The sequence below is a fragment of the Hibiscus syriacus genome, unplaced genomic scaffold (assembly GCF_006381635.1).
Source record: "Hibiscus syriacus cultivar Baekdansim isolate YM2019G1 unplaced genomic scaffold, ASM638163v2 tig00110911_pilon, whole genome shotgun sequence".
NCBI classification, from domain to species: Eukaryota; Viridiplantae; Streptophyta; class Magnoliopsida; order Malvales; family Malvaceae; genus Hibiscus; species Hibiscus syriacus.
Genome location: NW_024062910.1, coordinates 115,006 through 187,094, shown reverse-complemented (window position 1 = coordinate 187,094; position 72,089 = coordinate 115,006). Strand labels below are relative to the sequence as shown.

At 33.8% G+C, this 72,089-nt stretch overlaps 1 protein-coding gene and 1 pseudogene across 1 annotated transcript; one reads left to right on the top strand and one right to left on the bottom strand.

Annotated features, from left to right (window-relative positions):
• The first annotated feature begins 13,230 nt into the window (after nt 1-13,230).
• Nucleotides 13,231-14,040, top strand: LOC120146301 (ethylene-responsive transcription factor ERF025-like). The gene has a single exon (XM_039159902.1). The coding sequence runs from the start codon at nt 13,284-13,286 to the stop codon at nt 13,809-13,811; it is 528 nt and encodes a 175-aa protein (XP_039015833.1). The 5' UTR covers nt 13,231-13,283; the 3' UTR covers nt 13,812-14,040.
• A 36,034-nt stretch (nt 14,041-50,074) lies between these two features.
• LOC120146328 lies at nt 50,075-52,322 on the bottom strand (annotated as a pseudogene).
• Between the last annotated feature and the right edge of the window lie 19,767 nt (nt 52,323-72,089).

Here is a 72,089-nt window from a genome sequence, read left to right as displayed (position 1 = left end):
AGGCCTCTTCCTTTTGTACTTGGTCTTGGACTAAGCAAACAAATCAAGCAGCTCATCATTTTCAACCCTAGAGACATTAGATTGAGAAGCAACACTTGGTTCCTCCTGGGATTTACCACTTAACAAACTATAATGATCAAACAACTCACTTAAAGTTTGTTTTACAATTTCACTCAACTGCTAAGCTTTCTCAACATCGTAAACTTCATCAATCACAAAGTTTACATAATACATCTTATGTCTAGGATCTAAAATCATAGAAATGAATAAGAGTGGATTAAGGTTTTTCATATTCCCCCAATACTTGTGATATTTTCCCTCATATTGAAGCCATATGTTTTATGCTCGAGTTTGGATCATTTAGCTTATCATTAATTATCATTCCAATGCCAAACACAACATGAAAATAATAATTGCTAGTAACATATGAAGAACCGGACAACTTCAATGTAGCATCATAAAAGGCTCTTCAAAATGGCAATAAAGCACGAGCATGCTCCCAATCTAAGTCAGTATGTAGACCCTTCATTTTTGAACTTGAAAGCTCATCTATACTTAAAATCCTTCTCTCCCAACCAGTCAAAAGCTGTTTCGAATTTCACAGCAACATGTAGCATTAAAAATGTTAAATTCCATCTAGTTTCAACATCCAAGCAAACTAAACCCTTTCTCTCATTTTTTTCTGCTCAACACACAACTTAAACCTTTGCATCCTAGCTGGTGATGACCTAACATATCTAAAGCCAAACGAATTCTAAAAATAGAGTCATCCAAATCTTTCAAACCTTCTCTGACAATTAGATTTAAATATGTGCACAACACCTCATGTGAAGGTAATCACTCCCTAAAATGATACGTTTCCAATTTTTAGCCTTTTTATTATATACTTGATCGCAACATCATTAGAGCTAGCATTATCTACTATGATTGTGAGCACCTTATTTATTCCCCACTCAAGCAAGTGTTATTCAATGCATTTCCCTATCACATCACCGAATGACTTGGAATGGGTGTAAAATTTATATTCGTTCATGTAATTTCCATTAATCATTAACAAAATAAATAGTGAGACATAAGTAACATAGGTTTTGCCTAGAAGTCCATATGTCAATAGTGAGAGAAACCCTTTGATTGAAACTCTTAAAATACTTAAAAAGTTTATTTTTTTTCTTCCAAGTAAATTTCCATGCAATCCTTTGTTATAGTGAACCTAGAGGGAACTTGGAATCTAGGCTGCATCATATTGCAAAAATCTCGAAATCCCTCATACTCAACAACTTTAAAAGGTAATTTATCCATGATAATCATCATAGACAATATTTTCTTTATTGTGTTTGGTCAAATTTCAAATAACTGAACCTGAACTTTGATGCCCATCCTCCTCTGATTTAAAACAAAATTTATGTTGTTTTTCATCTACCTTGTTAAATGGGTACTTAGGAAAACGTTTCATATGATTATGCATGACACTAGTTCCACTTTTAGTTGGACATTTAAGGGTTTTTCTACAATAATTACAGCTATATTGTGGAATATCTCTAACTGCAGAAGGTAATTTTGTAAAATGTTCCCAAACTATAGAACTTGTGGTACTTAACATGCCTCCTATTTCTTTAAAGGCTGCTGAAGATTCGATGGGATGCTTGAAGAAGCTGCAGCTGATTGATCGATTTTGACAGCATCATTTGAATTATTTGGAGTATCACAAGGAGTTTCAACATATCGCGAAACATTGGAGTAGCACTAGATGATGAAGATTTCATTTTCTGAAGGAAAAAACATTTTACAATGACAAAAAATATTGAAGAAAGTGAAAGTTGAAGCAAATAGAGGAAGTTGAATCAAAACATGAATTATGTTCATCGCACATAAATCATCATCATGCTAAACTCAATCAAAGCAACACAAATCATTAACCTCACTACATATTAAGCATGAAGAAGCATAACTCGAATAACTTAAAATACACAACAATGCTCGAATTAACAAGATAGACAAAAGAGTATTACGAAAATGATTCTATGGTTATATGTTATGATGGCAGGGAAATTAGGGATTGATTGTGGTGATTTGGGGGAGATTTTGAAGAGAAGATTGGGAGGCAACAGCATAAATAAGGGGAGAACCGAATGAAATTAGGGATTGAGAAAGAGGGCTAGGGATTTACATTCTATCTGAAGAATTAGGAATTGAAGTGAAGAGTATGGGATACGACTGAGGGTATATGTGAGGGATGTTAAATTATATTATTGGTGGTCTCGCTTGTTGGGCTGGAGTCTGTTAGAACAGTATTAGGAGAGAAGTTTGGGGTGAGTCAGCATTAAGCAGTTATTTTTTTAGATATGTTGTTTTGACAGTTGGTATTGTATATATATAATTTGTACCAATCCTTTAAGGATTATCTTATGAATGAAAGCACATTTTTTGTATCTAAGTCTCTCTATTTCTGAAATCCCTAAATTTCTTCTATAGTTCTAGCCTAAATCATAACAAATTGGTAATCAGAGCTGATTTTTAGTGATCCAAAATCATTTTTCAAGCTGCGAAAGACAAGAAAAATGAAAAAAAATTGGAAAAACAGAGGCACCAGAACAATCAGTAGTGGAGATTAAGGATGAGACTTTACCTTCTTGGTGGGCTGGGCAGAAAGCAAAACTGGAAGGGAGGATACAAACCTTAGAAGAATGAATGACTGAAAATAGAGGGTATTTGCAGAGAATCTTACAACTGGTCAATCAGGCATCTGAGGAAAAAGATTCACCTCAGTCAGTGAAGAACCAACCACCACCAGCTGAAAAACAGAACAAAAGTGAAGGTAAAGCACCATGCTTAGTTACAGTTCTTAGTGAGAATGAGAAGTATACTTTTCAACCTAATGAACCAGGATATTAGCTTCTAAACCTGAGGGGTTTATTGGTCCTCAACTTTTTAATCAGAAATTGTAAGAAGAAAAGACTAGGGGTAGTTCTAGTGAGAGTAAGGGGGAGGAGATGAACATGTTGACACTAGAAGCTACTGTAAAAATCCTTTTGGGAATATTAGTTCTGTGTTACCTAGACCAAAAGTGGAGTTACCATTGTTTGAGGGTAATAACCCGAGGGGTTGGATTAGGAAATGTCAGAAGTTTTTTAATTTGTTTGGAATACATGAGCAGAAACTGAAAATAGCTGCTATGTATTTAGTTGGGAAGGCTGAAACTTGGTTTGATGGTTACATTATGTAGAAGTATAGAGTGGCATGGCATGAATTTGAGGTTGATTTGTGTCACATATTTGGTGATAGCAATTATTCTGATATTATTGAAGAATTCAATAAGTTGATGTAGAAGGGGGTGTGGAGGAATATTAAGAAAAGTTTGAGGAATTAAGGCCTTATTTGTTGCAACAGAATATGTATTTGGGGGAGAATTATTTTGTTTCTAGCTTTATTAGTGGCCTCAAGAAGGAATTAAAACATAAAGTGAAAGTGTTGGAGCCTAAGAATTTATTTGAAGCTTACAGGCAATCTAAATTATATGAGTTGGCTAATGAGATTGAAGGGAAGAAGTACAAATCTCCTAGTAAATTTTTTTCTTACACTCCTGCAAATAGTCAACAGAACATTGGCAATAAGAATTTCTTGCCTAAGTCATCTCCTCCTAATACTAATACAAAACAAAGTCTGCTGGAATTTAGAAGAGCCAAAAATTTGTGTTTTAAATGTGGGGACAAATTTACTCTTGGGCATCAGTACAAAGTCAGGCAATTAAATTGTATGGAGGAAGAAGAGGAATCTGCTGAAAAAGAGGTAACAAAAGAGGAATCTGGTGAACTGGAAGAAGCATAAAAGGAAGCTTTGGAGATTTTAATTAATGCTATCACTGGTATTGTGGGGCATACAACTTTGAGAATACAGTGTGACGTCAGAGGAAAACCCATTAATGTATTGATTGACAGTGGCAGCACTCATAGTTTTGTGACTCCTAGGTGGGCTAATGAAGGAGTGAAATTGATACACACTCAACCATTAGTCATCACAGTAGCTAATGGTGAGAAACTGTTCAGTACTGCTAGGAGTAATAAGGTGAGTTGGAAGATGCAAGGCTATGATTTTCTGCATGACTTTAGAGTCTTAGCTTTGGAAGGTAGTGATATGGTTTTGGGGATGGATTGGATGGAAGAATCTAGCCCTATAATGATGGACTTTAAAATTAAAACTATCAGCTTTGAAAAGGATGGGGAAATTGTGGTTATTAAGGGATCTCAAAAGTTACCATTAATAAAAACATCACAGGTGAGAAATTTCAAAACTAGCTGAAAAAGACACTGAATTGAGTGGGGAGATTTATTTGCTGAGTGCTGAAGTTGAAGAAAGTGTAACTCCTCCACAACTACATGACTTATTGGAAGAGTTTAAAGAAGTGTTTGAAGACCCAAAAGGAATGCCTCCTAGAAGGAGACATGATCATGCAATTGTCCTCAAACAAGGAACACAACCAGTAAATCTTAGACCTTATAGATTTTCTCATCATCATAAAGCTGAAGTTGAGAAGCAGATTGCTGAAATGTTGTCCTCTTCTATTATTCAAGTGAGTAAAAGTCATTTTGATTCTCCATGTTTACTTATTAAAAAGAAAGATGGAAGTTGGAGATTTTGTGTGGATTATAGGAAACTTAATTCTGCTTAGGAAACTTAATTATGCTACAGTTAAAAATAAGTTTCCTATTCCTATAGTGGAGTATTTGTTAGATGAATTGAATGGGGTTGCTTTCTTTTCAAAAATTGACTTGAGGTCTAGATATTGGCAAATTAGAATTAAAGATGAAGATATTCCTAAAACTACCTTTAGGACTCACCAGGTCATTATGAGTTTAAAGTTATGCTTTTGGTCTTACTAATGCTCCAACTACTTTTTAAGCTTTGATGAATGATTTGTTTGGGGCTTATCTAAGGAAGTTTGTTCTTGTATTTTTTGATGATATCTTGGTTTACAGTCCTAGTTTGACAGAGCATAAACAACACCTAAGAACTGTGTTAGAGATTTTGTGGAAAACAGATTATATGCCAAAAGAAGTAAGTGTTTCTTTGGACAGCAGCAAGTGGAATATTTATGGCACTTAATTTCAGCCTATGGTGTGCCAACTGATCCTGCTAAGGTTCAAGCCATGCAACAGCGGCCTTTACCTAAAAATCTGAAAGCTTTGAGAGGATTTTTAGGTTTAACAGTGTAGTACAGAAATTCATAAGAGGATATGGGGAGTTGAGTAAGCCCTTGACAAATATGATGAAAAAGGATGGGTTTTATTGGTCTCAAGAAGCTATCATCTTTTGGAAAGTTAAAGGAAGTTATGTGTCATGCTCCAGTTTTGGCTTTGCCTAATTTTGAGCAGAATTTTTTTTAGAAATTTTTAGAAATTTCTCAAGCTGGGAGACCAATAGCTTATTTGAGTAAAGCTTTGGGTCCTAAACATGCAGATCTTTCTATTTATGAGAAGGAATATTTGGCTATATTGATGGCATTTTCTCATTGGAGGCATTATTTGGAGAGTGGTTCTTTTGTTATTAAAACAGATCATGAGCCCTTAAAACATTTACTTGAACAGAAGTTAACTACAACTATACATAAGAAAGGACTTACAAAGTTATTAAGGCTGGATTATATTATTCAGTACAGGAAGGGTAAGTCTAACAAAGCTGCAGATGTACTCTCTAGACAACAAATAGATTCTGGTGAATTTGATCAAATGGGAGTTACTTTTATAACACCTACTTGGGTACAGGATATTGAAAAGAGTTATGAAGAAGATGCTATAGCCCATGAAAAAAATCCTTATTCTAGTTATTAAGCCAGATCAACTACAGGACTGGAGATTATTGAAAGGAGTTTTGTATTTCAAAAATAGGATTTATGTGGGCAGTAAAGGGGACCTTAGACAGAATATAATTGTGGCTTTGCATGATTCACCACAAGGAGGTCACTCAGGTATTCAAGCTACTTATCAGAAAATTAAGTGTTATTTTTTTTGGCTAAGAATGAAAGTTTTAGTTCAGGAGCATATACAACAGTGTGATGTGTCTTAGAGGACTAAAACAGAACATATTTCTAAGCCAGGCTTGTTACAGCCTATTCCAGTCCCAAACAATGCTTGGAAAGTGATTACAATGGACTTCATTGAAGGTTTGCCATCTTCAACAAAGTATAATTGCATTTTGGTGGTCATTGATAAATTCACTAAGTATGCTCATTTTATGCCATTATCTCATCCCTATACAGTAGTGGAAGTTGCTAGAGTTTATCTTGATCAGGTTTATAAGTTACATGGTCCTCTTAAAGTGGCTATTTCTGATAGGGACAAGTCATTCACTAGTCTGTTTTAGCAAGAATTAATGAAGCAATTGGGATCAAATACATTATTTAGTACTACTTATCATCTTGAGACAAATGGTCAGATAGAAAGATTGAATCAATGTTTAGAACAGTATTTGAGGTGTATGTGTTTCTTGAAACCTAAGACTTGGTCTAAATGGTTAGCTCAGGCTGAATGGTGGTACAATACTAACTACCACTCTACTATACAGATGACACCATTTGAATCTTTATATGGGTATAAAGCTCCTAATGTGACATGGACAACAGATTCTATAGTGGAGGCAGTGCAGGATGTCATACAACACAGGGAACAATTAAATTCATTATTTAGAGAACAACTACTGAAGGCTACCAATAGAATGAAGCAAATGAGTGACAAACATAGAACAAACAGAAAATTTCAAATCGGCGATGAAGTTTACCTGAAGCTCCAGCCATACAGACAAACATCGCTGGCTCTGCGAAGAAATTTGAAGCTTATTGCCCGCTATTTTGGACCCTACAAAATTAAAAATAGAATTGGCCAGGTTGCTTACAAATTAGATTTTCCTGCAAATTCGAAAATACATCCAGTCTTTCACGTGAGTTTACTTAAAAAGAAAGTAGGGGAAAAAGGACTTATCTCGATCGATCCTCCACATGTAGCATCGGATGAACAATTGAAGATTTACCCAACCCTTGTTTTGGATCAACGAGTGATTACGAGAAAGAATCGAGCAGTCATTCAATTGCTCATTCAGTGGACGAATATGGGACCAACAGAAGCAACTTGGGAGGATTATACAGTATTGAGACAACAGTTTCCTCAGTTTGATCCTTGGGGAAAAGAATCTTCTGGAGGAGGGGTATTGTTATGATGGCAAGGAAATTAGGGATTGATCGTGGTGATTTGGGAGATTTCGAAGAGAAGATTGGGTGGCAATAGTAGAAATGGGGGGAGAATCGAATGAAATTAGGGATTGAGAAAGGGGGCTAGGGATTTACATTCTATCTGAAGAATTAAGAATTGAAATGAAGAGTATGGGATACGGCTTAGGGTATATGTGAGGGATGTTAGTGGGTTTATTATGATAACCCAAATTATATTACTGGTGGGCTCGTTTGTTGGGTTGGAGTCTGTTAGAACAGTATTAGGAGAGAAGTTTGGGTGGTGAGTTAGCATTAGGCAGTTATTTTGTTAGATATGCTATTTTGACAGCTGGTACTGTATATATATAATTTGTACCAATCCTTTAAGGATTATCTTATGAATGAAAGCACATTTTTTGTATCTAAGTCTCTCTATTTCTAAAATCCCTAAATTTCTTCTATAGTTCTAGCCTAAATCATAACAAATAATCTAGAAGTTGTAAAAACGAATATTTACATATACAAATGGTTGACCTATGACTTTGAGGTGATATTGTCATAAATCAATTCGAACTTTACCTATAAGTCTTGTAATGACATTGAAAACAACTTAACGAGCTTAAAGTTTATTGAGATAATCAGCAAAAACAATTTAAAGTTTTAAACACATGTCAAATAAGGTAGAATGTAAAAACACATATTTATCACATAATTTAATCAAATCTCGAATCATTATCAAAGTATTTACCTTTTTATTTCCTATTATCTAGACAGATACACGAATACACAATGTTTGAAGACAATACCGAAAAATTTAAAGTACACACAACACTCGAAGGAAACACCAAATGTACATCTTCACAACCACCATATAAACACAATGTTTGAAAATAACCCTAAAAACACAATAGCTCTAGGTCTACTCCAAAATAACTCGTACCTAGTCCTAGTCCTAATACATGTGCCAGTAAGGCATAATACCCCTAATGAACTATCAACTAGACAATATCTCCCCCTATCTTTGGCCCTTATTACTAGGGGGTTAATTTACGAAAGCAACCACTCTGTAAAGCGTCCAATCTAAAACCCATTTTAGGATTCAATTGATGTGGGATAATACCACTTTAACAAACTCAATCTACCAAGCTCCATGAGCCAGCGAATTGTCTCTTGTCATATCTAAATATTTACAAAACGATGATAGTTTTAGTGATCTAGATCCAGATGGCAGGCTTTGAATAATCCAAGCATCGTGTAAGCACCCTAGAGCACTGTTCTGATTTGCAAGCTTTCATTATTTGGCCATAATTATATTAACCCAATCTTGGAAAGAAATTTAAGCAAGTGGATTCTATCTCCAAATGAAAATTTTACTGTTAATTAACAAAATCTGTAAGATTTTTCTCATGAACACGCACATACAAAGACAAGGGCATGTTATTTAATTTAAGTTACTTAAGCTTAGGAAGTCTAAAGTACCCATTAAATAATTTAAATCTTAAGCAACTGAAAACATGGGGAAGAAAAGTTTAGCTGGAATTCCGTATATTGAAATCTAAAACCAGCAGTCCTGATGGATCAAACAAATTCAAAATTACTGCAAAGCAACCATCAGAGCTGAAGAAACTCGAATCATAAAATTGACTCAAACACAATAGCTCTAGGTCCACACCACGAATCAAGTTTTTTCGACAATAATTGACCTGTGACTCAACCTAGTCCTAGTCCTATCTATAAATCACCCGAGAACAGCCCACAATACCATCCACCATCAAAACAGGATCAACAGAACACAGACCCACATGCAAATAATATATTTCATGAAACAAAATAGCAATCATCAATGAAACATTGAAACCCACCAAAAACTCTAAATTCACACCCCAAAATTAACATACCAAAATATTTATAATATTATTTACCTTATGAAATCACGTTCAAGATGCTAAGATAAGGGAAAGAGATGAAGCTCTGTCAAATCGTTGCAGTTGAAGACTTGAAGCTATGTAGAATCGTTGCAAAAATAAAGGTGGAGACTGGAGAGTGGAGACTCTAGAACGGCTGAGTAACGGACTGGAGAGTGGAGAAAAAGAAAATATTGTTATTTAGATTTAGGGTTTTATTTTATTTTCTTTAATTGGGCTTACTGCTTATGGGTAAGGATAACTGGGTAAGTGGGTAACCGGACCAATTCATTTATTCGGTTTAATATGGAACAAATGGGTTCCATATGGAAAACTCGAACCGAACCGAATTAAATAATTTTGATATTTAAACCAAGCCAAAAATCGAACCGTATAAGGTTAATCTGAATCGAACCGAACTGTTTTACTCAGTTCGTGTCGATTTTTCGATTTTCTCAGTTTCGTTGCTCAGCCCTAAAAATTACATTTGTTAAATGTTATACAAATAAATACATGATATGCGAAATGTATAAATTCAAAAGGGACTAAAACAAAACAATAAAAATTTGCACATTAAAATGTAAATAGCCAAATAAACATATTCAAAAATTTAAAGGACCAAAATAAAATAACAGAAACTTAAAGGACTAAATTGAAAAAATAAAAAGTTAAAAGACCAAAATAACAAAAATAGAAAGTTAAAGGACTTAAATAGTAAAAATAGAAATTTGAAGGGCTAAATAGTAATTACAAATAAACTAGAGCCAAAATCATAAATATTAAGCTGTACATGTACTAAAAATGAAAATAACTCATAAATAATATTAAAGACTAAAAAGAAATAAACAGAAACATAAAGGTTCGAACTATAATTAAACCAAATGCTAACCGTGACTAAAATAAAATATTTACAAATGTGGTGGCCAAATTTGAATAACAACAAAGATTATACAATACATGGAATCAGTGGCTAAAACATAAATATTGTAAATACCATAGCCAAAGTCAAGCATTAATAAAAGTGCAATAGTCAACCAAATAAGGACTAAAACGATCTAACATGAAAACATACAGCTTAATTATAAATAAAATAAGGAACGATGGCTCATGCTTAAATAAAACCATAAAACATTTAAATGTAAATAGGGACGAAGATACAACATAAACATTATAGGAGACCAAAACAGAAAATATTAAAAATTTCATTGATGATAAGAATAAGAAGGTTACAAACCGTGGAGGACCTATATTGCAAATAACCCATGTGCTAAATTGCTTTCTGAGTCCTCCATGAAACGGCGTCGTTCCGAGCTTTATATATAAGCTAAAAAATGGGTCCAAACCGACCCACCTTTCTCATTTCTTTCATTCTTCATTTTTTTGAAAGAGAGAGAAAAGAGAGAAAGCTCTCTAGAGCTTTTATCGGTGGCGAGTCATCACCTTGTCGCCGCCACTGATCGGTGTCGGCCGTCGTTCGCCAACGAAGGAGAAGATCAACAAAGGCACTATTCGAAGCGTTTCTTCCCTCTCAACAAGGATCCGGGGTCGGATTTTCGAGATGGAGGTTAGATCGGAGCAGATCTAGAGAAGAAAAGGTAAACTTTTTCCCTCTCTTTTCATTTCTTTTTCCTTTTGATGTTTTTTTCTTTTAATATGGTTACCCCAAATCCCCTTTGTATTTTCTCTCTTTTTCCTATCAAAACCCCAAATCTTTCCCTTCCCTTTTCTCTTTATCTGGATTTTCTTTCTTGCTCTCGGGTTTTCCCTCTTTTTTGTTTCTCTTTTTTCTCTTATTTGTGTTGTTTTTTTCCCTCATTTTCTCTATATCTTTTTTTCCTCCCCCTTTAGTTCCCGAATGGTTCCCCCTTTTATTTGCCTTGTTTATGTATGTTGTGACTGATGGTAGTAGTCTTGGATTTGCTGAGATTTGTTCTTTATTTTAATGTGGATGGTCTTGTTGATTGATTGAGTCACTATTGGTGCAGGTGGGAGCAGTCTGTTGAACAATCGGTGATGACAATATCAGAGACTGGCGCGGCGGCAGCATCATACCCTAGGGTTAGGTTTCAGAAACCCTAGGGGACCGGGTCGAATCCTGGATCGGGTCGGTGGCTGAGTGGCTTTGATTAAGGTCCCAGTTTCACATTGGGCTTCAGTTGGGTTGGGGTTGAATCCTCTGTTGGGCTTCGGGTGATGGGTTGTGGCCTGTTGATTAGGCCTTTAATTTATGCGTGCAAAAAATAAGTACATTTGTATTAAAATAATAATAATAATAATAATATTTTTGTTAACCCGGACAAAAACGGGTGTCTATAGTCATACTCAATCCTTATCATCCGGATGAGAAGAAGATCGTAGTAGGGGATAAGGATCCAAAAAATGAGCCTTCAAATCACTAAGAAGAGCATTCATGGCATCAAAATGGTGTCGAATCTACCGACTAGCATTCATGGCATCAAAATGGTGTCGAATCTACCGGTCGTGTAGTCGTACAGATAAATGTTGTGATTCTTAAAGTTGATTCTTTCAAGGATGTAGACACTTGAAAAAGAAGGATAAATGTGATTTTCAAGGGAAAACAAAAGAATGTGAGAAAGATAGCAAAGAAGAAGATGAAAAAATAAAGATAATGATATAATTTCTTGATTCAAGAAGAAAACAAGGTGGCATTGGTGTCTTTGGAACCCTTTGAATAGCAATAGATTCAACAAACTCGGTCAAAAGCTCTAATCAACCCTCCAAGAATGAGATTTCTAGCAATCCGAAGTGTGAAAATGGTTTTCAACTTGATACTAATCACAAGAAAGTGTTGAAAGAACTTCGATGGTACAAGTGAAAATAATTGTAAAAATATACTTAAAATCATATATGAAAGAAAAGTATTATTCAAGAGATGAAAAACAAGCGAGGAGGCTGCATTCTTTTAGAGGATAATGAGGCACATAACTCCAGGAACATAATAACAAATCTGAAAACTTAAAACCTAATAGAGATGGGCGGTTGCAATCTTGGCCCTTGATCTATTCTAGATTCAATGGATGAAATTACAAACTAGATTGAATACAAAACTTGGGCAGCTTCAATCTTAACCCTAGATCTATCCTAGATCCAATGAATGGAATTACAATCACAAGAGTTGATATATGTGCTATAATAAAATAAATCCTAAAACATAAAATAAAATAAAAACTCCTATTGTGCTAAAGACTCAATTCGACCAAAGTTTTATAATTTAGCTTTGGGTCGAATTGTTACATTATTGACCCAATTAATGAAATTTAAAATTATTTAAGGGCTTTTCTTCAAGGCTTGGATGTGGGAATAACTTGGAGTAACTGATTGTGAACTTGTGATCCTGATGTTCTTGGACGGATGTGAATATGAGTCGAGTTCAAGTCTTGCTAAGCTTCTTTCGTGAAATACATGGGAAGATTGCTCGAATTATTGATTCTTCAAGAATGCTTGAAGACTTGTTTATGAAATCTTGCATGATTGCATGTAGTTAATTTTGAGTTGTCTTGACTTTGATCTCGTGATTGGACCAAGTGGGAAAGTCGCTATCACGGTAATGAGGCTTGGTGCACGTATAAGGCCTAATGTGACTCAACTCTTCTTCTCAACCTCTTATATGGAAAACTCATTCACTTATGCAAACAAAACTAAAAGTGTAGCAAGGCCTTTATGCTCGTGTGGTGTACGTGTGCTAATGCAAATATGTCCAAACTGCATTATAGAAAACAGCTAAGTATAGTCCTAAGAGTGAGACTAGCCAATAAAACGCGTCCAGCTTATATCAATAAACAGCATCGACGTCCACTCTCAGACATCATTTTCTACTTCAGACTCCTCCAATATAACTAAAAACCCTAAAAATTTTGCCCATAGAAACACAACTGGCCTTGGGGTATCACGATTTGCCCCGCGAAATCCCCACGCTTTCACTTTTCTCTTTAGTGTAACTCAGCTTTTTTATGGAATGCCATGCTAATACTACAAACCCTTTAATATATATATATATATATATGTATGGCTGACCCTAATAATCCCCACCAACGTGCCTCAATTAGACCACCCCATACATCCCAGTCCCACATTGATCCCTTCACAGCAAGTATTACTACATGTGAGTACTTACTACTGCTAAACCATAACCATCTTCTACATCTCCCAAAACCACTACTATGGAATCTAGCTCCTCCGGGAAACACCCAATGTATCGTGGAATCCGGTGCCGGAATGGAAAATGGGTGTCTGAAATCCGTGAACCACGCAAAACTACGCGTATATGGCTCGGTACGTACCCCACGCCAGAAATGGCTGCTGCTGCCTATGATGTGGCTGTCCTAGCACTAAAAGGTAGTGAGGCTGTTGTTAACTTCCCTGCCGCCGTTGCTTCATATCCGACTCCTGCTTCGACATCATCGGCCGATATACGAAAAGCAGCAGCCGCAGCTGCGTCACTGCAAAAGCCTGAAAATAAAACTAGTGAGAGAGAGATTAATCTAGTAGGGACAGTTCAACATCATGAGGCCAAAGATGTAGAAATTACGGCCGAAGGATATGTGGACGAGGATGTCCTTTTGAATCTGCCTAATTTTCTTGTGGACATGGCTGAGGGACTGCTAGTGTCGCCGCCAAGAATCAGTTTAGCTCCTTCCGATGATGACTCGCCCAAGAATTCTCATGGGGAATGCTTGTGGAGCTATTAATTGCATCCATTTTTCCAATAATTTGCTAGATATCATATTTTGATCTTTTGATTTTCACAAAATGTGGATTGGAAAAAGGACCTGTGAGTTTGAGAAAATGGCGAAAGATAGGAAAAATTGAGGTCATTGGTGGCATTAATTGCAGCTTTGAGCATAAAGTTGTCTGCCTTTGAAAATAAAAATATAGTAGATAATATAAAATAAAGACAAATCTGGTAAACAAAAAACAGAAAAGGATTTATATGCATATGATACAGTGTTTTGCAGCACCTAAATATTGGATTTAAGCATTTGATTAGGGTTTCAGTACTACTTTGCGTTAGAGTGCTGTTTTATGTATGTGTATACACGTATATAATCATTCAGTCTTCGTCGTCTATCTTTCACATATATGACTGTTTCGAGTTCTTGATTTCTTTTCTTCTTCTTCTTCTTCTGCATTTTTTGAATGATTTGTAATACGAATTCGAAGTCTCTTTTTTAACCAAATGGATTATTATTATATGGTTTAAGAGTTTTTTAATGTCTAATTATCAATTTCAACCATGTTACTTTATGAAATGTGAGAAATTAGTCTCTAATTTATCCAAATTTAGTTATCGAATTTCATGATAACTGAAAAGTTGGTATAATTAGCTAGATAACACTTTTAAAACATTAATGTTTAATCACCCATCTTAAATACTCGCTAAATTAACAACAACAAAAAAACAATTTAACAACTTATAGGCAACAAATTAGTAAAAATTAGCATCCCTAATTCCATGTGTTTACCAACAATTAGACTAAATTTTTCAGGCTTTTATAAATATGAGGACTAAATTTTAAAAAATTAAAAGGACTTACTTCTCACTTTTAGTAAAGTAGAGGGATTAGATTGCAACTTGCAACTTTTTTCTATGGTCTTAATTGATTCTTATTTTATAACGTATATTTTGTTTTTAAAAATAGCCGAGTTTATAAAATTTGAGTCAAGTTGTTCGAGTTTATAAAACTATATATTAATTGATTTCAATTTAAATGGTTTTCTATAACCATATATGATATATATATATGTTTTTTCATATGTGATATATATATATCATGCAGAGTTAAAGACTCGACTCAAATTTGAAATTCAATCTACTAATTATTAAAAGTTTTAACTTATTTGAACTTTATTTTATAACTTAAATTTGAATTTTTTTCAAAACAAATCGAATTTATGAAATTACATGACAAATCAAGTCAAGTCAAAATTTTTACATTAAATAAAAAATCCAATTTGTTTCAAGTTAAATAGAGTTTTACTTGACTGTAAAATATAGCCAATAAATACTCGATTATACGCATGCTATACATCTTGAAAACCTAAACTTCGTTGCCAAAGCCATCCACTTCCCTCTCATTTGAAGCAAAGTTAACAAAAATCATGTTTGTCACCTGGTAATGATGCATAAATTTTGCAATTTTTTTGGACTTCGAGAAAAACTAATGAGTCAAAACGTGAAGAGATAGAGTGAGGTGAGGGGGGGGCTAATTGCACAGCCATCGGATGAAAGATTGAAAGTGTAGAATTGGATTTGAGTTAATAAAATATAGAGTAAAGTGTTATTCCATTCTAGGGTATTATTTTGTTTAGTGCTCACTTATTAAAAGTTACAAAATAATTCTCTAATTATAAGACTTTGTTTTGTCGAGTTATTAACTATTCAAATGTTCCAAACTTCTCATTTTTTATTGAAAAATTGATTATCGTCTAAGCTGGATGTTAACCTATTGTCTAGAGTATGATATAATCTGATCCTAGAACCGCTTGAGCTATATTTTGTAGATTGACTCTCTGTTTACATTATATTGTCGAGCCAGTGTTTGAAATATTAAGTCGTCGAGTCAATGCTTGAAAACGATGATAGTGTTAATAGACATCATTAAAATATGATGTTATCATATATCAATCAATAGGTTAACGTTTAGTTCAGACGACAGTTAATTTTTTTACGAAAAATAAAAAGTTTGAAACATATGAATAGTCAAGTGATCATTTTGTAACTTTTAATAACTAAAAATTTAACAAAACAATATGGTATAATTAAGAGATTTTTAATTTTTAATAATTAAAAAGGACCATCGGTACACTTTACTTTAAAATGTATATGGAACTTAAGATCGATGTCTATTTGATTAAACAGTTGCACTGTTTAATTGTCGGAGGGCCTTTATTATCACCTATGAACACGTGTCTTAACTATATTTGTTGTATTTCATTTCCATGTTATTGATCATGATAACCATATATACAACAAATTATTATGATCGAACATAGCAATGGATTATGTCCGCCGAGTTGTTTGACTCTTATTTCAACCATGTTAATGGGTTTCATGAGATGAATTTTCAAATTTTGAGAGATTATAAATTTATATAATTTAAAAAAATTTATTAATAGAAAATATATAAAAAAGTTATTTAAAATATATAATAATTTAAAGATTTTAAGAGTAATTGTCTAAACCACCCTCCTCTCCATCCATCCAAGATTTTCATAGACCAATCGTAATTTTAAATATATTTTCACTGTATCGAAGTGAAATTCTTTCAATTTGGAGATAGTTATGTATGAGATTCGATTTAATTTAAAAAAAATATTTTCAGTTTTGAGTTATCCAAATTAGTTTGAATTAATAGTTCAAATTTTAAGTTTGAGTAAATTTTAAAGGTTTGAATAATTAAATATTAAAATTACTATGTTTTTGGTATTTAGCTTTAATAAACTAAATTGATTGTTTTATGATTTGATTATTGAAATTATTTTCGATTCCTTCATAGTTTTAAGTTCATTTTACAAACTTGAATCGATTGCTCCTCAATTATTATTCAATACATGAGTAATGTCAATCAGTTTTTTTGAAAATAATTTTCTTTTTTCAATTTAATTTTTTAACTTTATATTTTATTTAATTTAATCATTTGACTGTAACTCTTCACAAATTCTTTTGTACCTATCCGATATAAATGCAAAATTCAACCTCTTTCAAAAAAACAAAAGATAATATTTTCGATTCATTTTACCGATTCATAATACACTTAAATTTTTAACCCGACTATAGGGAACTGTTTTATGGAGTTCCTCGACTATTAAAAGTTATAAAATGCTCATCTAACTATAGAACATTACTTTGACCAACTATTAAAAGTTATAAAATGGTCACCTGAGTATTCATATGTTCCAAAATCGTCATTTTTTGTTAAAAAATTACGATAATTTGAGTTGGATGTTAACATGCCGTTGAGATATGATAATTGTTTGAGATTATATGATCAAATTTTATTATTTCCTAGTCAGCAGGGTAACGCTCAGGTTAGAGTGTCATTAATATTTTCAAGGAAAATGATAAGTTTGGAACAAATAATAGTTGAGTGACATTTTATAACTTTCAATAGTCGGGGACTCAACAAAATAATGTATTATACTCGGGATTCAACAAAGCAATATCTTAACAAACAATGTTCTATAGTCGGGGACTACTTTATAAGTTTTAATAATAAAAGGATTATATAGTTGATAGATCATTTGTGTACTTTACTCTCATTTAAATAATTAATATTTCATCCCGTTGATTTCCAAACTAACGCGTAGAATTACTTTCTTTTAAACTATTATAAATCTTTTTCTAACTAAACTTCTAACTACATATAAGCATCTACATGACTTTTTCTCCTCTTTAAGGAGACAAACATCTCAGGAAATATCTAGTGGGTCCTTAATGGTAAGTTGAGGCACTCAAAGCATCGTCTAAATTGCAATTTCATATTGGGTTTTTGTAGTGCTAACCAGTTATCACATCCGATTCGAGGATTATCCCGAATAGGGATGTGCATAAAATTTTATATTAAAAATTAAATTTATATAATTTTAAAAAATTAACTTTTAAATTTTAAAAGGTAAAAATAAATTATTCATAAAAGAATTTTTTTATAGAAAAGTCTAAAAAAATTAATAAAAAAATAGAGAATAGTATCACACCCACCTCGATTCATTCATCCTTGATTTTAACTCCAGAGAGAATAAAATATGATTTCTTATTTGGTCCTCAGTACGGAATGATTTAGAAAGGAGAAATGTCCAAAACGTGGTAAATTTGAAGTCGGCCAAGAAAGTCCATACCCTTTATAGAGCTGCCTTTGAATTTGGAATGGAATAATATCAAAATTAGTCACCAATTTTATTGAAATAGTCATTTTGGTCTATTCTTTTTCTAAACATTTTAGTCCTCAATGTTTCATTTTATAGCAAAAAGACCCCTAATATTTGACATAATAGTCACTTTGGACCTTATTCTTTTTTCTGGAGCATTTTTGGCTCTCAACGTTTCAATTAAGGGTAAAAAATTACTATTTTGAGGTGTTAATCGTGTGTTAACTAACGATTTCCATCTATAAAAGGATTTTTTTGTCCGAAAATGAAATGTTGGAGGGCCAAAATGCCCCAAAAAAGAATATGGATCAAAATGACTATTTTAATAAATAGTAGGATTAATTTTTGGGTAAATTACAAATTTTATCACTGAACTTTGCCTTTCTCCTATTTTCTTACTGAACTTTAAAATTTTTCAATTTTCTCACTGAAGTTAGTAGATTGAGTATTTTATCACTTTCGTTAAATAGTTAACGACGTTAAAATGTTGTCATTTAAACAAAATAAAATTTTCAATGAAACAACGTTTTTTTTTGCATCTATATAACATGTCATTTATAACGTTATTAGTGATAAAATGATTGAGTGACCAAAAAACCTAATATATTAAGTTTGATGAGAAAATTAAAAAGATTTAAAGTACACTGAGTGAAATAGGTGAGAAAGTAAAATTTAATTACCAAATTTATAAGTTATCCTTAATTTTACATTATGTATTTCTTAATCTAATCAAAACAATATATATGGATATGACGTATTTAGGATTGTGGGGGTGTTCTCTACGGAGCCGAATTTTTTATTTTATTTTTGTATTTATTGATTGAACTGAAAAGGATATTTTGACTACAGATGGCCGACATACCCATCCTTTCTTGCATTTCTTCACCCTTCACTCTCACTTTCTCCCCTGGTTGCTAATCTTTCTCTATCTCTCTTAAGCAATATTTAGTTTGCATATATTTTTATTTATTAGAATAAAACTAAACCCTAAATTTCAAAACATAAATCAATTTACCTCAGCGATTAAATAAATCATTATTATTTTTATATGTCGCGAATTCAAACACCATGACTGTAAAAATAATTGAATATTTATTATCAAATTATTAAAAGTACTTAGAACAAATAATATTTTATAATCAACTTCAACTTAATAATAATAATAATAATAAATCGCCAACTGAAACTGACGTATGAAATGTAAACGCAAAAGCCTAACAAAAACAAAAATATATATTTGATGTCTTTTAATTAATGAGCATTGCATGAATGCAATTACAACATGCGGACCTCTATAGATATGCGTATAGTAGATTTCCTTCTGATTCAATAATTAAAGGGTAAAGTATACAAATGGTCCTTGACTATAAGATATTATTTGTTAAGTTTCATGATTATTGAAAGTTACAAAATGATCCTCTGACTATAGAGTGTTGCTTTGTTGAGTTCATCGACTATTAAAGTTACAAAATTGTCATCTGACTATTTATATGTTTCAAACTTATCATTTTTCGTTAAAAAATTGACGACAAACTGAGCTAAACATTAACCTATTGACTGGATGTGATAAAATCTAATCCTAAAATCTCAAACAACCATATAGTTGAAACAGTTTTGGGATAAGATTTTATCATATCCCAGTCATCAGGTTAATGTCTAGATCAACGACAACCAATTTTTAACAGTAAAAGACGAGTTTGAACATATGAATAGTCGAGTGATCATTTTATAATTTTTAATAGTCGAGGGACTCAACAAAGCAACTCCCTATAGTTGAAAGACCATTTTGTAACTTTTAATAGTCAAGGGACTTAATAAAACAATTTCTATAATTGGGGAACCCTTTTTGTACTTTACGGAGTTAAACTAGGCACTAATAGATCTACTTTTGTAAGTATTCATTTTAAAAATTAATTTTTACTCATCTTAAGATTTTGCTTATGTCCACTCATATTTAAAAATTTTGTATTGTTCATATACGTTGTAATCACCATTTTTCAACATCCATATTATTAACATTATAATATTAATAATATTATTATTATTACATATATTATTATTACAACCCAAAATGCAAATAAAACACTGCCCAACAACTACCCACACAAACCCTAAACTCAAACCAAACCATACCCAATTCGTCTGACCCGGTTACAAGGCCAGACCCGTATCTAACTTGAGGCCCAGTTGACCTGACCAATTTCTACCTAGGTTTCATCATAACCCTAGGTAACTTGTTGCCTCTTCAGTTGCCTGCCGCTGCCACTAGAACTAGTTCATGTGTTATGCCACTGCCACAACAGGATAAGTTTCATGTCAGGAAATCATCAAGCATCGCAACCTAGCAAATAGATTAGGTTTTTAGTTATTATTTTAAGATAAATCTATGTAAAGAAAGGACTATAAAACTCGAATGAATGTAAGAGAACGAGATCTTTTTTTCCTCTCGATTTTTCCAAAAAAAATACAAGCAATATCAAAGGTATAATTTTGTGTTATTTTTTTGTGTTCGAAATACAAACAAGCAAGTTTTTTTTATCGAAATACCACAAGCATAATAAATATAAATAACTGGTTTTACGAGAAGTAAAAAAGAAAAAAAGAGAAAAGAGTGAGCGATTTTTACATGAGAGGGTGTCGGTTCATCTCACGGTGGCCGGAGTGAGGGAAGGTCGAACGTCTAGTGTATTGTTTGGGGGATTTATGGTGTTTTTAGGCGTTTTTTTCCGAAAGTTCTAGCCCTAAGAAACGTCTAGCAGATCTAAACACGGGGAACATTTTGGGCCATTTTAGAATTTTCAACCACCGAGTGAGGCGGTCGGAGGCAAATTGGTGGCCGGCAGTGGGCCAGTTAGAAACCAGGCAAGGGAGAGTTGAGAAAACTCTCCCAAATTTTTTTGGGTTTTGGTTAATAAATGAAAATAAAAAGAAAGATTCAAATATATAGGAGAAGTAAAAGGGTTAATTGCATTTGTAGTGCATGCTTTAATTATTTGGTAAATTTATTATTTTAGTCCCCCAAACTTTGTAGTGTTTTTACATTTTGGTCACTAAACCTTTCGTTTTTAATTTATTGCGATTTTATTACTATGTTTTGTTTTATTTTAATTTAGTCAATGTTAGATTTTGATTTAGCTACTGTTATTTTAATTTTTGCATTTTGGTCACTGTTTATTTCTGATTTAGTTACTAATTTTTATTTTCTTACATTTTAGTCATTTTATTTTATTATATTTCGATTTAGCTCTTACATTTTGGTTTATTTTAATTTAACCCCATGTGCATATTCAATTTATTCTTTTTAGCTTGGTAATTTTATGTTGTTTTTATTTTACTATTTTTTATTTTTATTATTTGATATTTTTATTTTAATTGTTTAAATAGTTCATTGTTTCATAGTTTAATTTATTAGATTTAATATTAAATTAGATTAATATTTGAATCGATCTTAGAATTTAGGATGACATTTTAGTTTAATTAGGGAGCAATTTTAGTCGAGTTTTCGCAAAAGATGCTCGAATACTCGAATCGATTGTTCGACTTTTAAAATCTATTAATAACTAATATTTTCTAAAAAAACTTTAAGTGTAATAATTTAGATAATAATTAGGTTTTAATTACCCTCTAACTTTAGAATTTGTCAATTTAGGTCCTTAGACTTTTAAATATTTTAGAACTCGATACATTAGATTTTGACCTTTTAGACCCCAAATTTCAATTAGATCCTTAATTTTGACATAATCAAATAGAATTAATATTAGAGCCTACGTTATTAGATTTGAGCCCCTAGGTTCCTTAATTTTCATAATTTGACACCGTAGGTTAGAAAAAGCCTTAATTTACTTTAGCTTCATTAGGATTGAATAAAATTTTGTTTGATTGCATTTTATTTTTAACTTTAAGGAACTGTTCACTTATTAAGGAATTAATAGTATATCTCCCGCAATCATGCTCAGGGAGAGACTACTGGTGATTCCCTAAATAGGTCGAATCCTTTTCAAAAACTGAATCATGTTTTCTAAAAACGAGGCAATATTCGGTTATTAGACACAATAGTTGATCTCCCGCATTTACGCTCGGGAGTGAATGCTATCGGTCCCGATAAACGAATACCCTTTTCAACTTTGCATCCCTAATGATTTTGAAATTAAATAAAGATTGAACTCAAAATTTCAATTTTAAATATAGAGTAATCAACTAGGTACCAATTTTTGGGCGTTCGTGGGGGTGCTAATCCTTCCCCACGTGTAACTGACTATCAAACATTTTTGGATTTTTCCAGACCTAAAACTCAATATTTTAATAAAATAAAATGTTTTATTAAAATCACGTTTTTATGGTGTTCCAATCACACTTTAAATGATTGATGGCGACTCATCACATTTCGAAACAATTTTCAAAGAGAAAACCCCCGAGTCGATATCGGTCTTTCCCGCCAGGCAAAAATAGTGTCGAGCCACGAGTTGGTTACCCTATATTTATTATTTTGGAAATTACGAGTTCAATATTATTTTAATTTACGGTTCATTATGTTATTTTAAAAGAAAAAATATATTCTCTTTGGTTAATGCTTACATTTTGTGAATATTTAGGATTGTTGCATATCATAGCTCTAAACCCGAGCTCAAACCCAATTTACCAAAGTAGAGAGAAACTTCACACCTCACGCGGAGCATTGGGCTTCCTTGTGTGGGTCTGATAAAGTATCTCTGGAAAACATCCTAAGTTGCCTATTCGGATATCAGTTCCGAGATACGCTTTTAGCGGTGTGATCCCTTGAGTTGAACTCAATTCGTAAGTCTGTAATGTGCTAGAATCGGGGTTAACCTTAGCAGGTTGTAAAATTGCTCGGGAACCTTTGCTAAAACCCCTACACATATAAAGAATTTAGTAATCCTACCCCGCTAGAGCCATGTGGATAGCCTATGAGAACTAGAAAATATGTGGTTAGGATTATTAATTTTCTTTGTATGCTTTATTTTTCAATCTCAACTTTGAGTCGTATTTGATTATTTTTGCTATTATTACATTTTTTGACTAATCATTTCAACTAACTTGATTCTTTTTATCTTGTTTCTACTAACATTGGTTTCCTTTTGTATGCTCTTATTGTATTTTTTACATGAACATGACATGTCATTCAAAGGTATTGAACCATAAATAACTTATCATTTAGAAGGTTCTTGAAACAAATTGCCACAACAATGCCTTTTGCTAGGATCGGTAGGATTTCGATGATGCTCCATGTAGATCGAGTAGCATTAAGAGAGAGTCTTCCTACCAAGGAGACGAGCCAGACATTTAACTAATGAGGTAACAAGTTGAACTCGAGATGATTCGATGCCGAAGCCAACATTTGAAGATCACGAGCCAGCTTGAAAGATTTTGGAAGTAAGAGACGAAGTAGAAGCTTTGAAGAGGATGCAATACCCAGATGCTCGCAGGAGCTAGGCAACTTACAGATGGACCATATTTTCACTTCCCAATGTACCGAGATATTATCAGTTTTTCGAGAATATTCAGGGAACAATTATTTTAAGATCAGTCCCTCCATTGCATTTGCATATGCATTTGCAGTTTTTGCCTTTGCATCTGCATTTGCAGTTTTTGCCTTTATTTACCATTATACTTACTTGTTTTTATATGTCCTAACTTGTTTTCTTTTTGCCTTTCTCTTTCTTACATCACATGGTCATGACATACACAAAAGGGTTTAATTCTGAGTAGTCACCAATTAAAAGGTTTTACCATGGACAAGGGGTTTCATAATTAGGTAAATCGTGATACAGCTAACAAATGAAATTCGAAAGAAGTTCCAAGAAGAGCAGGGAGTTGTACGTCTGAAGATCACATGTCTGATGAAGAATAAAGAGAACTACATCAAATAAAGGAACAAATGTCCAAGATGATGGATAGAATAATGTGCTGGCCAAAGGAAGAGAGGTTTCTACTAAAAAAGAGAAAGAACTCAACAAAAATAAAGTTGTAACACAAGAGGCTACTTGTGAACAAGGTAACCCAAGCAAACTTAAGAAACCTTGTGCAATCATTACCCACCTCAGCAAGTTGTTAGGAGGTACAAAAGAAATAGTGACAACTGTAAAAGTTTAAGGAAATAGAGAGGAAGAGGAGACACATAATCACTTCAAACGAGAGACATGTCTCATAAATGACCAGGATTTAGGAGGGAGTGAACCTGACTTTGATATTGTTCATATCGTATATGGAGATTTTTACAGTAAGTTGTTAGAAGCACAAGAAGTGACTCTGCAGTATGTGAAGCCTCTACAACCTCCATATCCGAAATGGTACAATGTCAGCGCCAATTGTGAATATCATGCAGGAGCTCAAGTACATTATATCGATACATGTATGGCCTTCAAACGTCGAGTTTATTGCTGATAGAGTATGGAATACTGGAATTCGAGAATGAGGGTCAGCCTGATTCAGTAACCGAACATCTGGTTAAAGTGAAGCCAAGTGAGTTCAAGGAAAAAAACATCAGTGATAATATCCAAAACAAAGAGCATTTGTTGAAATACGAAGCTTAGGTATGTCAGTTGCAGAGCGAAAAAGGACATTTTGAATAAAGAATTGGAAGTAATGAAAGATGGTTTTCAAGAATCAGTCAAGCCTTCCAAAGTATAGGTTTAGTAATACCCGGAAGAGTAGGCAAATAAAGCCTCTAAATTGAGGAGTGATGTTGAACAATGGAAAAAGAATTGCAAAATACACAAGAACGGGCTAAGAAGTGTTTTTGAGATCTACAGATTGTAGAAGGCGAACGTAGAGCAGCCTTACAAGATTTGAGGCTTTGGCAAAAGAAGAATGAATTTTGGATAAAAAATTTCATCGACTAAGAAACCAAGATAGAAGCTAGTAAAGCTGAAAATAAAACATTGGCAGAGCTGAAAGTTGACTGTAAGAACTTTGCACGAGAACTTTATGACCGTGCTGAGTCTTTTGAGAAAGAAAATTGTCAATATCACTACAGTTTCAAGAGTTGAAATATAAACTGGGGAAAAAAGACGACGTGATGAATGAGGCGATTACTCATGCAAGCAACGTGGCTCACAAGTTGGTCGACTTAGTTGCCTTTGCAAGGGATTTGAAGCAGATTGATGGCTCAACACTGAACCATGCCTGGAAGATAACCTGGCTCCTGAATGAGATAGAAAAATTAGGAGCTAAAGCTATTCATTATCTGTAGCTTAGCTATTCGATGTATTGAAACCTTTGTGATCAATGAAAATCATTTAATATGGTTACTCTGGATTGACACCTCTTTTTGCATGCATTGCATTTATTTTAATTTAATTCTTATACATTTCTAATATAAAACATCATCAGATTAATTTTTGAAAGGTACCTAACAATAATACCAAGATCATCCATATACATTTCTCCTCCAATCTCGATAGATAAGAGGTTAGAAGCAATAGAGAAGTACCAAGGAGAGTTACGGGATCAAATGCGAGATTAGATGACCATGCTGCAACAGAGGATGAGAAGTCAAGCCTTAGTCTCGTAAGAATAAGTATTGGGTCACATGACTGGGATTTTGGCTACAATAGTCGTCAAACGAGAGAAGGCATCTACTGAAAGACATCAACAAATTGGCACATCAAGGTCGGTTAACTACCCTGGGGCATCCTATTTGGATAAGGGGAAATATGCGTGGTCACCAAGCATTTCAAAGGAAAAATTAAGCAGTTAGAATGGTCGATTGAGGCAATAAAAGCTGGTGAGGTGTCCCGTGAAAACTTAGATGCTAGAGAGCTAAGCTTAGTCCCCACCTTGGTCATTCCTTACGAGTTTAGGGTACTGAGTTTGAAAAGTATAATGGTACCAATTGCCCTTTAATCCATTTAAAGATATTCTACAGAAAGATGGAGGGGTACTTGAAGAACGATGATTTACATTGCTTCCACGAAAGTCTTACTGGACCGACTATGGTGTGATATAACCACTTGAACAGAGAGCAAACTAAGTCTGGATTGATTTGGCCAATGCCTTCCTAGAGCGATACAAATATGTCAAAGACTTGATTCCAAATCGTCAAGATCTCCAAAAATTGAAGATGAAAGCTCCTGAATGCTTTCGATAATACACTTTGAGATGGAGAAGCATGTTAGGTCAAGTTTAGCCTCTAATGCTAAAAAAGAAATGTCACATATGTTTCATAGCACCCTTAAGTACCCTTTCTTCGAATTATTGCTTGCAGATTCAACAAGTGATTTTGAAAATCTTGTGTCAAGTGGAGAGCAAGTAGAATATGAAATCACCAAGGTGAATTTAAAGGCTACCTCGAAAGATTAGTCATTAAAAAACCAAAAGATAGTGAGGTAAATGAATGTCAAGTTCAAAGCCCCCACAACCGCAATAGAGGGAGGACAACTAGTCGCTTGGATCGACCAAAGAAGATTCCTCGAGTTAGAAAATCTTTTGAGGTGTTCCAAACACCCATATCAGAATTATTCCTGTATCTTGTTAAAGGTCAACATATTACTCCGAGACCGATGAAAGTAATGCCGAACACTTCTGGGCATAGTTATGACGAAGATAATGTCTGTGATTTCCACATGGGGGCACCTGGGCATTCTACAGGAGTTGTTGTCCATTGATGAAAGAAATAGAGATGTTTATTAGTAATGGAACGTTAACTCAAGAGTTGGTTGAAAATGGATGACAAACTCAAATGGGGCATCAAAGCGCAATATGTAATATCTGATCGAATCAAATGGCACTACATCAGATGAGTAACAGGGCATCCTAATTATGAAAAATCATTTCATCCATCATGAAACAATATCATTTGTAGCATCTTGTTTGAACTTATTTTTGTCCTTATTCTCAACATTTTATTAAGGTTTTTAAGGAACTTATGTCGTTTTCCAAGGTCATGGACAAATAATCAAGTTTTAATCTTGTAATTCTTTGAATATCAAATGAATTAAAGGTTTTTACTACTTCATTAATAATGGATCTTTAACAAGTGGCAAGTTTAGACCTTCTATACTCCATCCAAAGCCGAAAGAACCATTGCCCGTTTCCTTACCTAAAATAACATATGCTTACTACCAAAGGACTAACCTTTACATCACTTCCCCAAAACCATAAAGTCATGACTCTACCCTCCCCGAGGCACCGAAACTGTACTTTACCTTCCCAAACAGAAATAACCTTTCCATAACATTACTTTTTCAGAATTATGACTTCCAAGTCACACATTTCCCTTCATAGACAAACCAACGTTCATTTCCCAACCTCAATAAATCCGGGGGTGCATAACGAGGACTTTTTCTGTAAGAAACACAGAATGAAGTGTTATGGATCAAGTTTTTGCAAGATAATTTGAATAATTGGGGAATACTAAGAGCAAATGGAAGAATAAAAATAAAGGGAATCGTTGAAATAATTCTATCATGCATTGATTACATTGTTTTCATGTAAATAAGGTTAATCCCGAATACTTGTTCCCCTGGGGATACCTCTTTTACAAAGATTTCTATGTATGAGATGATGAACGGTTTTATTTCATTTATCCTTTTATATATATATATATATACATTGTTGTCCCCTTTTGAGCCTATAGTATTGTTCCTTCTGATTCTACCTTAACCAAGGATCACCCTCCATACTGGGGCAAAGGTGAAAGACATCTGCTCGCATAAGTGAATATCATAAATCCATATTTAGCTACATAGGCAAGTCATAGTAAGAAATAACAAGATATCACAAGGTAGACCAAATACGAAGTGCTCGAAGATCAAATCGTTTTGACGAAACATAGAGAAAGAAGAAAATATATAGAAAAAAGGACATAAAAAAGAGAAAAAAAGAAAGAAAAAGAAAAGAGAAAAAGAAAAGAAAAAAACCGATCAAACACTTCAAGACAAGCGGTTCAAAGATATCAAATCTATTCACCCGAATATTATGAAACACCAAAGGAAAATAAAAAGAGAATGAAAGACATACGAGCATATTCAAGTCAAGCCAGACAAGATTGAAGACAACATGACAAATTGAACCTTGTTTTGTTAACCCTTAAACATTTGTTCCTATTTATCCCTTTCTTTCATAACCATGAACCACAACCTACATTACGTGCCTAAAGGTCCTTTCTAATCATACATGGATTTCTAAGTAGAGAGACTATCTTCAGATTGTATTTCACCCCTCAGGGTTCATTTTTATTTGTAAAAAAAATAGTTTTCTAAAATCTTTAATGCATGACAGGGAAAAATAATAAAATGAGGGATCAAGACGTAACATTTTAGATGACTCTTGAAGCAAAGGAGATTTCGATTGAAAACCTAAAAAGGTGACTCGAATATGAAGATTGTCAACCACTGCACAAAGGACGATATTATACATCTCTTGATAAAGCACTGCACAATCAAAGGCGCTCAAGAGGGCTGAGAACCAGTGAACATTTCCAAAGAGAAGCATGATGGTTGCTTCATCATCAATGAGTACCAAAGTTAAAAATGCAACAAGCGTACCTGAAATACATTACCACCCCAAATTAACCTAAAACACATTACTTTCCCAAGACAACCTAAGATTTTTATCAACATTAATCTTTACACTTGTCAAATGTATATAATTTTTTAAGGATTAAAAGAGTATTTGATTTGTTTGATATTCAATAAACTCTTGTGTTAGAATTTGTTTTAATTGTGAGTCTGAAAAAATGACAACATTTTTTAAATGTATTCAACATTTTTTTCACATTTCTAAAATAAAAAAAGAAGAGAAACATTTTCAAACAGGACAATCTCAAGTGAAAAGGTCTTTGAAGCTGGTGAGGCTCATTCTACCTCTATCGAAGAAAAAGAAAAAATGATGCAAGAATAATGAAGCATTTCTTAAAAGTAAATAATCCGAGAGATCAAAGGAATGGAAGACAGAACGTATAACATTTCATTGAGACGTTGTCAAAAGCAGATGATAGCCTTAGTAGCTCATAGTAAAGAAGAAAGACAATCAAGTTAGAGGAACTGATCACTTCTTAAGTATCCACCTGGTTGTGGCATCATGAAGAGAAGCCTTCAATCTATTTGTTAACATTACTGATTAGTGACACAAGAGTGAGGCCATTCGAGATTAAGATTTTGGCACAAAGAGAGCCATGAGAACCCACATTGGGGCATTACCAAATCCTGATGTCGTTAAGATAACCAGATTCGAACCGAACAAATATGATAAATGACCTTGTCACTTAGAGTACTAGGATCGAAAGATGAACACAAAAAAGCTTACCTTGAGTTGAACCATTCACGGTGCAGTTATCCAAGGACTCTTGAGAAACAATTTTAATTGAAAAATCGAGTTAAAGATGTGTGAGGTGCCCAGTTGTCTACCTGATTACAACAAGAATTCAAGAGATGTAACAGTTCTTCCAGAATTATGTTGAAGAAGCAAGAAAAAGATAGAAGATAGGAGAGACATGATCATTCCAGATGATTAGTTTGACCATATTGATGTTGGGGACAGACTCTATAAAGAATGATCAAGTGAAGGAAGATCGAGATCTTATTTTGAATCAAAAGAGGATTACTGATAAATATTTATGCACATAAGAAAGTCATGCATTACATTTAGAACATGTCCATTGCATTCACATGTATCAAAGCATATCTTTACAGATTTTTCAAGAAAAGAGGAGAAGAAAAAGACATAACTCAAGCCTTGAATGAAGAGAGTTATATTTCGAGTAGCTAAGCCTCAAGGATTGAGGAGCCTAATCGAGAAGAATCATTACGTTGATGTGGGGCACGTTACCCAAACAACATGATATTTAAAAAAAAGATTTTAAAGAAACTAAGCATGATTTTCAGGGGTTTCTTGATGAAGATTTTCAATGAATTTTTTAAAGGAAACTAAGTCTAATTTTTAGGGGTTCTTTGTCAACTTAAAATAAGCCTGATTTCCAGGGTTTTTGATAATTTTCAATGAGTTTTTAAAAGGAAGCTAAGCCTAATTTTAGGGTTTATTGACAACATAGAAACTAAGTCTGATTTTTAAGGGTTTCTTGATGATTTTCAATGAGTTTTTAAAAAAGGAAGCTAAGCCTAATTTTTAGGGGTTCCTTGACAACTAAGAAACTAAGGTTGATTTTCAAGGGTTTCTTGACGAGTAAGTCTTTCAGGTCATCGGTAAGTCTTTCGAACTTGATGCTTAAATCCTCCATCTATAAGTCTTTCAAGCAAGATGATAAGTCATTTGGGCCATCCATAAGACCATCGGGCAAGATGTTTTCAAATGGTTTTTAGAAACTAAGCTGATTTTCAGAGGTTTCTTGATGATTATCTCCAAAGAGTTTTTAAAAAGGAAGCTAAGCCTAATTTTTAGGGATTCCTTGATAACTAAGAAACTAAGCTTGATTTTCAAGGGTTTCTTAATGAGTAAGTCCTTCAGGCCATCAATAAGTCTTTCGAGCATGATGCTTAAATCCTTCGGGTCATCTATAAGTCTTTCAAGTAAGATAATAAGTCCTTCGGACCATCCATAAGACCTTCGGCAGGATAATTTCAAATGAGTTTTAAAACTAAGTCTGATTTTCAGGGTTTCTTGATGATTATCTCCAAAGAGTTTTTAAAAAGAAAGTAAGCCTAATTTTAGGGGTTTATTGACAACTAAGAAACTAAGCTTGATTTTCAAGGGTTTCTTGATGAGTAAGTCCTTCGGGCCATCAGTAAGTCTTTCGAGCATGATGCTTAAATCCTTTGGGTCATCTATAAGTCTTTCAAGCAAGATGATAAGTCCTTCAGGCCATCCATAAGACCTTCGGATATGATGTTCTCAACATTTCCTTTGTTCGATTCACAACACTTAGAATCAACAACGCATCACTCGAGGGATCAATATTTCCAGTGGAAAGATCATGATGAGAAAAACCCATAACCTGAGGAACTGAAGATGGAGACTCAACCAAGAGAATGAAGCAAAAGAGGACATCATTTGCGGCAAGGACTCAACAATTTCACAAAAGAGAAGAATTGGCATTCCCAGTGAAGAGTTCGCAATATGAAAAAGATGAAAAATGGTGCTTTATTCATTGCTTCATTCCCGTTCCACAAGAATGAGCAAAGAGGGCAGCTGTAATCACCATTTTTCAACATCCATATTATTAATATTATATTATTATTATTATTATTATTCTTATATATATTATTATTACAACCCAAATTGTAAATACAACCCAGGCCCAATAATACCCATATAAACCCTAAACCCAAACCAAACCATCCAACCGATTACAAGCCAAGACTCGTATCCAACCCGAGGCTCAGATGACTTGACCCGTTTCTACCTAGGGTTTCATCATAACCTAGGTAACTTGCTGCCTCTTCAACTGCTTCCGCCGCTGCCACAGAGCCAGTTCCTGCGTTTGCCACTGCCACAACAGGATAAGCTGCATGTCAGGAAATCGTCAAGCACTGCAACCTAGCAAATAGATTAGGCTTTTAGTTATTATTTTAAGATTAATCTATGTGAAGAAAGGGCTATAAAACCCGAATGAATGTAAGAAAATGAGATCTTTTTTTCCTCTTGGTTTTTTTCCAGAAAAATACAAGCAATATAAAAGGTATAATTTCGTGTTTTTTTTGTGTTCGAAATGCAAGCAAGCAAGTTTTTTGTTCGAAATACCACAAGCATAATGCATATAAATAATCGGTTTTACAGAAGTAAAAAAGAAAAAAAAAAGAGTGAGGATTTTTTACCTAAGGGGGTGTCGGTTCATCTCCATGGTGGCCAAAGTGAGGGAAGGCCGAACGTCGAGTGTACTGTTTGGGCGATTTATGGTAATTTTAGGCATTTTTCCGGAAGTTCTAGTCCTAAGAAAGGTCCTAGGCTAGCATATCTAAACTCGGAGAATTTTGGACCACTTTGGAATTTTCAGCCACCGAGTGAGGCGGCGGAGGAAAATCGGTGGCCGGCAGTAGGCCGCCCAGAAACTAGGCGAGGGAGAGTTGAGAAAACTCTCCCAAATTGTTTTTGGGTTTTGGTTGAAAAATTAAATAAAAAGGAAAGATTGAAATATATAAGAGAAGTATTTGCGTTTTAAATACCTTCATTTTTGACGTGTTTTTACATTTTGGTCCCTGTAGGGACCAAAATTGTTATTTTACCTATTTGTTGTGTATGTTTTAATTAATTGGTAAATTCACTATTTTAGGTCCCCAAACTTTACCGTGTTTTTATAGTTTGGTCATTGTACCTTAATTTTTTAATTTATTGCGATTTTATTACTATGTTTTGTTTTATTTTAATTTAGTCAATGTTAGTTTCTGATTAGCTACTACTATTTTAATTTTTGCATTTTGGTCACTGTTTATTTTGATTTAGTTACTAACTTTTATTTTCTTGCATTTTATTTTATTTATTTCAATTTATCACTTACATTTTGGTTTGTTTTAATTTAGTCGCATGTGCATATTCAATTTATTCTTTTAGCTTGGTAATTTTATATTTATGCAATTAGGTCCTCGTATTTTATGTTGATTTTAATTTATTTTATGTTGTTTTTATTTTACTGTTTCTTATTTTTATTATTTGATATTTTTATTTTAATTGTTTAAATAGCTCATCGTTTCATAGTTTAACTTATTATATTTACTATTAAATTAGATTAATATTTGAATCGATCTTAGAATTTAGGACGACATTCTAGTTTAATTAGGGAGCAATTTGAGTCGATTTTTTGCATTAGATGCCCGATTACTCGAATCGATTGTTCGACTTTTAAAATATATTAATAACTAATTTTCTAAAAGAACTTTAAGTGTAATGATTAGATACTAATTAGGTTTTAAATACCCTAACTTTAGAATTTGTCAATTTAGGTTCTTAGACTTTTAAATCTTTTAGAACTCGATACTTTAGACCTTGACATTTTAGTCCTCAATTTTGATTAGATCCTTAATTTTGACATAATAAAATAGGATTAATATAGAGCCTACATTATTTAGATTTGAGCCCCTAGGGTTTTTAATTTTCATAATTTGACACCTTAAATTAGAAAAAACCTTAATTTACTTGAGCTTAATTAGGATTGAATAAAATTTTGTTTGATTGCATTTTATTTTTAACTCTAAGACACTTTTCACTTATTAAGGAATTAATAGTATATCTCTCGCAATCATGCTCAGGGGGTGACTACTGGTGATTCCCTAAATAGGTCGACATCCTTTCCAAAAAACGCATCAAGTTTTTAAAAAAAGAGGCAATATTTGGTTATTAGACACAATAGTTGATCTCTCGCATTTACGCTCGGGAGTGAATGCTATTGGTCTCGATAAAAAATACCCTTTTCAACTTTGCATCCCTAATGATTTTGAAATTAAATAAAGATCGAACTCAAAATCTCCGATCTTAAATATAGGGTAATCAACTAGGTACCAATTTTTCGGCGCTTATGGGGTGCTAATCCTTCCCCACGCGTAACTGACTCTCGAACCTGATTTTTGTAGACCCCAAAACTCGATATTTTGATAAAAATAAAATATTTTATTACAATCACCATGTTTTTATGGTGTTCCAATCACACTTTATGATTGGTGGCGACTCCTCACATTTCAAAACAATTTTCAAAGAGAAAACCCCCTAGTCGGTATCGGTCTTTCCCTGCCCGGGCGATAAACAGTGTCGACATATGTGTCTTCACCCTAAAAAAATATTTTTAGATCCACCACTGAAACTAGATAAATTGATTCTTTGTTTGTTAATACTTTTATTGTTGGAATGTATAAGAGGACATGTGTTGAAAACATATACTATTATCTTTTTTTTAAAATAAATTGTTTACTTTAGTTTATTAAATTTTAATCTTTATATGTTATGAGAATGGAAAAGTTCGTAAAAAAATTAAATTAGACTAATATATTGATAGGTTTCCTTCTTCCCCTCCCAACTCGGAGCATATTTGCAATGCTTGATGGGCATGTTTCGTTTACATAATGTAAGATTATTTTTAGAAATAAGATTTTTAAAATATAAATTACTGATATTATTGGGAATGTTACATTATTTTTATTTTGATTTATATGACATGAATGTAAGATTGCATCTTTGTGATATATTTATTTAACAATTTAAACTTTAATATGAAATTAAAAATATTTACATGAAAATTTATTAAATTATATTTGGTACAATATCTAAATTTTATAAAAACTAATTCTTTAACATAATATTAATATAATTAATATTTAAAAAATTACATAATTAAATATATTGTATTTTCTTTTATCATAGCATATAATAGAACTTTAAGTTAAGTTTTTAGTAACTAAATAATATTTAAGTTATTTAAAAAATGTTTTAGAGTTGGAAATTCACTCTCAAGTTTTTTGACAAGTGCCAACAACAATGTTATATTTTTCGCTCATAAATAACTCAAAGTAAAGCAATCCATAGTTTTGAGTTTTAACACGTACATTATCTAATAAAATTTAAGTGAATTTGTGTGAGTTATTTTCACAAGCTTGCAAGTCAAACTCTCGTATAAAAATAAAGCTAAAACTCGAATCAAGTTTTTATTATCTCAATTAAATATTTTTTTTATCAAATTTACATTATTAGCTCGACATTTAGATAAAATATTAAAAAAATTAGAGATGTCATCCCCTAATTATGGGGTTAGAAGTTTGAGAAACAATTTGTAATTGTTTAAGCGGAATTCAAACACTAGTGAATCAAATCAGAAGAAATTCAAGTTCTAATGGTTTTAATTGAATTAAATGGGAAGTTCATTGTAGATGTTCATTTTGTCCGGGGATTGCATTTGGGTTTATGTATTAGTTATCTATACATGTTCATATTATTAATTACACGGGTTAATTATTTAGTCATGTGCGCGGATATATAAATTATTAAGGTTTTACACCATTATGATTATATACATATAAATAAATATATAGTAAACAATTAAGTCAAATATATATATAACATTAATTTAAAATGCATTGAAAATTTTTTTTATTTTATTTCTTTGTTACAGGCCCAAAAATTACAAGGCTACATGACCCAACGGTGGAGGTCCAGTTGAAATAAGCCCACGTATTGGAACCTAATGGAACTAGTGTTTGAAAGAGAGTCCCAACCGCAGCCAAATCTCAATCGTCGGATGAAAGACGGGTCCAATGACCTATATTTGACTCGATCTAAGGTTTCATCCTAATGAGAACCCACCAGTGCCTCCAAGAGATTTGAACCGTCAGATCCGTTCCCAATCCAACTGTCCAGATCTACTCAGAGGATTAGGGTTTAGAAAATCCCCAAAGCATCTCGTATAGCCAATTTTCAATCGTTAGATCTAGCTTCAATGATCTAGTAACCAACTTTACCCAAGGACATCAGACCATTTAGATTCACGCGTGCATTACACGTGTGCCTCTCCAGATACTCCACGCGCTCGTGAGTCTGATCCACACGCCCGTGAGTCTGATCCATGCTCCCGTGCCTCGACAGTGCACTCATGCTGCCACCATTGTTGGACTCCATGCAGTTTCCTCTACCGTGATAATAGACGATAAGAGCTCAGGTTGCAACAAATTCCCCAAAAAAATACAACCACGACCTCATTTTTTACACATGCAAATCAAGACAAAAAGAAAATCAGAGAGGTCAGCAAAGAAAGAATAAGAAAGGAGGGTTATTTCCCTTTTCAAGCAAGCAACAGAACAAAAGAGAGAAAAATTATTTTCCTCAGCAAATCTCACATGACAACAAGTCATAGAAAGTTAAAGGGAGTTTCTTTTGGATATAAAGGGACAACAAAACCAAACGAAAAGGGACAGAGAACATACAATAGAAAATCAGATATTTTTTTCAAAATAAAAAAGGGAGAGCACAAAAAAATCCAGAGGATTTTGGGAGAGAGCAACAAAGGAAAATGATAACTGAGAGAGTCTTACCACCTGGAACCGATCTTCCCACCACCGGAGCAAGGAGGAACTGCCGGAAACCAAAGGTAACCCCTTTGTTTCTCTTAGATCTAGGATGCTAGGGGTAATTTTAGGTTGATTGGGGTTTGTTTTTAGGTTTAGGGAAGGTCGAGTGACATTTTGGGTAGGTTTTCTAGGTGTCCGACCATTGTGTACGGTGGCGGAAGGCTCAGTAAGTGGTGTCCAGAGGTTTTCAGCCTCCCCAAGTGAGAAGCAAAGAAGAGAGAGAAAAGAGAAAAAATGTTTTCCTTTTTTGAGGAGAGAAAAAATGAATAAATGAGTTTGAATGGCCATTTTTGACCTAAGTTCAGGTTATATACCTCCTGTGTGCGACTCCATTTTAGGGAGGGAAAAGTGCACGTTTTAGCGCGTGGGTAAACACCTCCCCGAGTTCTTTTATCCTTATAAAGTGTTATTCAGTCACTAAAATGAATGTTCATTTATTTTAATTTGGATATGAAGTTTTGCTCCATTTCTTCTATTGTAGTCATTGCTTATATTTGTACATGTTTGGGTAAATGTTTGATTAATCCTTAAATGTTAATGATTTCCATTTTAGTCTGAATATTGATGATAGTTTTATTATGATTCCATTGCTTAATTTGTATAATATTTTCAATGATTTCCCTAGTCCTTGTTAGTTTTGTTGTTTAATCCATAAAGTTATTACCTTCTCACTCCAGTTATTCATTCACACACTCGATTAATGTCCTATTAATTGCATTTAAGTTTCCTGTATTTATGGTATTTTGTTTAAGCCCTCGTTGGTTTCTCTTTACCATAAATGCAATTGTATTGGGATAACATGTTGTACGAGGAATATATAGAAGCGTACTTTAACTAACAAGGAGTTCTTTTCCGAGAATTGTTCGTACAAAACAATATATACCTTTTTACATCTCAATAATTTTTAATATATATATTTAATGTATGTAATTCATTAAAATTAAGGTAATATTATATTGTATGGAGAACCCATGGAAATGCCACTTAACTGACAAGGGAGGTATTTTCGAGATTTGTTATTACAAAATAATACCCCTTTTATTTTTTTAGGATCACAATTTAAATTTATATTCAAATTTGTTAATTGTAATATTTATAATATATATGCTTAGGTACTGATTTTGGGTGTTGTGGGGGTGCTAATCCTTCCCCACACGTAATCGATTCCCGAACTCTTTTCAAAACGAATTTCTGGTGAAAAACAGATCACTTGTTATCTTTTAAAATTGTTTTCCTTAGAATTATTTTAAAAGATATTTTTAGGTATTCGACCTACCTAACAAAAAGGTCGATGGTGACTCGAAATTTATTTATTTATTAATTTATTTTTTTAAAATCCAATAGTTCCTAAAATTAAGTTGGATCGCTCCCGGCCATATCCCACAAAGCTTAAAGATCATTCCGACAGCTTGGCGACTCCACTGGGGACTTTAGAGAGTTAGGTCGTAATCAATTATATGCCATATTTCTAGTTGAAAATGGTAAATATGGATGATATTTAAATTTTGATCATTATGTTTTGTTTGCATCACATCACATCATGTCAATCACCTTTTTTTACTATTATTTGTACTAATGTGTGATTCTCCTTGTTTCAGATTCTGATATTTTTTAGTTTATTTCTTTTTTGATCGAGGAAAAGGATTGTGAGTTTCCTCTCACACACGCTAAAACCATAAATATTTAGAACCTTCTAACTATGCTCTGTCCCATTAGGTAGGGGTGAACGCTACGCTTACGTGAGGAAAATTATTTTTCTCTACATGGGATTCAGCAAGTAACCATTAGGGTACATATGCCTTGTGTTTACGAGAAAACATTGAGTTTCCTCGCATGGACATAGGGAAATGTATCCTCTCGAATCGAACTTGATCCATTTAAGTCTATAATGGTGAAGATCGAGGGTTTGGCAGGCCCAAGAAGGAACTGACAAAGGACAATTCGAGGACCCTTTTTAGTATTACCGAAAATCTGCCTATTTTGTACTGAAATTTTGTTGTGGTTCTTCAAAACTCAAAAGGGGAACTCACTCTAACCTTTCATCAGACTTATTTATTTATTTATTTTACGAAAAGCATAGAACTAGAAGAGTATGTGGATAGGTTTTATATTTACGTACGAAACTGTGAAATAGAAAAATGAGGTTGGGATTTATACGTTGAACAAAGATGGGGTAGAAAACATGTCTGGGTAGAACTGTTATAAAATTATGTCAGTATAGATACCATGTTGGGTAGGATCTTTTCTTTTGTAAATATTTTTTTTTGCTTTTTGGCTAAATGACACTAACAATTTCTTTTGTTTTACCTTATTTTTCTATGTTATTTGTCTGCATTTGCATTTTCACGTCATAACCAAACAAGGTGTTAATTCACAAGTGATTGACCAAATTAGAAGGTTTTCATATCGACATTAGAGTTCCATAACTAGGTAGTCAAATCCATAAGGGCAACGACTTACAAACAAAGTTGATTGACGAAAGAAGAGCTTTAAGTTGATCAACGACTCCTATTAAATGAACAAAGATTGAGATGGTACCAAATAGTCAGATGCTAGTTGAGTCAAGAATGAGAAGATCCTTTACGAGATATCAAAGTCGCTTTTCTCGCGGAGAATCCCACGAAAATAGAGGTCTAGAGATCCAACAATCGTAGTAAATGAAGAAAATAAAGCTCGTCTGTATGGTGTAAGGAGAACTTATGGTCTAATGAAGGTTGTTCTATGGTGGTCTCTTTTGGAATTAACGCCTTGTGCATTTGTTTTTTCATTTTCATCCTTATTTTGTATTACCTCTTTAATTTATTTATTTTGTTAATATTGCTTTCATAATAATTCTTGTCACTTTGTTATCTTATTTGTACTAACTTGTTTTTTATGTTGCTTTTCTTTTTACTCACATCGCATGATCATAACATTTTTAATAGGTGTTTATTTGTAAGAGGTCATCAGAGTGAAAGGTTTCGTGATAAACAAAGGGTTTTGTGATCAAGTAAACTATAATACAACTAGAGAGTGGCATCTTGAGGTAGCCCTAGAATAATGGGGACTTATGCACCCAAAGGTCATATGTCTAACGAGGATCAAAAGGAGATAAGAGACACAAGGGAGAAAATGTCCAAGATTATGGATAGAATAATTGCTTTGGCCAAAATAAAAGAGACTTCTGCTGAAGGAAGGAAAGAGGTTGATGAAGACAATCACGCAGTGTCAAATACACGAGAGACTACTTTAGAACGATCCCAGCTGATCTAGAAATCATGCACAATCACCATTCGTATCAATAAGTTGTCTAGAGACACCAAGGAAATGGTGAAACGGTAGAAGTTCAGAAAGATGAGAAGAAGCCATGCAATCAGAACTCGTTGGTGTCTGAGAGTCTACTTCCAACGTCAGAGGGAATAAACCTGAAGACTCCAGTTCAATCCAAGCTGAGAGGTGGCTATCATTTGGATTATATCCCTATATCATATAAGGAGTTCTATGATAAGCTTTTAGAAGCCCGAGAGGTGGCCCCGCATTATGTGAAACCCTTGCAACCTTCATATCCAAATTGGTATGATGTCAATGTTCGTTGTGAATATCATACCAAGCTCAATGACATTCCATTGAGAACTACGCCACCTTTAAGCATTGAGTCCAATATCTTTTGGATCATGTAGTATTAGAGTTTAAAATGAAAGGTCGACCTAGTTTAGTAGTTGATTTCCTGTTAAGGTGTAGCCAAAAGTGTCCAAAGGTAAGGTATCAGTGGGGGCATCCAGGAGGAAGAATGTTTGTTAAAATATGAAGCTTAGACACATCATTTGAAGATTGAAAATGATAAAATAATAGGGATATGAAGGTCATATGTGATGGTTTTCAAAGGATCGTCAAGCCTTTAAAAATACTGGTATAGGAAACACCCAGAGAAGTGGGCAAAAGGGGTCATTAAACTAAAAAGCGATGCTGAACAATGGTGAAAGAATTGAAGACACATGAAGGCCGAGCCAAAATATTCTCTTATGATTTACAGATGGCAGAAGAAAGGCGCATTACAACCGTTAATGATTTGGGAATATATCAAGCCAAAAATCAGATGTTGAATATATCCATAGCCAATGTGGAAGCCTCATATCAGCGCCAAAATTGTGAGAATAATGCTGAGTTAGAGTTACTAGAGCCAAGAACAAGACATTGATAAAGATTGCAGATGATTATAAAGATCTTGTACAAGGACTTCTTAACCACAAAGACTTTCTTATAGGGGAGAATGAACTATATTATCAACAACTCCGAGAATTGACACGTAATATGAAGGAAAAATGACATCTTGAAAGAAGCTGTCACTCAAGCAAGCAATGTGGCTCACAAATTAGTCGATTTAGCTTGCTTTGCAAGAGAATTAAAGCAGATTGATAACTCAACACCCAAGCATGAGTGGAAGTTAATTTGGTTTTTGAGAGAGATAGAGAAGCTAAAAGTTAAAGTTATCTCTTATATGTAAATTTTATTTAATGTACCGAAACCTTTGTGTTCAATGAAAGTTGTTTCAAGATGGTCACTCTGGAATGACACCTTTTATATTCGTGCATTTGCATCACATTTATTTATTTAAGTATTTTACATGCATTAATCGTGAAAACATGAAAATAATTTATGAAGGGCTATGTGAAAGTAATACCAAGATTATGCATTCATACCACTTACTCATCATCATGAACAAACAAATAGAAACAATGGAGTAATCTCATAAGGAATCACAAGATCAGTTGCAAGAGCAGTTGACAGGTTACATAAGATATGAGGAATCAAGCAGTGAGTTCTCTACAAGATGTATCAAATCAAATGGTATGGGGTTGACAACCAAGGTTGCTAATAAAGAGAAAATAATTGATAATGATATTAGTGTTATCAGACTAATACGTCGAGAATGAAAACCCACCCTAGGAAACCCGTTCGTGCCTAGAAGAGAATTAAGAGCCATTGATATGAATCTTGGGGCATTCCACTAAGAATTGTGGGGTACCGAATAGCAAGTTACAAAATATGATCGATTCGGGGCATGGTCTTTTAATGAGCAAGCAGAGCATTATATTGTTACAACCCTGAAGATAATCGAGTACCCATAGGTCTGATGAGTAATGGGGCATCCTAATCAGGAACATACCATTTCATCCATCATGAAGCTTTTTTCACTTGCATTGTCTTGTTTGAGTGTTTTTTGTTCTTTATTTCTTTATTTACCTAAATATTTTATTAAAATGCTTGTTGATAGAACTTATATGTTTTGAGGTTATGAGCAATGAGTAAATTTTAATCTTGAAATTCTCTAAATATCAATTGGATTAAAGGTTATTTAAATAATTAGAGTTATAGATCTTTGACAAAGTGATAAGATTGAAAACTGATAAAACAAAGACCTGACCTTACTCTAGAATATACACTCGAACACCATGCCCTCCTCTTGCAGGGACCAATATAGCCTTCTACTCTCTAAGTAGATAATCAAGAAGCTTGGTATTCAGGTATGCATAAGAGCAGACAATATGAGGCATCTCTTGTGTATGACATTGCAAAACTAACTAGATACACTTTTACTGAGGACATTTAGTGACGATCCTAATCTTCACAAATATAATGGTCGAATATATGAATTAGTTTAGGTTAATTGTTTGGGAACTGAACTAAATATGGAATTTTCTAAACATCAAGAACACTTAGACTATAACAGGTTCTTCTCAATGAGCTTAAGAAATTCTAAATTTGAATACTCAAAAGGTTAATAAACTATTATTATAGATTATACAATAAAGCTGAGCATTCCACTAAACCAATTATTTATAGAGGAAACTCAAAATCCATGTCTTTATGAATAGATTGCATTCAAACCATGACATTTCTTGGGTACTCAATAGTTCGGTGTTTGCTCCACTACGATTGTTAAGTCGAAGATTTTGTGATGAGATGAACCCTTCAGCTATGCCTGAATAAAGGCAAACTAAATAAATTCCAATAAATAAAGTCTCTAATGGCTATGGTTAATCTAATAATGAGTTTCAGTAAAATGGACTAAAGGAGTTGAGGAACACCTGTTATAGTCGACCTCACATAAGCACTCAGGAATTTTGTATTTAAACTGATTCGAAAAGGACACATATCCTAGCTCATAGAAAAATGCAAGACATTTTTTTAGAAGAATTTCACTTCTTAAGTTTTCGTGGCATCATGAAGAAAAACCTTCAAGTTATTCAATAACATTACTATTTAGTGACACCAGAATGAGACCATTCAAGATTAAGATATTTGGGCATGAGAAAAGCCACGAGTACCACATTGGGGCATTGCCAAAACCAGGCCTCGCGGGATTCATAAGACTCAAATCAAACAGACATGGAGAATGAGCCTTATAACTTGGAATGTTAGGGTATTTTTGAAGGCCATATTATCTAGAAATGATAAATGTTGGAGCATATTTTAAGGCACATATCATCCAGAAATACAATATCATTGAATTGAGCAAATCTTTATTTCCAATGAGAAGAAAGGTGTGAAGAATGAAAATAGTGAAACAGGGACAATGGATCTTACTATATATGATTGTATGGTCCGTTATCACAACATACAATTGCATCATTCTGGTGATTTCCCATTCATTAATGTTGGCAAGACAAAGCGTCCTACTTGTATTCCCATTGAGATTTGTTCTTTGGTGTCATTGCAATGCTATGCAAAAGCTCTGAACACCATAAAAAGAGCTTCCCTGGTTGAAAAATCTAGGACGTGAGTTGTTAAATGTTTTACGAACTAGTAACTATGATGTTAAACCAATGTTGCGGTCATGTAGTATTTTCGAAAATTCTAATTTTACCAAGAATGAGGTTGTCTTCTAAAACCCCTGAGGTTAAAAGTGAGGATAGTGAAGATTTTTTCCACGTAATGGGTGATGGAATTTTAGCAACAAGAAACTAGTAGAGCTAACTAAGATTGAACGATGGTCTTTTGTTAAACTTATGGGCACGATGTGATACAAATAGCCTTGTTCGAGATCCAATTAGTTGTGGGACATGAAATGAATTAGGATGAACTCTCCCTTTGTTATGTTTCAAGAGTCAAATCAGAACATACACTGCTCTCTTATTGATCTTTATGAATCTTGTCGAGTTTGGGGTAGTCACATACACAATCTTCAAAGCTTGAAATGGTAGATCCTCTTTTCAAAGATGAAAGCTCTATTGGATTTCTACACAAGTTCAGGCAGAGAAAGCCAATCTTATAAGGAGCAAAAATATTTGCTGGGGGTAAGAATAAATTGACACAAGTTAAGAATTGCAAGAGTGCATGCTGGTGCAAACAGAAAGTGAAGAAAACTTAATCAGGAAGAGAACAAAGAACGCTCTTGCAACCATTCCTACCACAGATCAAGAAAACATTAATTTATAAATAATAAATGAATTTGTGTCATTACATCATACATACATGATAAAATTTGATCTCCCTCATGATGGTGTTTGTAAAATCTGTTTTGAGAAATTTTTTGTCTCTCTTAAGATGGTTTCCCTAGAAACTTCAATCGTGGCCTTCATAGAAAATATCTCCTAGAAAACTCAATCTTGTCTTACTAAAAATCATTTTCCTTAGTGCTTCAACTTGACTCCCTCGTGAAGAGGAGTCAATATTCGATGTTATTATTGACTTTCTCGTGAAGAGAAGTCAATCTTTCAGTATTATATTTCTTGACTCCCTCGTGAAGAGGAGTTAATCTTTTAATGTTATTCTTGACTCCCTCGTGAACAGAAGTCAATCTTTCAATGTTATTCTTGACTCCCTCGTGAAGAGGAGTCAATCTTTTAACATTCTTGACTCTCTCATGAAGAGAAGTCAATATTTCAATGTTATTATTGACTTCCTCGTGAAGAGAAGTCAATATTTGTTGTTCTTGACTCCCTCATGGAGATGAGTCAATCTTTCAATGTCATTCTTGACTTTCTCATGTAGAGAAATCAATCATTTAGTAATGTTATTCTTGACTTTCTCGTGAAGAGAAGTTAACATTTCAGTATTGTCTTTCTTAACTCCCTCATGAAAAGAAGTAAATCTTTCAATTTCATTATTGACTTCCTCGTGAAGAGAAGTCAATCTTTGTTGTTCTTGACTCCCTCGTGAAGAGGAGTCAATCTTTCAATGTCATTCTTGACTTTCTCGTGAAGAGAAGTCAATCGTTTAGTAATGTTATTCTTGACTTCCTCGTGAAGAGAAGTCAATCTTTGTTATTCTTGTCTCCCTCGTGAAGAGGAGTCAATCTTTCAATGTTATTATTGACTTTCTCGTGAAGAGAAGTTAATCGTCAGTATTGTCATTCTTGATTTTTTTTCAATAAGAAGAGTCAGCCTTTTAGTGGTGTTATTCTTGACTCTCTTATGAAAAGGAGTCAACCTTTTAATAATATCCCTCCTTAACTTAACTTTCTCATGTAGAGGAGTCAATCTTTCTATAATGTTTCTTCAATCCTGACTCTATTAGGACTTGTGACCTAGAAATATCAGTTTAGTCTTCCTAAAGATTGTTCCCCTATAAACCTTAACCTTGTCTTCCATAAGACTCTAGAAATTAACTTTGTGTATTTTTGGTCTTTTGAAAGTTTCAATTTTGTCTTTCGTAAAGACCTTCTCACTTTCTCAAAAGATTAATGATAAATGAATTGCATCACTGCATTCATTATTCGGATACGTTGCACTTTCAAGATGAATATTTTATAGTTCTTTGAAGAAAATTAAAGAATTATGAAAAGCAGAAGTCATCTCAACCAATTCAAATTTCCAAGAAGGGAGAAGTTCAAGTGACACTCGAGTCAAGGCAGATTCCCATATGTGGTGGTTGGGAGACAAGTTCCCATAAGAGAAATGGATTTTCAAAGAATATCCCAAATTCTGAACCTTCGGTATGATGTTTTAAAATCCTCAAACATATACTAACGATCGGTAATGTTTTATTTTCAGGTTCGATCTCAAGGAAGATAAGATCCCGATTCAATTCCTACCATAGAGTGGTGGAGTGAATCGAATTCCTTGCAAAGATCTGGTTCTCCATAAAGAATAGGGGAGCAGATTCTTCATCTTTCAGATTTGATCTTCCTGAAGAGCAGTGAAGCAAATCAACTTCAATTCAACCTTCTTTGAAGAGTAGTGAAGTGAATCAAAATTTCGAGATCTGGTTACTCGAAAAGTGGAATAGATTTCTTCTCTTTCAGATTTGGTCTTCCTTAAGAGCAGTGAAGCAAATCAAATTCTATTCAATCTTCCCTGAAGAGCAGTGAAGTGGATCAAAATTTCCTCAAGTCTGATCTCCCATAAAGAGTATTTGAGCAGATACTTCTTTCTTTCAAACTTGGTCTTTCTGAAGAGCAGCGAAGCAAATCAAGTTCGGTTCAATTTTCCATGAAGAGCAACAAAGTGGATCAAAATTTACGAGTATGATCTCCCTTAAAGAGTAGTAGAGTAGACCCACCCTCTTTTAGATTTTGTATTCCTGAAGTGCAGTGAAGCAAATCACGTTCAGTTCAACCTTTCCTGAAGAGCATCGAAGTGAATCAATTTTTTTAGATTTGATTACCCAAAGAAGATGAGCATATCAAGTCCGACCTACCCTGAAGTTACACTGGAGCGGATTAACCTTTCAAAGTCCTCGTAGTCGAACAAATATGACCCTCTTTAATCTTTGCTCTATTCTCATTGCAAGACAATAAGCAAAGAGGGTAGCTATGATGCTCATTTTTTCTGGGGATTGTATTCAGGTTTAATTTGAGTTTATATATTAGTTATCTATACATATTCATATTATTAATTACACGGGTTAATTATTTATTCATGCGTGCAGATATATATATTATTAAGGGTATACATGATTATATACATATAAATAAATACATAATAAACAATGAAGTCGAATATATATATATATATATAACATTAATTTAAAATGCATTAAAAATTTTATTTTATCTTATTTCTCTATTACAGGCCCAAAAATTACAAGGCTACATGACCTATTGGTGGAGACCAATTTGAAACAAGCCCACGTATTAGAACCCAATGGAACTAGGGTTTTGAAAAAGAGTCTCATCTATCGTTAAATCTCGATCGTCGAATGAAAGACGTATCCAACAACCCAAATTTGATTCGATCTAGGGTTTCACATCCTAATGAGAACCCATCAACGCCACTAAGAGAACTTAATCGTCAGATCTATTACCAATCCAATCATCCAGATCTTCTCAAAGGATTAGGGTTTGAAAAAAGCCCTAAAGTATCTCGCGCAGCCGATTTTCTACCGTTAGATATGGCTTCAATAATCTAACGACCTAGCTTTGCCCAAGGACATCAGATCGTTCGAATTCAAGCGTGCATTATTCGCGTGCCTCTCAAGCTGGCCCACTCACTAGTGCCTCAATTGTCTCGACTCGCGTACCCATGTTACCATCATTGATGGACTCCCTGCTAGTTTTCTCTATTGTAATAATGAACGGTAAGAGCACAGGTTGCAATAGATTCCCCAAAAAATGCAACCACGGCCTCGTTTTTTACACATGCAAATTAAGACAAAAAAAAAACATCAGAGAGGTCAGCAAAGAAAGAACAAGAAAGGAGGGATATTTCCCTTTTTCGAGCAAGCCAACAGAACACAAGAGAGGAAAATCCTTTTCCTCAGCAAATCTCAAATGGCAACAAGCCATAGAATGTCAAAGGGAATTACTTTTTAATATAAGAGGATAACATAACCAAAAAAAAGGGACAGAGAACATACAACACAAAATCAAGACTTTTTCAAAATATAGAGGGAAAGCACAAAAATATCCAGAGGATTCTGGGAGAGTCCAACAAAAGAAAATGAGAAGGGAGAGAGTTTTACCACCTAGAGCTGAGCTTCCCACCACCAGAGAAAGGAGGAACCGCCAGAAACAGAAGGTAACCACTTCGTTTCTCTTAATATAAGACACTAGGGGTATTTTTAAGTTGAGTGAGTTTTTTTTTTGGTTTTAAGGAAGGTTGAGCATCATTTTGGGTAGGTTTTCTAGGTCTTCGGCTGTCGTGTGCAGTGGCGGAGGGCTCTGGTAAGTGATGGCCGAAGGGTTTTGGCCTCCCCCGGTGATAAGCAAATAAGAAAGAGAATATAGAAAAAATGTTTTCTTCTTTTGAGGAGAGAGAAAAAAAATGAAAAAAAATAAGTTTGAATTGCCATTTTTGGCCTAAGTTTAGGGTTATATACCCCATATTGTGTGATCATTTGGGAAGGGAAAAGTGTGTGTTTTAGCGCATGGGTAAATCCCTCCCCGAGTCCTTTTATCCTTGTAAAGTGGCTATTCGGTCACTAAAATGAATGTTCATTTATTTTAATTTGGATCTCAAGTTTTGCTTGTTTCTATTATAGTCATTTCTCATATTTGTATATGTTTGGGGTAAATGTTTGATTAAATCCTTAATGTTAATGATTTTCATTTTAGTCTTGAATATTGATGACGATTTTATTACGATTCCAATGCTTAGTTTGTATAATATTTATAATGATTGCCCTAGTCCTTGTTGGTTTTGTTGTTTAATCCATAAAGTTATTATCTTCTCACTCCAGTTATTCATTCACACATTCGATTAATTTCCTATTAATTGCATTTAAGTTTCCTATATTTTTGGTATTTTATTTAAGCCCTCGTTGGTTTCTCTTTACCATAAATGCATATTGTATTTGGGATAACATGTTGTACGAGGAATTTATAGAAGCGTACCTTAACTAACAAGGAGTTCGTTTCCGAGAATTATCAGTACAAAACAATATGTATACTTTTTTACATCTCAATGATATTTTAATATATATATTTACTGTATTTAATTCATTAAAATTAGGGTAATATTACCTCATATGGAGAACTCATGGAAATGCCCCTTAACTGAACCCTTTTATTTATTTTTTTAGGATCACAATATAAATGTACATTCAAATTTGTGAATTTTCAATATTTAGATGACATATAATCTCTTAGGTATCGATTTTGGGCACTGTGGGGGCGTTTATCCTTCCCCATACGTAATCGACTCCTGAACCTTTTTCAAATGAATTTCTCACTAGTAGAAAAAACCCCTTTAATGACGTGCATTACGCGTCATCTATAGGTGCGGATGACACACATTTTCCTGTCATTTGAAGCCACCGACATGAATTTCAGATGACGCGCAACTATGTGTCATAAATCTATGACGCGCATTTATGACACACATTTATGACGTTCATTGAGTGTCATTGAAGCCCCAATCATAAATTAAGATGACACACATTTGTGCGTCATAAATATGACACACATGTATGACTTACATTGCGCGTAATTGAAGCCCTCGTCATTAAAAAAGATGGCACACATTCAGGGGTCGTGATTGTATTTTGTAAATTATATATATATATATTAGATTGACAAATAGTTAAACTAAATCACATTTAATGCCTCATAATACTAAATATATATCATATTATATATAAGCAATCCATTTACATACAATATATTCACATTAAGTTATAAAAAATATTGTAATCATATGTCGATACAAAATATCACGGCATAATAAATTTCTACAAATATGCCCTCGCCATCTGGGTGTTTACACAAGAAATCATCATCAAGTTCTACTAAAGGGGAGTCTTGTGAAAAATCAAAAATAGCATGGTATTCCAACATATCATCAGTTTCACCATTTGCTCCATACTTGTACATCTTATGTGGTGTGAAGCCGACAACAGACAAATTCACACCTTGTCTACCTAGCAAAAAGAACACAACTTGGAAGATTCATTGCATACTATTAAGTCTGTTAACTAGTTAAGATTCTTCAGAACTTTGATAAGTTAGAGAACTACTAAGTGCAATACAATTCTCCCAAGTTTCAATTCATACCTTCTGCATATCTGATCCAATGGAGTGCGGTAATGATCAAACAGTAGCCAGATACCATATCCAAGCTTCCAGTGCTTTTGCAACTTGTATTTCAGAACCATATTGTGTCATTGAAGCACTAGCACTTTCTGAACCATATTGTGTCATTGAAGCAGTGTTATTCTCGCCATCAACTTGATCATTCTCATCCTTGGGAGCAGGAACTCGCACTCTGTAAAGACGATATTCAGGTAAATTGAAATATGACACATGAACTAGACATACTAAGTTTGGGGGAGAAATTATGGAACTAACATGATTCCTAACATTTTATGAAGCATACCTAGGAAAGAAGCATGATGTCTTAGAAGTGGAGTACTTCTTTCACTTTTACCAAAATGCTCCTCCAAATGTGCAAATTATCGTTTGAATTGCTCAACCCCACTATTTGATTGAAAAAAGAAAAAGAATACATATTTTTTCTTTTATAATTAATTTTATACAACACATTTAAAGTTTATATTAATTTTTTGGGGTTGGGACAGGGAGGGTTTGGGCTTTTTATTTAAAATTTTGGGGTTGTTGAGTGATGGGTTAAATTAAAATCTACTGATATTGGGGTTGGGTGAAAACTCCTAACTTTTGGGTCTGGGCCAGGACGATAAAAAATCTGACCTGGTCCATGCTGTTGTCATCCCTAATCTCCTCCCCTAATATTAGAGAAAAGTTCTAGATAATTGAGTGAGATAAAAATTGTAATCATACCAGAGGGCCTTCAGGGTCACTAAGAAGCGTGTCCCATACGTGGAGACTGTCCGCAAAGTTGAATTCCTGTGTCAAGAGAAAAGTAATCCACCTGAATGCATAAAACTGGGGGTTCACCTGTGTGATATTTAAATACAACAGTTAGCATTCAAGCCCAACTAATTACCTTGACAAGCTGCGGAAAACGAAAAAGGTGAAAGTGTTCAAAATTTTGCAAGTAAGAGGCAAGCATGAGTCAAGATATAAAAGATGTTTAAATTTTTCAACAATATCTTACTTTATTTGTGATCTCTAGATGACGCCAAAGCTCTTCATCATGTTCCATATCTAAACTTAAGTCCAAAGGGGTGAAACACTAAATTCACATAAAATAATAAAAGAAAAGAAGAAGATGGTTACCTGATTAGATTTTGCAAGCTGCGAGTCCCTAGAGAAAAATTAGTGTAAAAATTAGAATCAAGTCAATAGTTCAGTGATCTTCTACTAGAAGATGGTTACCTGACAAAGTTTACAGAAATTAGTGTAAAAATTAGATTACAACATCAAGATATTCTTTTACTAGTTCTCTCCACACTTGCAACTGAAGTGCAAGTTTTGAAGCACATGATATCTTTTATCAATGTGTTTACCTGTTGCACATACAAGACAGCCTCCAAGCGCATAGCTGAGTTTCTCTTAAAGTATAAATAGACGTGAACAGGATTAAATGCACTCAAGACACTTGCATCATGCTTAACAAGATTGTAAATTCCAATGCCTACTAAAGAACAAAACCATATGAACAAATCAGGGCCTACAACAAGTCTTACTTGAATTGTTCCAAACTTCTGTACACTGAACAAAATTACAAGAAAGGCAACCGATATCATCACCACTTCATCTGCAAATAAAGAAAAGAAAATAAGGAAACACAATAGTGAATGACTATTTACCTGTAATAATATAGAAAATCATAAAGGAACATAAACCATAGGATGTAAAGGAGGGAAAGCAAAAGAAAAAAGGCCATATTGTTTCTAATACATACATATTTAACATTTAGCTAAACTGGAAACTCTAGTCCGACTAAAGTTAAACTCTCATTACAAACAACACATGATCGCGAAAAAGGTAATTGCAGAAACACAATGAAGAATTATAGACTCATGATCAAACTATGAGATCTACAAGTTAATAACCATCGCATGATATATTCAAAATAACAAATAATTTTCAATAACATACAAGTTAAATTATGCAAAAGATTCCTAACCGAAAAGGTCAATTAGAAACAAGAATGTCCTCTCTAACAGTATTTACTAACAAACAATGAAATGTGAGTCAACAAAGCAATAATGTTTTATAGAGTTGATAACAACATGGAATAACAGCTTACTTTGTTCAATTGCACCAACTTCAACCTTCAGACTACCAACAGAAGACATAACTACAAATAAAAATGAAAAAGTTATCATCTAAAAATTAAAAATTAAAATAGATTTAATAAAACATTTATGTTGTATTCTACCATAGCATGATTCCGTAAACAAAAGAGATGAAAGAACAGTAACACATAAAAACCTGACATTGTTGGGGTAACAACCCCATCATCTATTACCATAGAAGTGCCAACAAGCACTAACATCAGGAGAAGTTTGTTTAGAGTCAATGAAGTCTCTAGTCTCTCCTTTATTTTAAGTGATCTCTCGAGCTCATGAGACATCACCTTTATCATGAAGCCAGATATTTGGGTATCTGATGGAACCAGATTCGGGAGAAGACTGACCTTAGCATGCCGAGAAATCAATGAGTACAAAGCAAAAGTACCACCTTCAGGAAAAAAAAGCAACAAATGATGTAAAACAGTTGACAAGGAATATACACTTAACATATTTTTAGGGCCTATAAAAGAATGAAAGATCATAAAATACAACAACAAAAGATGTCAAATAGTTGACATGGAATTAATATTTAACATATTTGTTTAACGCCTGCATAAAAGATAATAAACAAGGACTTGATTGGGATTGAGGAACATCTGTCATACCTTAACCGTCATCATTAGCCCAAAGAACGATAAGGACATATTTGACAAGCGAAATCACAAGTAGAGTGTATAGAACCAGTGATAGTTCTCCAATAACATCTTCATCTGTTGATAGGTGCCTTGCTAAACATCACACTAAACGTATATAAAGGACTTGTTCCAACATCACCAAATACAACACCAAGAGTCTGAAACGAATGTATTATTATCCTTCCTATACCAAAGTCCTGAGATCAAAAGTCAAGTAGACATATAAAAGTAAGCTGCAAAATTAAAGCACATTAAAAAGGTATGCCTCAACGCGATAAAGTTAGATTCCAAACAAATTCGATTTTTCAAGATTACAAACAGAGGACTGATTTATTGCATTAGCATCATGAAACAAGAACAATAAACCTCGTAGTCACTTCTCTGCGCCCCATGGACTTCGAGAGCTTCAACGTCGAAAGAATCAACGCGCGGTTCGGCGAATCAAACGCTGCACCAGACTATCCTCGTCTTCGGAATCTACTCCAGCTCCATACGACACATCTGTATTATCTTCCTCGTCCTCGATCTCAGATTCGTCTTCGCCTGGGAATACCCAACTAGATTCCAATGAATCCATCGATCCTGATCCTACTGCTCTTTTGATCTCTCCTCCTCCTCCTCCTCTATCTGACGATGAACCTCCGCCGGTCTCCTCCGCCATTGAGAAAACAAATTATTCATAAGAGATTCGATGAACATCTATTTTTTCTTGGGAGATTTTTTTATTTTTTGAGATGAGAGATTTGGACACACATATATGTCGGGGAAGAAGCGGGAAAGGATGAAAATAAGAGGGGAATTAAAAGACGACTTTTACAGATGATACACAATTAAAACTGCACTCCGTGTTTTTGCAATTTTTTTGGATTATGACTATTAAATATGACATACATTATTGTAAGTCATAAATCGTTCAGATTTTAAAAAACATGACATTTTTTATGACACACATGTTTTGTAAGTCATAAATTAGCGTGTGTCATCATTCGTGTGTCATTAAAGGCATATTTTCTTGTAGTGTCTAGTTAAACACAAATCACTTTTTATCTTTTGAAATTATTTTCCGTAGAATTATTTTAAAAGATATTTTTAGGTATTCGACCTACCTAATACAAAGGTCGATGGTGACTCCGAAATTTATTTATTTATTAATTTATTTTTTAAAACCCAATATTTCCTAAAATTAAGTTGGATATCTCCTGGCCATAGCCCACAAAAAGCTTAAGGACCATTCCGACATTCATAAGGCTAATTTTAAAGAAAATATACTTTGGAGGGTTTAGTTATCATAATTTGGATGTTTATGGACCCAACTGCATATGAATAATATAATTGAGGATTAAAATTGGATAATTACAAAGTTAAAGGATCCAATCAAAAGAAATTGGAATTATTAGAGATCAAATTGATTAAACTCAAAGCCAAGTATCCAATTCAGGAAAATAAAGACCAAACCAAATATAGAGTAAAGTTTTGGGCCAAATTAGTAAACCCTGGAAAGTTCATGGTCACATCTTGTTGTTTTCCCAAACTAAGTGATATAAATATCACTTTTAAAACTTGAGAGACATTCATAGGTTTGTTTCGTTCTAGAAAATATTTTCTATTTTTGTTTTTAAAAAATAGTTTTCATTTTCAGTTTTTTGAAAAATTAAAAACATGTTTGGTTAATATAAATGAAAACTTGAATCCAAAAATAAAAATTTAAAATGTATTTGGTATCTAATTTTTAAAAATAGAAAAATGAATAAATAGTCATTAAATTAATGCAACATGTGAGTTATGTAAATATACAATAATAAAGTTGATAAGAAATTTCATAACACAAAATTTGTTTTAGATTATAATAAGAATATAATGTTATTGTACATGGGACATTAATTAAATTTTAAAAGTACACGAAAATATTGTTAGAATAAGAGCACACAAAAATGTCATTAAAATAAAAATATGTATAATGATAATTGAGACTGTAGACAACCATTTTTGTCCGGGTCGAAACATCATTATTAAATTATTATTATTATTACTATTATTATTAATTTTATTATATATGTTTGTAGGCCCAACATTCAGACCCAACAGTACAAGGTTCAGTCCACCATTACAAGCCTAAGTCCAACAAATGAGGCCCAAAACAAATGCAATTGATCCAACTACAACATCAACCCACACAGTAAACCAGATCTAGACCCGAGGCCCAGGAACCAACCCGAATTTGACACATCTAATATTAGGGTTTTTGAAACCCTACACTAAAGCTGCCACCGCCAATCAACCCAGCCACCGCAACAGTGAACGCCTCTTCACCGCCGAACGCCTCTTCATCGACGATCACCGAGGCCACCATCGTCACTACATACGTCAACAACAACCAAATCCTCACAAGACAAAACAAAATCAGACCAAATCCATTAACATTTTTTTATAACAATCAAATCCTAGAAAATCGGTATGCTACCCTACCACTATTCGGATACCAGTGGAAGACCCACTACTGAGCAGCCAAAGAAATATTATAAATGGAGGAAAAAACACAGAGAGTAAGGGGAGCATTCGAACGGTTTCGACTGAGGGAAAAAAAGATTCGAATAGGGAGGACTTTGAAAGAGAGATTACCGAAGGGTGATTCGTGGGGTTATGGAACACCGAAAATCACAGAGTCTCAACGTTTATTCAAGAGGTAAACCCTTAGATCTATGAATTTAGGGGCAGTTTTAGGTTAAAGGGTGCTCGGTTTTGGGTTGAGGGTGACGCAGGGAATATTTTCAGAGGTTTGGGTCCCTCCGACCGCCTTGAGCTCCACAGCGAGCTCCACCGGTGGCGACCGTCTCCTCTCTCTCTGATGAATATTTTGAGAGAATTTATCTCTCTTTCTATCTCATCTGATTTTGGGCAAAATAAAGCAAATAAAGTTTGTCCAAGTTTGGCCTAGTTTTATGCCTTATATACTCCCCTCGAAACGACGTAGTTTCGAGGGGGGCTAGTGTGCAATTTTACTTATGGTATGATATCATATTGAGTCCGTACTTCTTTGTAACTTTGCTCGTTAGTCATTAATGAGATTTCATGATACTTTGTTCTAGCCATATATATTTTATTTTTTTATATTTTAGTCCCATTTTTTAAAATATTATGCATTTTTTTAATATTCAAATTTTGGTCCTCAGATTTGAGTATATTTTGTTTTGGTCACTGATTTGATATTGAATGTTTTAGGTTTAATTATATTTTAATCCTCTGTGTTTTTGTGTAATTTATTTTGCTGCTTTAACTTTACATTTTTTTATTTTAGTTTTTAAGCGTCTGTTTTTGTTATCTTAGTCCTTTAAGTTTCTATTTATGCTATTTTGGTATTTTAAATTTTTGTTTTTACTGTTTTAGCTTCTTAACATTATGCTATTTTAATTATTAAAGTTCATGTTTTCAATATTTCATATCGTGATAAAGGATTTTCTCTAATTAATTAATTTGATGCAAATCAATTAATATTCAATAAATGGACCATATTTTAACTTGATATTTGATTTAGGATTTCCACCATTACGATGATGTGTAAGTGACACAGTACCAATTTTGGGCGCTGTGAGGTTGTTAATCCTTCCCCACACGTAACCAACTCCCGAACTCTTAAATCGAATCTTTGGTAAAAGCATATCAGCTTTTTGTATTTAAAAATGTTTTTTCTTAAAATTGTTTTAAAAAGACATTTATAGGTATTTAACCTACCTAACCCAAAGGTTGATGACGACTCTATCCAATTTAATCCAAATTAATTCAAAATCGCCCATTTTCTAAATTAAAGTCGTAACCATTTTTTAAAATAATAAATAATTGTTCCACCTTAAAAATGGTTATGACAGCTTGGCGACTCCGCTGGGGATTTTTTTAGAGAGTCAGGTTCTAAATCATTTAGACAGTGTCGTTGCGGTAGAAATTATGAGTTGAGTCTTTAGTTAACTTATAATCATTTTATTGAAGTTTTTAATTGCTTAATTATTTTTATTGTCATACTAACATTTGAATTTTTGCTTTCAGATCTATCCAAGTTTTTGTCGAGAGGTTTAGTTTTTATTTTGAGTCAAAGGGTTGAATGTTCCTCCTCACACACATCGCGTGCATTTGCATAACATAAGCTCTATACCTGAGCTCCGAGCCCTTTCTAAGTGGGGGTGAAAGCGACGCCTTCGTGAGAATTTATTCTCTGTGCAGGTCTAGCAAGTAACCTTTGGGATTCATATACTTTATGTATTCGAGGGAATTTATTCTCCGCATAGGCATAAGGGAATGTATCATCTCGAATTGAACTCGTTCTGCTCGAAACCTGTAATGGGTGAGGATCGAGGGTTTGACAACCCAAGGGGGCACTAACATCAAGGACAATTCGAGTACCTTTTTCCTCATAAAGCCGAAACCATGCATATAGTGAACTGTAGAACGGTCACGCTAGGTATAGCTATACCAAACCTCTGTCCGTCAGTCGGTACCCAAATTAAGTGTACACAAAGGATTAGTGTTTCTAAACCCTTTTCTTTTGCTTTAAATTCGTAGAATATATTTTTTCTTTTCGAATAAAAGCATGCGAACCAGATAGCATGCGGTTAGGATTATTTCTTGAAATTAATCATTTGGGTAGAAAGTATGTATGGGTAGGATTACTATTTAATTAAAGCATGTTCGGGTAGATACCATGATTAGGTGGTGTTATATTCATCTTTGAATAACATTTTTATCTGTATCGATTATGTTGAAAACATTTTGATGTTTCGATATAATAAATTAAGTTAAATGAATTTTAAGATTTTACAAATGATTTTCTAAGTATATTCGATTTAATTACTCGAATATCAAATTATTACTCTAAGTCTTTCAAGATCATTTCAAACCTTACTAAATGTGTAAAATTGTGTTTTATACTTCTTATATTTTTGAAACAATTTTCACAAAGTATTTTGAACCAAAATCAAGCCTAAAATCAATTTTTCAAAGGAATACACCGATGCACCAATCCATGCATCGATGCACCAATGAATAAATTGAACATCGAATACATTTTATGCATCGATGCATATACCATGCATCGATGCACTCAGGGTTTTATGAAAACATCGAATGCATTGGATGCATCGAAGCACAAGCCATGCATCGATGCACTCAGGCTATTTTGAAACATCGAATGCACTTCATGCATCGATGCACTCTTAGTGCACCGATGCACTAAGAGCCGAACGGTCAAAATATTTGAATTTTATGCTTGATGCACCGATGCACCTTGTGTATGCATCGATGCACTGACGCTCCCAACTGATTTTATCAATTATTTTCACACTTAAACAACTCTATTGACTCCACTAATCATCCCCAATGTTCAGAATCAATTGAAGGGTATTTAAACAAGCTTAGAAGCCATTGATCAACAACAAGAAACAAGAAGAAACAAAAAGATACTAGAATCAAGAGAAAATTAAAGAGAAAGCATCAAACTCATTGTTTGAGCACTTCAAGCCTATTTTTCATTCAATATTTATTTTGCTTTCAAGAAAACTACTTGTACTCAATTGTATTCATTTTTTAGTGTTCTTTTCTTTGTTCTAGAATTGTGCAAACAATCTACCTTGTGAGGATTTCCTTGTAAGTTTGCAAATTTGTAATCTTCTCTTTGAGAAAGAGTGTTCTCAAGAATTGGGGTATATTCTTGAGGGAGTTGTAAGGATATCTCTTTGGCCTCAAAAGAAAGAAAAAATTAGTGAATTTATTGGAAAATCCTTAGTGTGGATAGCTAAGGTAGTGAACGTAGACTTTGGTTGAGAAAGTCGAACCACTCTAAATCACTGTGCAACTTCTTTCAATTTCTGCAAAAACTTCCACCAAAATTTTAATTGCCAATTCACCCCCTCTTGGCCTATTCCATCGATCGATTAACTCAACAGATTATCTTACATGTACTAACTAATTTCTTTTGTTTGTTTGTGTACACTAACTTATTTTTTTTATTGTATTATTTTTCATTTTTCTTTGCATTGCATTTCATCGTCATAACATAATGCGAAAATGTTGATCCGCAAGGGGATGTTCATGAGAAAATCTTACAAGAAGAGATAAAAAAATTTCATTCAAGCAGTCGTGTACACAGACATGCGCCGAGGGCTAAGAGAAGTCCATAATACCAAAATGAGACTTGGTCAAAGATCGTGCAACATTTGAGATTGAAAAATGATCCTTTGATCCAAGAAGTAATCCAATAGTTGATTCTTATCTATGATCATCTCATAACTAGTCATCAAGGAGCGACGTACTGACTTCAGCAACGTCAAGGCATTAACAGAGTTAGTTTACAGAGCATTGAGGGGCATCAATTCCAAAGATGAAGATTCTAGACGAAACAGTGAGCTCGAAGATCATGCAGCATTCGAGACTAAAATGATAATCCACTGATCCAAGGAGTAATCCAGCAATAGATTCTTATCTATGATTATTTCATCATTAACTATCAAGGAGTAATGCATTTAAGCACTGCTGGAGCATTAACAGAGTTAGGTTACAAAGCGCTAGAGGGGCATCATTTTCAATGAAGAAGATCCAAGATAAATCAGTGATCCACTTTAGACTCAATCATCAAAGCGAAGGCATGTCTGTAAAGTGGATTGTCTTGTAATGTGAAAACTTTTATCACTGGTGAAAATTGTTCTACGATATCCATAGTTGGGATCAACATTTTTTGCATATGATTTTCATTTTGCATTTTTGCATTGCATTTGCATGCATTTGCATTTGCATCTTGCATTCTACATGATGCATTGTATTTCATATGATCATTAATTTTGCATCTACATTTGCATCTTCGCATTCTACATGATCATCATAAATAAAAAAGGTGTTGATTAACCAAGTAATCATCAGATTAGAAGACTGACCATTGAAATGAAAAAGAATTTTCATAACAAGGAAGAACTCAATTCAACGGTCCGAGTTTGGTCTGAAGAAACACAAAGGGCGAAAGGAGACAGATTGTATAGGGATTATATATCACAGATGTCCGTCAAGGTTAATGTAAGTTTCAAGCAGATTGATTTACAAGAGCTGATAGAGATTTGGAGAGTAGTTACCAAAGAGAAATTTCACAAGAAATAGGGTAACATTGTCCATCTCCTATGCGTAAAGATAAATGATATGTTGCTTAAAGCTCTGGTCCGATGCCGAAATTCTGCATAAACTGCTTCACTTTCAAAAGACAAGATTTAACACAACAATAGAATTGTACTACTCTATTTGAATTTGAAAGCTTCCAGGTGGTTAGAATTCATTCTAGACTTCCGAAAGTCCAATCCTTTAAAAGCAAGCTTGTGAAGGTTACGAGTAGAGTTGAAGATTGGATAGAAAAACACATCCAACAAAAATGTGTCTTTCCGTGACATTGTCTCAAGATGGTTTCTTTGACAAGGATATAAATCTTGCACCGGCTATCTTGACAGAGACCTTTCGATCCTTAAATTTGAGGGAAGTCAATTCAGAGGTTGCGCTTAAACTCACGTCATTCAGAGTCATTTATGGAAAGAGGATAAAGTTGTTGGGATCATGGACCTAAATAAAAGGACAAACCGCATTCATAGATTGGTCTCTCTTGTAAAGATGAAAGTTCTTTTGGATAAATGGAACACTTTCTAAGAATGGTTACTTTTGGAAATCGATACCTTTTGCATTTACATTCTGCATAGCATTCATTTAAGCATTTTTACATACACAATTCATAAAAAACATGGAGCTAATTCATAGAGGATTCTATAAAGTGGTCCTAACCACGTGACACTATATGGAAGCAAGAAGCTAAAATCATACAGTTGAAGCTTGTTCAGCTGGTTATAGAACTGAGCCTTCCAGAATGATCTGAGAAAAGATTCCCCATATCCCGAGGGCTACGATGTTGATCTCATGTACAGTTACCACATAGGAAGCTCTAGACATTCCTCTGAAAGCTGTAAGGTACTGAAGCGTAAGATCCAAAACTTGATGGATTTAGGGGCATGAACTATCGAAGAAGGATGGGAGCATGGCATCTACCACATTGCAATAAAAGCATTGTTTTGTTTGAACACGTTTTTGTTCTGTCTTTCATAATTGTTTATTCTTTTAAACGACTGAACTTATTCTACCTTCTAAGGTGGAATAATTGAACGAGTTTTAATCTTTAGTTCTTTGAATATCAAAATGAATTAAGGATTCTTTTAATTCTTCAAGAATTATGGATTTTTGACATATGGAAAGATTATACCTTTCTTATCCTGTCTAAAACCCCAAAAATAAAATACATTGATTCTTTACCCAAAATAACTCATGGTCATTACCAAAAGACAAGATTTTGACATCTCCCTTTGAAACTTTTGAGCATTGCCTTTATCTTTTCGATACACAAAGAGCCATACACATACCTTTCTTTGAGTCAATAAAGTCACACCATTGTCTTTTAGACGCAAAACTAACATATTTATACCAATAAAACCTAAGGTATTGAGTACAAGATGTTCACTTGAGCATTAACCTTCCCACCAAAAGACACAACTTGGGGCATCTCGCATCAACTTCCTGAAGATGAGCCTGAACATTGAGACATGCTGGGAACAAGAAACAGAAAGTATAAATAATTTAGAAATAATTCTATCATGCATTAATTACATTTTTTCATGTGAATAAAAATTAATCCTGAAAATCTATCCCCCTGGGGATACCTCTTCTGCAAAGACTTTCGTGTATGAGATGATGAACTACTTTGTTTCATTTATCCATATATGTATATATATATCCCTTGTTGTCCCCTTTTGAGCTTATAGTATTTTTTCTTCAGATTCAACCTTAACCAAGGACCACCCTCCACACTGGGGGGCAAAGGTGGAAGAAATATGCTCACATAAATGAAGACATCAATCCAAAGGAGATACCAAAAGGTGAACCAAATGCCATGTACGAAGATCCAATCAGAGAAAAAAGAGAAAAGAAACAAAAACAAACAAAAGAAGCAAAGAGAAAATAAACAAAGAAAAATGGACAAGAAGCACATGCAAAGATTCCCTAAAGACAAATGGCGCATCAAGCTTCAAACTATGAGATTGATCAAGCATAGTCATTCCAGAATCACTTCACTCGAAGATCATGGAGCATCCAAAGAACATCAAGAGAAAGACATGCGAGCAGATTCAAGTCGAGCAAGAAAAGATTTAAAGCATCATAAGGAATTGATCCTTGGTTCAATACCCTTAAACACTTGTTTGGGCCTACTTATCCTTTGTTTTATAACCATGAACCACAACCTACATTACGTGCCTTCAAAAGTCCCTTCTAATCATACATGGATTTCTAAACAGAATAGACTATCTTCAGATTTTATTTCGCCAATCAGTATTAATCTTTATTTGCAAAAGGTTTTCTAAAATCTTTAATGAATGATAGAGAAAAATAACAAAGGGGTGATTCAAGACGTAAATTCTTAATAACGTTTTGAAACCAAAGGAGGATTTGAGTTGAAAACCTAAAAAGGCTCGAATATAAAATTGTGTAGCTGAGGCGATCGCACAAATTCCTTGATAAGGCATCGCACAATCCGAGTGTGACCATGAGAGCTGGGAGTCGAAGAACACTTCCAATAGAGGAGCATAGAAGCTACCCCATCATATCAGTGAACGTCAAATAAACAAGAATATCAAACCTTTGACCAAACACAATAACCTGAGATTTTCCTTTCCTTACCTATCTATTTTCCAAAGATAGCTTGATATTGACACTTGTCAAATATCTATAATTTATTGAAGGATTAACATTGTAAATAATTCTTTGATATTCAATTAACTCATGTTTTATGATTTGTCAATTGTAAAACCTAGAAAGGGGCAATATTTTCAAAATCTTTGATTAAACATTTTTCAAAACTCTTCTAATTAACATTTTCAGATTTTGAAAATAAAAGAAGAAGAAAAACACTTTTTAAACAAGACAATCTCTCTAGAGTGGATCTTGGTAAATGACATGTGGTTCTCATACACAAAGCTTATGCTTAAAATCAGTATTGAAGCAATTGATGAGGAACAATGGGGCATCTTTGAATATTCAACATCAAATGTTGAGGCACCTTTGGAGATTCAAAATCAAATGTTGGGGAATCTTTGGGGATTTAACATTCTGATGCGAATTATTAGATCTTCTGAAGGCATTTCCTCACAGCAGGAACAAGCAGACTATCAGTATCCTTTGATGGTGTTTCTCTCGAAACAAAATGTTGTTTCGCTTGAGACAATTTTCTTTCAAAACAAATTTTGTTTCATTTGAGACATATAAAAAATCTTTGAGTTTGTTTCTTTGGAAACAAAATTGTCTCTTTTGAGATAAATTCTTTTGAAGCATCATCTCTGAGTCGATTTCTTTTGAAATCAAAATCCCTTAGATGGCCAAGACTCATGAACAGATGAGCAGTTTCATCACTTGACCAAATCTCCTCATTATATAAGAGTTGTGTCAACTCAGATAACCAACCGTCCTCATCACGTAGGAACCGTGTTATCACCCTTAGATGGCCAAGACTCATGAACAGATGACCAGTGTCATCACGTGACCAGATCTCCTCATTATGTAGGAGCTGTGTCAACTCAAAAAACAGCCGTCCTCATCACGTATGAACCGTGTTATCACCCTTAGATGGCCAAGACTCATGAACAGACGAGAAGTGTCATCGCCTGACCAGATATCCTCATCACGTAGGAGTCGTGTCACCCCAGATAATCAGTCGTCCCCATCACATAGGAACTATGTTATTACCCTTAGATGGCTAGAACTCTTCATCACGTATGAGTTGTGTCATCACCCGACATGATCTCCTCATCACATAGGAGCCGTGTCAACCCTTGATAACCAGAACTCTTTATCACATATGAGTCATGTTATCACCCTTCCTAAAGATGACCAAGATTCATCATAGTATGAGCAGTGTCATCCCTTGACTGGACCTCCTCATTATGTAGGAGTTTTGTCACCCTTAGATGACCCAAACTCTTCAACACGTATGAGCAGTGTCGTCTCCCAAATCAAACAACAAATCTCAAAACCAAAAAAAGAACCGGACAAAAACTGGTTATCTTTCTCCTCTTTGCCTTATTCTTGTTAACATTAGAATGTGCAAAGAGAGGCAGCTGTAGACACCCGTTTTTGTCCAGGTCGAAAAAAAATATTATTAAATTATTATTATTATTAATTTTATTATATATATTTACAGGCCCAACATTACAAGGTTCAGTCCTCCATTACAAGCCTAAGTCCAATAAATGAGGCCCAAAACAAATGTAATTGATCCAACTACAACATCAACCCAAACAGCAAACCGAATCTAGACCCGAGGCCCAGGAATCGACCTGAATTTGACCCATCTAAAATTAGAGTTTTAAAACCCTACATTGAAGTTACCACTGCCAATCAAACCAGCTACCGCAATAGTGAACGCCTCTTCACCTGCCAAACGCCTCTTCACCTGCCGAACGTCTCTTCACCGTCGATCACCGAGGCCATCATCGTCACTACATACGTCAACAGCAACCAAATCCTCACAAAACAAAACAAAATCATACCAAATCCATTAACATTTTTTATAACAATCAAATCCTAGAAATTTGGTGTGTTACCCTACCACTATTCGGATACCAGTTGAAGACATATTACCGAGCAACCAAAGAAAAATTATATACGGAAGAAAAATCATAGAGAGCAAGGGGAGTATTCAAATAGTGGGGTTCGACCGAGCAAAAAAACACAAAGGATTCGAATAGGGGAGGAATTTAAAAGAGAGCTTACCGAGGGGTAGTTTTTCAGGGTTGTGGAACACCGAAAATCGCTGAGTCTCAACGTTTATTCGAGAGGTAAACCCTTAGATCTATGGATTTAGGGGAATTTTAAGTTAAATGGTGCTCGGTTTTGGGTTGAGGGTGACGAGGGGAATATTTTGAGAGGTTTGGGTCCCTCGGCCGCAATGATCTATCGTGAGCTTCGCCGGCAGCAACCATCTCCTCTCTCTCGATGAATATTTTGATATAATTTATCTCTCTTTCTCTCTCCTCTGATTTTGGGGAAAATAAGGCAAATGAAGTTTGCCTAGTTTTGTACCTTATATATTCCCCTCGAAACGACGTAGTTTCGAGGGGGACTAGTGTGCAATTTTACTTATGGTATAATATCATATTGAGTCCTTATTTCTTTGTAACTTTGCTCGTTAGTCATTAATGAGATTTCATGATACTTTGTTCTGGGCATATATATTTTATTTTTTTATATTTTAGTCCCGCTTTTTTACATATTATGCATTTTTAATATTCGAATTTTTTCCTCATATTTATGTATCTTTTGTTTTGGTCACCGATTTGATATTGCATGTTTTAGGTTTAATTATATTTTAATCCTTTATGTTTTTCTGTAATTTATTTTGCTCCTTTAACTTTATATTTTTTTTATTTTAGTTTTTAAGCTTATGTTTTTGTTAGCTTAGTCCTTTAAGTTTCTATTTATGCTATTTTGGTATTTTAAATTTCTGTTTTACTATTTTAGCTTCTTAACTTATGTTATTTTAATTATTAAAGTTCATGCTTTCAATATTTCATATCGTGTTAAAGGATTTTCTCTAATTAATTAATTTGAAGCAAATTAATTAATATTCAATAATGGATCATATTTTAACTTGATATTTGATTCAGGATTTCCACCATTACGATGATGTGTAAGCGACACAGTACCAATTTTGGGCGCTGTGAGGCTGTTAATCCTTCCCCACGTGTAACCGACTCCCGAACTCTTAAATCGAATCTTTGGTAAACACATATCAACTTTTTGTCTTTAAAAATGATTTTTCTTAAAATTGTTTTAAAAAGACATTTATAGGTATTCGACCTACCTAACCCAAAGGTTAATTGCGACTCTATCCAATTTAATTCAAATTAATTCAAAATCGCCTATTTTCCAAATTAAAGTCGTAACCATTTTTTTAAACAATAAATAATTGTTCCACCTTAAAAATTGTTATGACAGAGACCCTCAAACATTTGGGAAAAAATAATTAGTGTAACCCTGAACGTTTTTTGCATTGAAAAAAATTAATCTAACCCTTTGAAGAACATGATCAAACGTTGACTGTGATGACACTTACATGACAATTCACAAACTTACATGACAATTTATAATATTCATGTGACAGTTTACAATACAATTGTGACAGTACACGATATACGATGATGCGGTAGATGGACTTAGTTGATTTTTTGGCTAAGTTTGATGGTGTAATTGATTTTTTAGGAAGTTTGAGAACTTATTTATTTAAAAAAATAATATATATTTAAATTAAAATATACAATATATACAATTATTAAGATATTAAATACACTAAATATAAAAATAATAAAATAATAAATTTTTAATTCAATTTAAGGACTATATTGAGTGTAAAAAAAAGTTTAGGGACCATATTGATTTTTTGGCTAACGTTTGAGGGTTTAGATACCATTAAATCAAAAAATTATTGTTAGATTAATTTAAACCCGTGTAAGTTAAGTTAAAAATCTAGAACTCATGTTCCCTTATTTTCTAAATTTTCAAAACAATTTTAATGAAAATGTTGAAAAAATTATTAATTTTCTATTGTTGTCACAAGTTCAATAAATGTTCAATGCCTATTCCTCCACCCCTCTTCTTTTTCTTTTCTTCTCAATTTTCTTCCCGCCTCGTAGGACTGTACTAATCGTAGGGAGTGATAGATTTATAAATTTAAAAATAGGGTCTAAAATTTTAATATTTTTTTTTAAAAATAATATAGATGTAATTTTTTCTCCTTAATACATTAAACTAAATTTAATCATTTTTTTTAAAATAATCGGATGCACTTGCGTTCTTTTCCCCAACTGTAGCCACCTTTGTAGTCAACAATTCTACAGCTAGCGATAACCCTTCTAAGTTCTAACCACACCCAAGTCCGCGAAATAACAAAGCCTTAAACCAAGCAAGCCTGGTGAGTTGGCCCAGCCTGTTGTTAAAGCTCGTACCCTATATTAATATTTGACTGCTTCATTTTATATAGACTAGTTATGGCTTAATACCCATATTAGAATGGGCCCAACCCATTAGCTAAGTCAACCAGCATCTTAGTCTATTTGGTCTGAGCCAAGCTTAATCCGTATAGATGAGTCCAAGCTACCTTGACTCGTCTACCAGCCCAAGACCAAACCTAAAAGCTTAATCCAGGTGCACCAAGCTTAACTCTAGTCTTACGTTGAATCATTAATTCTAACCCAATTTTCGTGATCCACTTTAATCCGTTTAACTGACCTATTTGATTGATCTGTTAGATCCAACCCGTTGACTCGTTAACTGAATTAGCATATTAACATGACTCTAAGCTTGATATGTTGACTGTTGACTTTGACGCATTGAATTTAAAATTTTAGCTTATTTGGCTCCATTTGGACTCAATTTTCCTACTTTATCTGATTCAGTTGTTTCTAATCTTTCTGAAAGTATCTAATGATGGAGTACCTCGACGACTCGGTTTGTCCTAACGACTTTCCATAAAAATTCAATTCATTTTTAAATAACCACATCTTCCATAACATCGATATAGTTTAATTAACCACAAACAACTTTGAGAGTCAACTATCAAACCTTTAATGCATACTTCCAATATGTGTCTAATCATGAAGATATTTGAACAATCCGTACTCCACTACTTAAATTCTTGACCATAATGACTTTGCTATTCCACACGCAACAAAAAGGTGATGTGAGCATCCATACCACCATCACACCATGGCCACCTATGCTTAGGAGAGTCCATTTCAATACCTCTAGCTAACAAAAATTCTTTCATCGGTAATCGATTTAAAAGCATCAACTATGAAAAAAGCTTTGGATATGAGGTGGGATTTTCAATTTTCCAAATATAGTCATACTTCAAATCATGTGCGACAATATCATAATTGGATAACAAATTTGTAGTTTCTTGATTGAAAACACATTCTTTTTCGTGTATCCACCCAATTTGGTGCTCTACACCCTGTACCAAACTAGTAAGTTGTTTTAGCAATTAACTCTTTTGATAGAGAAGCGAGATTATTGAACGTTATCTTATTGAAGAATCAAACCTAGAAAGCTCTAGACTCGATGAAGAACAAAGGGGATGAATAGTAGAAGGTATCTCCCTTATGAAGGTGAACGGTAAAGATGATGGTGAGGATAGATTTGTGAAAAATAGATGGATAAGTGTCCTATCGAACCCTCCTAGTTGCAATGAAAATGCAAACTCGCTAATATGGCTCTGAGTGTCCTATCGAACATTCCTAGTCGCAATGAAAAGATAAACTCGATAATATGACTCTAACCAACACTCCTAGTCGCGATGAAAAGACAAATTGGAGTGTGAAAATTAATCTCCCTCACAAGAACTTGAAAGAACTCCAGGAGAAGAAGCTTCAAAGGTACAAGGCAATCAACACTTGCAAAAACGAACTCTTGTTGTATTATTAATAAAATAAATATTCTTACAAAGTTGAATGAAGCCTACTTTATATAGGGGATTAGTTCTAAAGGACCTAAATAACTAATGAATAAAATAATAACAAACTAAACATGTCTTAACTCTAATTCCTAATAAATAATAATAAACTAAAAATAATATTTTAACTTAACCTTAATTCTAATAAAATAAGAAATCTAATCTTAAAATATAATGCATCATCCTATGTTAAATTGTATTACAAATAATCAAATAAAAATATTGAATATTCGTAATATTTACAAATGATCATATCTTAAGTTCCCGACATCAGATTGATGCAATTCAAGAACCACTGGAAAGATAAGAAACAGAAGATAGTATCTCCAGAAGACATGTTGACCAAATAAGATCAGGATCTCATTCAAATTGTCATCGTAAGTCTGTTGTTGTTCTGGTCTTCTTTTCCAAGTCTTGGACGAGTGGATCATTTGGAAGAGTTATTACTTCTTACTTTGATGTGAGCCTTGTGATGCATATATCATCCTCCCTTTCTTCAAAAAGATTCGACCTAGAATCTTAAACATTAAAGGGAACAACATTAGAATCGTTTAATGATTCATTCACATTATGCTTACTGAATAGATATGCTTTGAATCTTCGAGACATTGTTCTTCTGATAGGTTCGAGTAGAAACATTAGTCCAAAGAAGCATGTATTATCATTATGGACTCTGGTGCATGCATTATTCCCCCACTCCTCAAAAAAATTCGTCTCGAATCTGAAAATCTAAGTGAAAGAGAATTAGATTTCATGTGTGCATGTATCACTTTTAGTCTCGTTGTTTCCCTGTCCAAAAGTCGCATGCTAAAGAGATCCTTTCATTTCACACTCTTAAAACTATTGTTATTGGCTACCTTATCAAGCAGCCTTCCTGTACTCTTTGTCAAATGATACAACCTTGGGAAAATAATTTTTAAAGGGGTCGCATCGCACTAGGATTCCTCCCAAAAAAAGAATCAAACTTCTAATACCAACTAGGCACCTTAAAGAGTTTTCCCCCAACCATTGCGAGATCTTATATTTCTTCAAATTCTTTACAATGCCTTTCCACGGCATCCTTCAACTTTCACTCTTTGTTTTCCGTTCTTTCATATCATGCACATATTTGGCTCGAATTACCCTTCTTTGTATAGCATTTTTTCTATCGCGTCTCCAAGCACATTTCCGCCAACAATGCCTTGTTTTTTATACTTAAATTAGCAACGCTAGCACCTCATTTCTTCTTTGGTAAACAATCTTCCTCTAATCACCTTTGCTATTTTATTTCTCCTTCGAAAGAGCCCCGCAATATTTTTTCCTTATCCTCTCGATTTGAAGGACAATTGTTTTTGGCACTTTAAACAGGGACATGTAATAAACTAGTAACGCTGAAAAAAACTGAATTTATAAGAACAACCCTTCCCGCAAAAGATAAATTCATTCTTTTCCAGGTAGATAGTGTAGACACCCGTTTTGTCCGGATTTTACTTTTATTACTTTTTATTATTATTATTATTTTAACAATTTATTTACAGGCCCTCACCCAAAGCCCACAAGGATAAAACCCAAATCAAATTACAAGTCCAACCGGTTCAAGCCCAACTACAACACTCAAGCCCATCTAGAAGATAACCCAACTAGAGCCCAAACCCGAAGCCCAAGATCCGAACCGGTCCAAGCCCAACACTCAAATCAGCTAGGATTTTTCACCCTAAATTTCATCCAGCCGCCTCAAATGTCAACCGTCCAATCTGCCGCGCGTGTGATACACGTGCCCAACGTTTCAAATCCTAACCGGTACGTGCACCTCACCAGTCGCCTTCCCAGCCACGTGAACTGCCACCGATGACTTCCTGAGCTGCCAGTCAGCAACCAATCCATCAGCAGTGACAGAAAATCAAACCATCAGTCAGAAAATCTGAAAAATATATATTCAAATCTTATCTAGAAACTAGGGTATCATTACCTTACCGAAGGCCATGATTTCACCCCATTAACACCATCATAAATCAAGGCAAGCAGAAAGAGAAAGAAAGAGAGAGCATTTGGGAACCAGATTCAAAAAGGAAAAAAACACAAATACAACTTCAAAAAAAGGAAAACAAAAGGGGAAAGGGAGAAAAGTTTACCTGTTAGCAAGGCAATCGACTTCATCATAGACCAAGAGAACCACGACCAGAGGTAAAGTTTTCTAGGTCCGTAGGGTTTCTAGAAGATTTTTTTTGGGTTTGGAGTTTTTGAAGGGTCACGTTTTTAGAGGAAGAAAGGAGGAGGGAGAATCGAGGACTTTAGGGTTTATTCACTCCCTGTGGCCATCGATCTACGGTGGCCGCGGCTTTGGGTTTATTTTCCTCGGTGGTAGGGATACGGTGAAGGGAAGAGGAGATGAGAGAGTTTTCCTCTCTCTCTCTCTCCTTTGGATAAAATAGAAGTGAGCAAATGGGAGAGGATTCGGGATTTTGGCCTTGAAATTGGTCATTTATACATCGCATGGAACGACGCCGTTTACGAGAGATCATGGTCGCATTTTAGTGCGTGGGTAAACCCTATTTAGGGTCATTTTGGTTTTGTAATGTTTTATTCTAGTCATTAATGAAACATTTTATTTCCTTTTATTTTGAGTTCATGTTTTATTAATGTTGTAATTTCGTCCTTATTAACCTTTAAATGCTTGTACGTATATATTTAAGCTGGGGTCATTTTACTTTAACTTATTTACACTTAAGTAGTACATGTTTTTATTAGTTCATTTATTACCCTGTTTTCTGTTATTTTATCTTTGGTTAAGTTTCTGTTAATATCATGGCATTTTATTTCCTTCAAAATTCAATCCTACATGCTGTTGTGAATTTATTATTATTTTAGTACTCTTGTTTCATAATATTAACATATTGATCATATTATTTTACTTAAATCATGATTATTGGTTCCTTTATTATTTGATTCTATGTGGTTTTATTTCATTCTAATGTATATATATGTAATAATTCATTTATGTTGAATGTACCCAATGTATATAGATAAATTATGTGTATTTTATATTTTGTTATAAATATTCATACGTATTATGTATCATGATTATGATTTCATATATGCCTATTATTAAAACATGTGCATTTATGTTGATTGTTCATAAATATTTGTATATATATGAAATAATTGATTTTATACCCATTTACCTCCTTTCATATTTGCCTTTTTGTATCTATTTTATAGTCATATTATTTTATATGATTTGTATATTAAATGTTTGTATATATTACTTGTTGTTTGGGATTGGTTTAAAATGAGTGTACAAAATGTTTCATTCATTTTTTATGTCTTTTACTCAAAAAATTTCAAAAACACTCATCGTAGAATGGGCGTGGAAAACACTACTTGGCCGAAGTAGTGCAATCCGATACGAAATTCGAACGAAATGAGAACTTGAAATAAATCTAATTTATTTTACTAATTTTTTTTTATTCAAATGATCCAATGTGTTTATTTATGTGGTAGTTTATTTTATGCAAATACAGATTTTCTTTTTATATTCGATTAGCGTTTTTAAAATCAATGTGGAGGAAATATTCTTTTACAGATAAGAAATAGGCGAGATAGTTTTTCCGATGGAGGATTGCTAATCTCGAGATTTCTTTTCAAGTTAAAGAATTTTCTCTAATAAATAATTCGAAACGAATTAATTAAATTTAATAAATGGATCATATTTTAATTTTATATTCGATTTATAATCTCCACCATTACGACAACGTGTAAGTGGTTAAGTACTGATTTTGGGCGCTATGGGGGTGCTAATCCTTCCCCACGCGTAATCGACTCCTGAACTCGTAAAATTGAGATTTTGGTAAACACAGACCAATTTTTGTCTTAAAAACGATGTTTCCTTAAATTTGTTTTAATAGACGTTTTTAGGTATTCAACCTACCTAGCCCAAAGTTGATAGTGACTCCTATTAATTTAATTAAAATTAATTCAAAATCGTTAATTTTTCAAATAAAGTCATAATTTTTTAAACTTAATTATTTAAAAAAATGGTTATGACAGCTTGGCGACTCTGCTGGGGACTTTTTTAGAGAGTCAGGTTATAAGTCGCTTACACATTGTCGTAGTGGTGGAAATTATAAGTTCGAGTCTATAGTTAACTTATGATCAATTTATTGAAGTTTTTAATTTCTCTATTTTTCATACTAACGATTTAATTTTTACTTTCAGCTTTGTCAAAGTTTCTATTAAGAGTTTTCTTTTTTCTTTAGAGTCAAAGGTTTGTATGTTCCTCCTCACACACATCATGTGCATTTGCATTACATAAGCTCTAGACCCGAGCTTCATTCCAAGTAAGTGGGGTGAACGCTTTACTCTCGTAAGAATTTATTCTTTGTATGAGTTTTAGCAAATAACCTCTGGGGTACACATACCTTATACCTTCGTAGGAATTTATTTCTCGTATGGGTATAAGGCAGTGAATCTCCTCGAATTGAACTCGTTCCGTTCAAAACCTATAATGGGTGAGGATTGAGTATTTGGCAGCCCAAGAGGGCACCGCCATCAAGGACAATTCGAGTATCCTTTCCTCATAGAGCAGAAACATCATATAGTGAACCGTTGAACAATCACTCTAGGTATAGTCATATTGAACCTCTTTCTATCAATAGGTACCCAAAATAAGTATACACAAAGGAGGAACATTTCTAAACATTAACTTTTTTCTTTAAATTTTATTTAATAAAAGCATGCGAACTAGATACTATGCAGTTAGGATCATTTTCTTGAAATAAATCATTTGGGTAGAAAGCATGTCTGGGTAGGATTACTATCTAATAAAGCATGCTCGGGTAGATATCATGATTGGGTAGGTGTTTTATTTTTTATATAACATCTTTTAAT

Coding starts and splice junctions, on each gene's coding strand:
- LOC120146301 (XM_039159902.1), top strand. CDS start 13,284: ATGGAATCTAGCTCCTCCGGGAAACACCCAATGTATCGTGGAATCCGG.